General features: G+C 35.1%; 3 protein-coding genes and 6 pseudogenes across 3 annotated transcripts; 3 read left to right on the top strand and 6 right to left on the bottom strand.

Annotated features, from left to right (window-relative positions):
* Positions 1-340: 340 nt before the first annotated feature.
* LOC120150157 lies at positions 341-2,576 on the bottom strand (annotated as a pseudogene).
* Positions 2,577-3,461: 885 nt separating this feature from the next.
* On the bottom strand, positions 3,462-6,237 carry LOC120150148 (annotated as a pseudogene).
* Positions 6,238-7,128: 891 nt separating this feature from the next.
* On the bottom strand, positions 7,129-11,787 carry LOC120150143 (annotated as a pseudogene).
* Positions 11,788-14,140: 2,353 nt separating this feature from the next.
* On the bottom strand, positions 14,141-14,998 carry LOC120150156 (annotated as a pseudogene).
* A 1,811-nt stretch (positions 14,999-16,809) lies between these two features.
* LOC120150144 lies at positions 16,810-19,490 on the top strand (annotated as a pseudogene).
* Positions 19,491-21,447: 1,957 nt separating this feature from the next.
* LOC120150155 (enhancer of rudimentary homolog) lies at positions 21,448-39,824 on the bottom strand. Its single transcript, XM_039162867.1, has 5 exons — positions 39,733-39,824; positions 39,289-39,382; positions 38,770-38,890; positions 38,169-38,298; positions 21,448-21,507 (listed from the first exon to the last, which is right to left on the bottom strand). The coding sequence occupies exons 1-5, from the start codon at positions 39,733-39,735 to the stop codon at positions 21,448-21,450; spliced, it is 408 nt and encodes a 135-aa protein (XP_039018798.1). The 5' UTR covers positions 39,736-39,824.
* A 2,784-nt stretch (positions 39,825-42,608) lies between these two features.
* Positions 42,609-45,898, top strand: LOC120150158 (transmembrane 9 superfamily member 8). Its single transcript, XM_039162868.1, has 7 exons — positions 42,609-42,807; positions 43,385-43,549; positions 43,650-43,759; positions 43,856-43,964; positions 44,051-44,163; positions 44,269-44,419; positions 44,636-45,898. Exons 1-7 carry the CDS (start codon positions 42,679-42,681, stop codon positions 45,791-45,793), a joined length of 1,935 nt encoding a protein of 644 aa, XP_039018799.1. The 5' UTR covers positions 42,609-42,678; the 3' UTR covers positions 45,794-45,898.
* Positions 45,899-46,189: 291 nt separating this feature from the next.
* LOC120150160 (probable protein phosphatase 2C 60) lies at positions 46,190-49,577 on the bottom strand. Its single transcript, XM_039162869.1, is given in 12 exon segments — positions 46,190-46,401; positions 46,521-46,575; positions 46,657-46,709; positions 46,817-46,893; positions 47,024-47,137; positions 47,140-47,146; positions 47,317-47,443; positions 47,615-47,767; positions 48,128-48,236; positions 48,525-48,588; positions 48,764-48,885; positions 49,405-49,577. Coding segments are annotated over 11 exon segments (1,083 nt in total). The 5' UTR covers positions 48,881-48,885; positions 49,405-49,577; the 3' UTR covers positions 46,190-46,194.
* A 3,846-nt stretch (positions 49,578-53,423) lies between these two features.
* LOC120150147 lies at positions 53,424-56,727 on the top strand (annotated as a pseudogene).
* Positions 56,728-66,764: the final 10,037 nt, after the last annotated feature.

Raw genomic sequence — 66,764 nt, 5'->3', positions numbered from 1 at the left:
TTTTATTGTTGTTGTAAAGAAACCAAATCAAATATAAAAAATGAAGTTCATGGATTCAGTCCATGATCGGATGGAGGTGAGATGAAGGTCCGACATGTTCGATGCGAGGACCACCATTTGAGCACCACCATCACAAATGATACTATAAAGATAAATTATAGAAACAAACCAAATCAAATATAACTTTCCTTGGTCGCTCATAAGAATCAAATCTGGACAAACTTCCTATGTATTCTCATCCTTAATATTCAACACCAACACATATTATGTTGATGAAAAGTGGACAGCATATGGTAGCACAAGTAATAGCATCTCAAAAAGTTATCAACTAAATACAAACATGGTCGAACTCCAATATCCTCTCTAGAAGCGGATCGATCCCGGTCGATGGGCTATCAGCGAAATACTGGTGCTTCACATTCACCCCATACTGGTCATTCAAACACCATAAAACAATTATTTCCCAATACAAATGAAAATGCTAAGCAAAATTAAGACACTTATTCATCGAAGACATAAACGACGGGTTCACAAGCAAAATACATAATGACTGAACATACTCTTATATTTCTCCAAGGAAAATACCCCACTTAGTAGTTAGAATATTCTGTGTATGCCTAAGCAGCTACAACACACATCTCTCAGTAACTTCGACGATATAAACGTTATAGAACAATCAGCTCCTACATTTGATAAAATATAATGCTCAAACCTCTGTGCTAAAATGATCTGTAATCTGATGGGCATTTAAATTTCCCTTGATGAGCAATTTAGTTATAGAGGCTACAACTTAATGCCCTTAACATGTGCTAAAATTCCATTAACTCAACTACAAACTAGGGAAATCAATAACCATTGGCATTCAGAAAAAAGAGGCCGTATAAATTTTCAGTGCCTACCTCGCGCAAGGACTTTGAGAGATCATCCATCGTCAAGATTAGGCGCTTATCCTGTTCCAACAGAGAGTCAGACAAGCCATAAGAGATCAGGAATCTTTAAAAACAAACATAAGAAATCACCCTTTGCTGCTTATCTCTTTTGTCCTTGACGACTGCATCCTGCCTTGCCTTGCAATGCCTACATTACGAAAAAACGTTGTAAGCAAACTTAATGAGTTAAATGTGAATAAATCCAAACGTAAACTATTCAAAAGGTTACTCAATTGTTTAACATATTCCCCTTGCACCGAAACAGAAAGAAATATTTGATGAATTCACATAAATTAAGAACACTAGAACTTGGCCATCTCCACAAAGTGTCCTACTTCAAATTGATATATAACATCAAGAAATTTTGAAGTTTCCATTCTTCATAGTTTAAAGAACGAAAAGGGATATAATTTAAATGTTTTGGGTGTCATACTGAAGTGCATCACTCGCAACCTCGGCAACAAACTTCTGAGTAGCAACAGCAACAAGCCTTATTCTGCAAAAGCCCAACAAGAATCAAACAGGATCAGACAAAAAGGAAATAATACATCGACAATGTGACTCTCGATCCATCTTGTGTAGAGTTATAAATAAGACGAGACATAATACAAATTATTCAAGTTCGATTCGGTCAACACGTTAATCAAATGGACTCGACTCGAGCAAACGAAACTCAAGTTATTAACGAGCTGAAGCAAACTACTTAATACCGGACTTGAAAAGCTTGCGATCAACTCGAAAAAAATAATATTTTGATTTTTAAATTAAATTATTAATAATAGTAACGTTTATATGTTGTATTTTTAACAAAAAATATATATAAGATTTTTTTCAGGTATGAGTTCTAGTTCAAGCTTAAACCGAAGTCCAGTTAAAGCTTCGATCAAGCTAAGTCTAAGAATGTTTTAGATTCAAGTTTTTTTTCAAACCATATCGAACTTCAACATTTGATTTAGAGTTTGTGTCGAGCTTGCACTTTTAAGGTCACAAGCTTTTAATACGAGCTTAACTTTGAACTTTTCGAGGTGAGTTTAACAATACTCGAGCTCAACTTGATTCGTCTACGGCCCTACTAGTATGGACTGTAAAAGAATGCTCGAATTAAAGAAAATCTCCTGCCCAAGACCCCATCCCTAAGCAAAAGAAACTCAAACATAGACAAGCTAGCTTATAGAAGGTTGAATTTTTTGGGAACCCTAGAACCAACTAAAAGAAAGATAAGTAAACCATAGGCAGAGCTAGTCGGTTAAAGTAGGATAAAAGATTTAAAACATTTCTCCGAACCCTAGCACCAATAAAAGGAACAAATTTCCACAAATTTCCGTACAGGCATCCAAAGACCATAAAATGAAAATAAAAAAAGTGGGGGTAGAGAAGCACCTCGAACATCGGGACATTGAAAACCACTCTTGGCTAAGTACTGTTCCACCAGTTCGTCAGGTATCTGCCAAGAATCAACCACAGAGGAGGTTGAGAAATCGTAAGAAATATTAAGAAGAAGAAGAATTTCCTGCTTAAAACGAAGTTGGATTTGATTATTGAAGAAAAAGAAATGGTACAGTGGGAGTGTAATCAGAGAGGCAAGGAAATCGGAGAGAGTTGAGTCGTCATCGTGCTTCCATCGCTGGATTGCGGATTGTGGCTCATTTCCTTCGCTTTCCCCAACTATGCTTTCTGCCTTCGCTAGTCACTACGTTGTTATTAAGCTAAATAATATTTAAAAATGAAGACCAAATTTAAGAATGAAATTTAAATATTTAAATATCAATTTAAAATAAGAATTATAATTTGAAAATAAAATTTAAAGATTTAAGGATTAATTAAAAATGAAATAATAATTTAAAAATATAACGATGTTATAACATTATAACTATAGATTATATATAAATTTTTATCTATTTAAACTCATCAAATGACTTTATTCTTCTTAAATGTTCTGGATTTGAGTAAGTACATCTATAGCAGAGTGTAAATATATTATCATGATTAAGATAGATTTTGAAACCATCTCATACTATTAAAAAATAAGTTAATTGTATCATATGACCCCAAATTATAATTTTTATTTTAAATTCATCCCTAAACTTTTGAATATCTCAATTTCATTCTCGAATTCATCCAAATATATAATTAGTTTCAACCTTAGTTTAACCTAGATTTTTTTTCCAAGCATATAATAATATAACTTGGCCTAACGATTTTATTAACAATGGATGATTAGTCAATATGTATAGTTTGAGATCGAATTGGAATATTAAAAAAAGTTTCAAGATCAATTAGAATGAATGTCATGGTTTGGGGATGTAATTGAAATATTTAAAAGTTTAAGGATTAATTTAAAATAACAGTCATATTTTTTTAAGATATGTGATACAATTAACTCTAAATAAAAACTATCTTCTATTTCATTGAACTAGTTACATTAGCATTGATAAGTAACATCGGTAGTAAAATAATTATTGTTATTGAGAGTACTCTTTGAATATATATTATATTGTGCTTACTCAGATTAATAATAATAAAAATAACAAGTTACATTAGATTTATCTGGAAATATACAAGCTACACGAAAAGACAAACAAATCTTACCCGTAAGTCATATGTACATAGACATTATTTCAAGCTACACAAGGAAGACAAGAATCACACACACACATATATACCTCTAATTAGCAAATGAACAAGACCGTCGGATTTCCCCTTCATCGTCCGTTTCACTCTAACGGCAGTGAGCTTCAAGAACGACTCCCCCCAGCTCCGGAAAAGCTTTCTTGATCAGTTGCAAAAGCTTCTACTTTCGCCCTGGTTCTTCCATCCTCTAAAAGAACAGAGTCCGACTGAAACAACCCCTTGTGAGCCACTAGATTGCTGTAATACTGATTATCGAATGCGAACGACGTCTCCGGATCATTGTCGACGGTTTTCGATGCGCTCGAACCAATGGACACTTCTTCATAAGATCTTCTGCATAGCTACTGTCTAGTGATTTGTCGATCAGGGTTAGCTTTCCCTTGAGTTCATTCGAAATCGATCGCTGAATGCGTTACAATGTGCTGATCCTATAGTATGAGCACCTGTAAAAGCAATCGAGTCGAGTTAAATAAAAGAAATTAAATTGATGAGCCATATCTTTTAACTCAAGTTTTATTTGAAAAAATTTCAAGTCAAATTTATGAAATTTATTCAAGTTTATATACAATTTTAATTATAATTTACAATATTATGATACGAATTGGTTTTAATTTATCGACATTCTTAACCATATAAGATACACATATATTCTTCATATTTTTTTCATACAAATACAATCTAAAATTATAAAATATATTTATAAAATTATTTTAAAAAATTGAAGATAATTTTTTTGTGGGTTCTACAATGAGAAAGGAACATGCTGTTCAAATTTAATTAAAATAGACTTAAAATAAAGATGAATTAAAGGAAATGAGTAAATAATACAAAATTGAGAAACTGGAAAAAATTTGTTATAAAAAAGATGAATTGAAAATACATAGATATTCTACAATAATTTAGGAGTATATGATTCAAATTAAAAAAACTCTTAAAATGAAAGATATATTGAAAAAATAAAGAAATTATGCAAAGTTGAAGGAATAAACTAAAAAAATACTCTATAAAAATGAAATTAAAGATATATAGGTATTCAACAATAATTTAAGAGCACGTGGTTCAAATTTAATAAAAAATAAACTTAAAATAAATGATGAATTAAAGAAATAACTCAGGGATGTACATGAGACCCGAATAAGATGAGTTTCGATTCGACCCGACCCGATCGGGTCGAGTTTTTAAATAAGACGGGTTTGGGTCGGGTTTTTTAAAGGTGGTGTTAATGTTGGGTCGGATTCGGGTTTAGAGTGAAAAATACCAGACCCGACCAAAAAAATATAAATTTACCTTATATATTTAGGAATAATTACAATAATACCCCTCTATATATATTTTTTTCAATTAAATCACTATTTTATTGAATAAAATAATATTTTTATTATTATTCCGGATCGGATCGGATTCGAAATTTATCTCAAAGTTGGGTCGGGTGAAGGATGTAAAATTTGTGGGTCGGGTTAGCCGAAACCTGACCCATGCCCATCCCTAGTAAAACTATTAAAATATTCAACGAAATTTTTTTATTTTTTGGTTGAGTTGAAAGTTTTAAATTCTAACTCAATTCGAACGAACTTGAAAATCGAATTGAAAATTCGAATAGACTTGAATAAAATAACTCAACATTAAAAAAAAATTGATTTTTCAAATCGAGTAGAGTTTTGATCGCTCCTGTTCAAGACTTTTGTTTGAATGAAATACCTGACAGAGTTACAAGGTCGTCTAGAGATAAGCCCTTAGATTTGAAGAGTTTGATCATCTCATGGTGAAACTTGTATCTGCAATGTTTGGTCTGACGTTTGCAGCATTCGATATTCTTCCGTCTCTTCTTCCAGTCGGAATCGGAAATGCAGGTCCGCCCGGCTGTTCCATGATCATTATGTTTAATCCCTCGGACTGAAGATTGCATGCAGAAATGGAGGAAGAAGATTAGAGATTTTACCATAACAACAGCATCTCTTGCAGCCAATGCAACGATATCGGCACAAGAAACTGCTCCGGGGCAGAAGATTTCGAGTTCCCTTTTAGCCGAATCGATAACCGAGAATCCTCCGAGTGAGGTATTTGCCGGATCGCTTCGCTCGTTCCGTTTCCTTGTAATAGTACTGATGCATCACAACCCTGAACACTCATGGCAACCATTATTCAGATAAAACTAATACATGCAAGATGCAACATTCATGGTGATATAAGGTGTTTTAACCCGATATTGCTGACCTCGACGAGCAGTCGTGGAACAACAGGCGCAGTAGTTTCCCAGGGATGGTTGGATCAGAAGAGGAAGCTGATCTGACCGTGTTGCTAACGATGAACTCCGCAGCGGGACACGATGTAGCGTAGAAGTTGAACGAGAGGCTAGCGCGCGAAGGCGACGCAGCAAAAGCGAGCAAAACAGCAACGAGGAGAGTAATTTTGGTCTCCATTGATGCACTGGTTGCCATTTACTGATGCAATTAGAGTAAGAGGAGCTCAACAGGGAACTGGTCGCCATGGACCATGAATTTACTCTTATTCAAAGCTGCATTAATGACCTTGAGCCGCTGTCAGGGCGGTAGATGAGTAAAAACTCACGCATTTAGTTACATTTGGCCAAGCAAGCATTTAAAATCATTTTCAAGTTTCTTCTTTCTCGTTTTAGTCTCTCTTAAATGCACAACGTCCCCAACAACAAAGACAAATTGAGAAAAACAAAGACTACCCGGTTCTTAATTGTGTCATTTCATTGTTGATGCTTAAGTTCCCTGGATCATAACTTCTTTTGGCAAGCATCGGAAACTCTCTGCTCGATGTATTCCGTCGATCGGACAGTGTAGGGCAGTAACTTGATTCAATGACACTATGTGCCATTAATATGCAAGGTTTCCAAGGCAAACAAAACTCTTCAATTCTGTCTACATCATGGGTTACCTACGGTTGACAAACAAATTGTGATTGTGACGATGGCAAGCAATTCATCCTTTTCAATTTGAACGGAGAGGTACAATCAGTTATTTTAATGAGTTGAAAAAGATGATGAATAATAACTTTTGAATTAAGGAGAGAGAGAGCCCTCCTTCGGTTTTGCATGGCAGCTCATATACGTAACATTGGTGCTACTAGTTTGAGTCTAAAGCAATAATGAGTACTTGTAGGATGAATAGATCTGACAATGTAGCAGATTTAGTCGATGACGGGATTGATAACAGTAAGGAGGATATGAAATTCCGGAGACTTCCAAACTCTAAAAACCTTAATATGCAAAAGATTTCTTACAAAGGTGCAGTTTACAGAGAAGATCCGGAGATGTAACACCTACCTTTGCAGAAAAATAACACTAGACTGGAGAATTCTTCAAGCTGGAATTCAATATCAATGACATCGACGTAATTTACAGTTAATAGACATAGTAAAGAAACAATATCAATGATCCATGAATCACAAATAGCTTGTAGCTTGCAGATTTGCTGCAGAACTCTCCATGAATGTTCTTAAGACAATTCCTTTTACTATGTTCATGCTCTCTCAGCTTGTCTTGGCTTGAAGCAGTAATAAACAAGTGACAATATCACAGAAAATGTATCAAATAATGAAATTGAGAGAACACAGTAATTGATGCTGTAATAAATGGGGGGAAATCGCATGAAAATTTGTTTATTTGTTCTGCGAATGGGACTCAAGTTGTACAAGAAAACTGTGGTACAAAATTTCTGTCTAACCAGCTGATGGAGATCATGGAAAATCTTGAACACTGCATCAGCCTAGCCAGCCTCAGCATTTTTCGACATGGACTTGAGTTCATCCGCTTTGGGACCAAACCACTGTCTTACGATCTCGGCTATCTTTTGGTGACTTTGAAAATTTCCCACATCCATTTCCAACACATACGGGACATGACTTCCTGCAGAACCGAAACCAAGATTTTAACTTCTTTGGCGAAAGTTAAAAGACCCCGTTGCAATATTCTATTGCACCACTCACACCGACCATGTAATCCCGTATTATTTAACCAAAAACTGGGAATTATTTGACTGATAGTACTTGCAGCTGATAAGTGAAACCCATAGGGTGCATGAAAAAAAAAAGGAAATTTGGATTTCATGATCCTATAGCCTAGTTTAGCTATATATGTGGTCAACTTTATTATTATTATGTTCGACAAATTACGGAAACTCCTATTAAGATGAAATATCGTAAGTATATATAAAAATAAAGCTAGAACCTAGTAAAGATAGTACGACTTACCTGCCGGCAATGAAACCGTTCAAAATTATGGGAAGACCTCTTATCATAGCCTCAGCAATAGTTCCAGGGCCAGCCTATTGAAGCAAAAATCATGCAATATCAAGAAATGTATTACAGGCATCCGTATTATTATGTCTTTCATTTAGAAAGTTACCTTTGTAATAATGCAGTCGCAAGAACCCATGATTCCTACATTTTGGTGACAAATCCCTTCACCTATAAGATTTTGCAAAAAATCCTGAACTATCAGTTGCCTACATAAACCTTTTTTTTTTTTGGATAATTAAAATTTTATTACCCAAATGAGCAGAGTTCTGCTACAAACAATCATCAAAGGAAAATCAACAAAAAACATGAACCTATTACAAAACAGATTATAGGTTATTCAAGACTCCAATTCTTACAAAGAGTGATATTAATTCTATCTAGTCTATTAATGTTCCGGCCTCGTAGTGAATGCCAACCATCTCCTTGATAGCTTTAAGAATTTCAACTACAGTTCTAGAGTTTCCTTGAACAATCTTCTGTTTCGTTCCCCCCAAAGAGAATAGAGGAATGCACACCATGCAAGTTTCAATATAGTGAATGTTAATAATATTGTTCGGCATGTTTACTGCGATAGAACTTTGTCAGAACTTAGAATCAGATTATCACAAGTCTTCTCATGGTTCTTTTAAAAGGCATCTGGATAGGAATTAGACATAGAAAACTTAGCTGTGCAAAGTTACTTCGGATTAAAACATCAAAGAAAAGTCGATACCTGGACGGGAATTTTCCAATCGATTGCACGCAATTTGCTGGCAATTTTTTTGTTATGGCCACAAATGACAAGGATTTGACCTAATGGGTCGCCAAGGTTCTCATCGTATAATGCATTTCCAAGTGCACGGGCAGTAACCTCGATGGGCCCCATTCCTTCCCCTCCTCCCATCAACAAAACTGCAGGAAGATACCATACATTCCTAATTCTCTCCTAAGCTCAATCTACGTTGTCAAATCAAAATTGTCAGTATCGTTTGATCCGATAAGACAATGGAAGATGAAAAGATATCAACGGGTATATTGAAACCAAACATAATTGCTATAAACATGAAACAAACAAATGGTGTTACGAAAACCAGCAACAAGAACTGGAAAAATTGCAGAATCTGAATACAAATAAACTAGTTGCATCAAGACTTTTTTCCCTGTGTGCAAAAGTTTGGGAAAATAGTTTCATAGAATAAAATTGTCATAGAGAAATGAGCATATAAACTAATTAGTTTAAAAGGTAAGCCGACCTTTGGCCGAACAGGCTTCACAAAAGAGGGTCGTATTGGAAGGCCATAAACCTTTATTTGGGATGGTTGGAGCCCGGCTTTCAATGCCCTTTTTGCAACATCATCTGTTGGGCAATAGCATCTTGTTACAAGCTTATGAAACCTAAAACAAGAATGAACATAACCAAAAATAAGCAGATTTCAAAGCATGGAAACTAAGATGCAGAACTAACCATGTCGGATGGCAAGTTCTTAAAGGTGACCACCGTGGTGAAGACTATCTTGTTCAATAGACCCTTTGCCTTAAGAATACGAAGTGGAACATGTTGCATCAGAGGATGTACACTAATAATAATGTCAGGCTGGTATTTCATCAACCCTTTGGCAACCTCTCTATCACAAGAACATAAATTAAACACATAAGCGTTGGAGGAATGGAGAAGGAAATCATATAACTAATTTGCTGCGAGGCCTGACATACGATATTCCGTTTCATTCACATATCTTCCCCCATCAGATCAACAGGATTAAGACAACCATCGATAGAAACTTAATTAACCAAAACATGAAAGGAAAACAGAAAAAGGCATATCGACATATATTCTCACCTAGCTATGAATGTGAAGTTGCAGCGAAATTCGATTGATAAATCACCCGAGGAGCGGTTCCATAATACGTTAACCTCCACAGTAATCAATGTTTGACCAAGAAGTTATAGCTCTTTGGTAATTGATTAAATGGCCAGGGCGTATGAACGGTCCACAAATCTGTAACAAACACCTGCAATTTGTCACTCCTACATATAGAGCAAATGTAAGCTAAAAACAATACGCTCCCACTAATCCTTTTACTATAGGTACGTAAAACTCGACTCGACGCGAAAAAATCGAACTTTTCAACTCGACTTGTAATTTCATAAATTTGATTTGACTCGAAAAATTTTAAATTCGATTTGAGTTATAAAATAGAATTCGAATAACTAAATTTTTTAATTATTAGTAGATTGATTTTCAAGTCCAAATTGAATTCCCCAACTTTATATGATATATATGTATATCACATATCATATATAATTACAAAATACTGTTTAAATTAAAATTGGTGATCTTGCTAGTCAAATGCAAGCCAAAGGCCTCACTGGATTCTTGCTAATGAGAGCTACTGGAAATTTAGTTCTAATGATTTTGAAGACTTGTTTCGTTGAAAAGTGTGAAGAACGAAAAATCAGAGACGATTGCAAAGTGGTTTTCTAAAGTCAAAGCTTGGTCAGAGAGTATGGTGGTGGAGTGTCGTCGAGTGTGGTTAATTTGAAAGGGGTCTCTTTTCACGCTTGGAATTGGAAAACTTTCAAAAACATTGCAGATAGTGGGGCAAATATTAGCAATCGACGAAAGTTGTCAGTTTTCTTCATCTTGATCGGGCAAAAATTCAAATCCTAACAAAGACGCATGAGAGAATTGATGAATACTTGGAGTTGAAGGTCGGTGATAATTTCTTCAAATCACGGTGCATTAAACAGAGCCTTCCTTCAAACCTAATTATTGGGTCCCTGACAAAGTCGATACTTCTTCAGATCTTGGTTCTCCATTTGAGATTTTGATTTAGTTTTAATGGTCGCATGTGTAGGTTTTTCCTTTGTGTTATGTCTTTCTGCGTTTTTTATTTGCTATTGATGGAGTGTAACTTAGAAATAGGGCGATTATTTCTGAGATTTTGTGGTTGAGGATGTGAGAGTAATTCTGGTTTTTTATAACAGTATATCCTTTATGAGGGTATTCGTGTTTTCATATGTATTCGGTGTTCTATTTAATAACTATGAGGTATTCTTTTCTTTCTTCCAATGTTCGTTAACATACTTATTAACTTATTAATATGTGGACGAATACGAAGGGAGTTTTTAATGAGACCTCAAACTTTTATAAAAAAATAGTACCATAAAATTATAAATATATTAAATTTAAACATAAACTCGAATTACATAAATTTCACTCCAAAAAATTCAAATAAAATTTAAATTATAAAATATAACTAGATATTAACTCAACTCAACCTAATACTCAATCTACCCTTTACCCATTTGTCAAGAAATTGCAGAAACATAGAAGGCAAACAAAATTGAAAATTGTGTTCTTTCATGTAGTCCAGTTGGTCAAACAAAAACTAACACTGCAAGTAGTTATAAAAGAAGCAAATTTTCTTAATTTGTAACTTCCAATGCCCGCATTTTCTTTGCTACCAAACAAAAGGAAACTGGCCTGATATTCGTCCCCAAATTCCTCGTTAAAAGCAGCCTTAATAGCTTCAGAGGCTCTATGACCCCCACCAGTATCACTCATCAAAATCAGAACTTTTTTGGGGGTCTCGGCTTCGACCCCATTCAAAGGCAAATCTTCAACCTCAAGAACCCGCATCACCGCTTGTCTCACTCCATTGCTATCCTCTGAACCAACCCGAATCGAAGCAAACCCAATTGGGATTCTATCACAGTGAAACTTAATCGCTCTATTAAACTCATTCACGATTCTCCTAACGCTGTTTCGAGCACCCAAACTGAGTGACAGCAGCTGTAACAACACGCTTCTTGTCAGAAACAGAGTCTCTGAACCCAGAAAAATACGTGATTCGGCTTGAATGAATAAAACCCATCAGAATTTAAGCTGTGAAACTCTTGTTGAATGCTAAGTGACCCAATTGAGTGACGGATCGAAGGCAGGGCCCGATTATTGGGTAACAGCAGAAGGGCTTTGCATTTTGAAAAGGGTTTTTTTTATCTGTGTTGGATGAGAAAGAAGTTAAAACAATTCAATTTAATCCTAAGTAGTCGTTATCACAAATAAGAAACAAGTTTCGTTTCCTTCAAGAGAGAGATAATGAGCGAAGATGCGAAAAAGAAGTTGAAATGAGGAAATCTAGCGAGTTTTTCTATCCACACATCATGGATTACCGAGTAAATGCCTTACAAATTGGGAAACTTCTATTTAGGTCACTGAACTATGGGTACACTTCTATTTTGAACATTAAACTAACAATTTTGTCAAATCGTGATGTATCTAAATTTTGATTGAGATACTAACATATTCAATCCTTATTGCATGCCCATCATATTAATTTAACTCTAATTTTATTTAAAAATAAATTATTTAATGCATTGGTGTATTATTTTATAAGAAAATATGAATTAAACAGAGAATGTATTAAACTTATTAAAATAATATTATTTCATATTAATAATTAAGCTATATATATTGTTTATTGAGGTATATTGAATTATTTTTGCATTGAAAATGATTTCTAGGTAGATAAATATTTTTGTTTATCTTTTGTATATGTTTATAGTATGTTTTCATTTGTCGGTGTTTTTTTCCTGAAAGCGTTTAAAAAATTCTTAAAATTATTTTTGTAAATTTATACAAACATCGTCTCGTAGTTGTATAAACAGATACCTTAAGGCAAAAGTTTTATATGAAATTAGAAATATAAAAAGAAAAGTTACATTATCATAAAAAATCATTTTATACTTAAAGAAAAATCACTTGCCATATCAAACAATCCATGCAGAATTTTAATAACATATCACTTGTCATATCGACTCTTTTAACAGACTATTAATGATTAATATTAACAATTATTTTAATTATTTGAATCATGTGACACATTTAAGTTGCTTAATGTAAAATTTTCAAATATTATAAGAATATTTTGGGAAAAAACTATTATTATAATTATAAATTTATAGATATTTATTTTTATATATATATATATATATTAAAAAATTATTAAATGCATTACATTACTAAGGCAAATATCAAATTCGAATACGCATAAGATAGACAACAAAATTAATCATTAGAAGCACTTATAAAAAGATGAGAGAACTAAACCAATGATTCAAAGTAACGGTAAATCAACAAGCAAAGATCGACTCGTATGCCGTCGTCGCCGGACAGCAGACAAGGTTTTAAACGGGGTTTAGGCAAAAGAGAAGAAAATGAGTACCTTCATGCAAATTTTTGGAGTAGAACCTCAACTCACACTGATTTCTCAACTCATCATCCTTGGAGATGACTAGTAAAGGGAAAGTTGTTCAGTTGCTCGGAACAATTGCTGAGAATAGTAATTTGTTAATATCCTCCGGCTCCGATTCCTGCATCTCCTCTCCTGAATCAACAGCATAAAATGTGTTAAAATGAAATATATCGATGCAAACGTATGAATTGCTTAAGACCTGCGGAACTAGCTCATACAATTCCATACGTACTACACCCAATAAAAATTCAACAAGTTTATTAAGATACAGCAGCCCAAAGAATGTTGGAATAATATAAAAAAAATACGCCTAATGTTTGATTAAATAATCACTTTGATCCTTAAATTGTTTTAGTATTTTGGTATTAACTTTTCATTTATGAACATCAATTAAAGTCACTTTGATCCTTATTCTTTCCGAAAGCATTTTGCCTTCCACCATTTCATTTTAGGGCAAAAAGGCCCATACTTTGGAGCGTTAACCGTTTGTTTACTAATGGTTTTCATCCATGGAGGAGCCTTTTTGGCCCAAATGAAACGTTAGAGATCAAAATACTCCAAATAAAAAGAGTTGGGACCAAAATGACTATTTAGTCAAACATTAGGGGCCTTTTTTGACATTATGCCAAGTATGTTTATACGCAAGTATTGAGACGAGAGAAACACTATGGGAAGCGACAAATAGCTACTACATCTGAATCTTTTAGAACCGATTAAATCTGTACCATCTAGATGCAGGATGCCAAATCTTAAAGGGAGACAAAACCAGAGGCATAATTGCCAATGCAAGCGTTTGCTTAGGACCATTTTAGAGCACCAACAAAGTGAACCAATGATATATATTTGAATTTTCTAGATACCCTACCCTTTTCCTAACAAAAGAGAACGAAGAACGGTGTCTGCCATTATTGGGTAAAGCAACAAACTTACCTATTCTTGATCTGACTTGAACCGTCCACATCGATGATCTGCAAGAGGCATAACATCAAAGTGTAAAGCAGCATAATTATGGTTTAAGTGTGTGCTAATTCAGACATGAAGTGCTACCGAAAAGATTCAATTTCTGTAGGCTTTGTTTTAAACTGCCCATGGAACATCTAAGCATGGGCGTTTAATCTTGAGCAGAGCCCACATAACCACATTTAGTTTAATGTTGGTTGTTGCTGACAAGTGGTGCGACGACTATGGACACACTTGGAAAATAGACAACCTTAACAACTGGTGCATAAATCATTTAGCAGTGGAATCGATCGATCTAAACGTTGGCTAAGCCCTAAACCCTAAACAATGTCGAGACAGACGCGAGTTCGATTTCAAAAGAATAAGGGAAACCTGGTTGAAATTAGTGAATGCTGGATCATCAGAATCACTTGCGAGGGGAATGCCCATTGATGCTTGCATACGGACTAAATTTCTGTTCCCAACAAGAACTGTTCTAGCCTTATCAATCAAATCCTGAAAATGAACTCAGCAAATAAACAAAGGTAATTTCCAATATCACCATTCTCTTTTAAACTTTTAAAACAAACCCAACCTCTGAAATTCGATAGATTTGATTAAAAGAAGAAGAAAAACCTGTTTGGCCGATAGAAGCTCACGGCACTGGTCGGTCAAGTCGATAACTCTTCTTGCATCTTCTTTATTCGAGACACCAATTTCATAGGATTCGCCTGCAACACCCCCGTACAATTCAAAATCAAGAGATGAGGAATCTAAAATGGGAATTCTAGAAAATTGTGGCTTACATTATCGGGATAAATTTGTTGAAACTCCTTCTCAAGCTTGTACTGAACTACGAGAAGATCATGGTTTGCTTTGGTGAACAAATTCACCAAATTATCAGCTGCCTGATGATGGCTATACTCCTCATTGTTGCGATTATGATCCATCCTTTCTCTCCCTTTCATTAGGGTTTTCTTCCTTTGAATTTAAGATATGAAATTACCGCCTCCTAGTCATGAAGCTAATTACAATTTTTTTCGCTTTTAATTTGCAACCTACGGGCCATTAACAGCGTGGACCAATATAACCATTGTTAACTTCCAAAGATTACAGTTCACCATGTCTTTAAATAGTGAAAGTACCTTTCCTGGTCCCTCTATTATAGGGTCTATATCAATTTAGTTCCTATATTTTGAAATTGATCAACTTAATCTCTCTTTTTATTTTGAAATTGATCAATTTAGTTCCACCAAATTTCACATCTGTACGAACACTACCTTTTTCTCTGGTCTATGGGATAGAAACAATGTTACCATTAAATTCAAGATTTCATCATTATGTGTCCTAATAAAACTAAAATTTAAAAAAAATCAATTGAGTCCGGGCCAAAAACGATCATAAAGAAAAGAGAATAGTTGAAGTGAATTTTTCATGACCAAATATATCAAATGAATAATATTCAGGCACACAATAAAAAGATTTATCCAAGAAAATCCCACAAGGGTTGAGTTACTATTGAAAAAGATTATTCTCGTATATAAAGACTTCTGAAAAAAAATGGATGTCAAATTAGGAGGAATTAGAGCTTGGTTAGATCGAATAAAATTTTTAACTCACTCGAAGTTGAACGGGAAAGTAAACTCATCCAAATGTATTTGTTCTAACTCAAATTTAAGAGGATTCCATCCTATTCAACCTAATTCAAAATTTTAGGTGAAAATTTTCGCCTGACCTGGTGCAAATGAATAGATAAAAAATTATTTTATTAGATAAAATAATGATCTAATTGAAAAAATAATATAGGGAGTATTATTACATTTATTTCTAAATATATAATGGGTAATTATAATATATATTGGTCTATATTTTTTTCATCATAAATCTTATCTGATCTGACTCAACTTACCCTTTAAAAAACTTAAACCAACTCGATCTAATTAAAAAAAATTAATTAATCAAGTCGAAAACCATCAAATTCAAGTCAAATGTCAATCTCTATAAGGAACCCTACGGTGAGAATAAAGATTTTTAAGGGGATCTTTATTTTTTTCTACCGAAATAAGATGTGAACGAATTTCCTAATCCAAATTATTTTTTTTCGAACCATAAATAATTTTGACAAAAAAGTTATTAATTATTTTAGTATGATAGGTGTTAGATTCTTCATACAAAGTTTAGTTAAAAATTTAAATATACGAATAGAACAAATTACATTGAATGATCACTTAACAAAAAGTTTATATATATTCGATCGGAACTAATTAGTTAGAGAATCATATATTCATAATATATAAAAAATATTGAAAGCCGTCCTTTTTTTTTCATGATATAGTATAGTATATTCAATAATATTTTATTTTTATCACCATTTCATTTCATTTTATTTTATTTTATTTTATTTATTAGATTACAATTATTTAAATGAATTAAAATGTACAAAAAAAACATAAATCAAAGCACAAGTGTAGTCGGTTCTGAAAAAGAAAAACAATAGTCATCGTCAATTAGTCATTGCTCATCAATAAAATACAAATACTCAGAACATGAAATAATAAATCCTCAAAGTACCTTTCCAGAATTGCATACGTCTTTTCCGCTCTCATTTTACTGAATCTTTTCAATAACCCAACAAACAAGAAATAAAGTTCAGACCCATTGATTTTTTCCGCTGCAAATTTCCAAATCTCATCTGATTTTTCTTTTAGTGGATAATTTTCCTGGAAAATCAATTTCTTCTCTTTTTCAATATATAGATCATAGTGTATTATTATTACCGGTTCATAGATTTTACACTTTTGCTTTCATAAAATCTCAGCTTCACATATCTCAATTCGAAGCTACTTTCAATCAGTTTCAGCATGTGTGCTAGAAACTCTTTGTACACTAACCCCAAACCCTGCAAACACCTAGCTGATTACAAGCTCAGACGTGGCTTCGATGGCTATGATTCCCTCCAAAATTGCCTCAAAACCACCCCTAAGGAAGAGCTAGAGTGTTAAACACAACACTAAAATACTAGATGCAGTTCTGTAATGAAAGTCAAGGTAGACTTTACATTTGTTGATTTGCTCTTCAATCTCTTGTTCAAGCCACATTCTTTTGCATACCCAATCTGAGAAGGGCCATGAGGTAGCTATTGACATGAAGATCGGAGCTTTATTGTTGTTTATGTCGTGATCAGGTCTATGATCCTGATTTTGATAAAGTAGTTGTGTCAACAAGTCAAAGACTTGCCTGGCGGTAAAAACAATGGTTTCGAGGTTTGTTGGGAGAGATCAAGCAAGAGAAAGAGGTTAGATTCAGGGATAGGATTAGATTTGAAGAAATCAAAGCTGATGATTTTGATGAGAGATCGGAGAGCGAAATCGTGTTATCCATTGGGATTGAGGGGATTGAACATCTGGGAGTACTTGTTTCATGAATTCTGTGTTGCGGGCTTTGCTTCACGCCCCTCCTTTGAGGAATACTTTCTCAGTGATCGGCACAACAGTGTTCAATGCAGGAAAAGATCTGGTGAAAAGGTCTGCTTGCTTTGCGATATCGATGCCCTTTCTTTGGCTATGTTTTCCGGTGATCGGACCCCGTATAGCCCAGCTCAGTTTCTTTATAGGTATGAAATTAATAATTTCTGCCTTTAGCACAATGTTTTGATTTACTTGAGATCTGGAAGTGGTGTTTATTAATAAATATGCTTGTGTCTGTAATCAACTTTCAGCCTCTTGATTGAAACTAAAGAAAAAGTGTGAAAATTTTATGACATTAGAAGCTCCACATATCCATTGGAACAAGCATAACGTGAAATGAAATGAGTCTGCTTTGGTTGTTTGATGAAATTTTAATTAGACCGAAAGTTTGGTTCGATTGTTTAGGCCTTTTCAGGTATTGTAAAGATTAGTCAGTCTTAGATCAAATTCTTCATTATAAACGAAAATGACAATGTTTTGGTTGTTGAGATTTCGTTTGAGTAATCTTCAATTTCGTCCTCCCTTTCTTGGGTTGCAAAATGTCTAAATATGGATCGATTGCTTTAATGATGGATTTTTGTTGTTGTTTTTGAAGCTGGTGGCAGCATTCATTGATTTTATCTAGTTATGAGGAGCAGGATGCTCATGAGTTCTTCATTTCGGTCTTGGACGTGATTCATGAGAAGGAAAGCAAAATGCTGAACTCTAGCAAAGGTAATAAGATGTGATATGATGTTTGCTTTCATCAATTTCACATCGTATGTGCAATATTACATTATCAAAAGGTGGTAATGGTTCTCTATCTCATATGCTGTTAATATGTGACCGTAAATACAATTTTACTTCTGGTATATGCATTGTAAGACACCAACCATATAGGCAGAATACAAAATTGATTAATTTTTAGAGGTACTTCAGATTTTGATATCGTTGTGATAATGTTGAGAGGCAGGAAACAATAGAACTGATATGTCGTCTCATTTTTTTACAAAAGCTATCAAGGGTAACTTAAGAATTTTAGAAATTTATTTGGAATGGTAGCGATGTTTCTTGAATTGATGATCTGGATGTAATCTGGGTTTGAAAGAAATGAAGTTTGTCACATTTGTAGTTCTATTTCACTCATGAAATTGTTAATTCTTTTACACAGATGATGGAGACTGCCAATGTATTGCTCATAGGGCATTCTCCGGGTTGTTGAGATCAGATGTCAGTTGTATCTCCTGCGGATTTACTTCGACAACTTATGATCCTTGTGTTGATATTTCACTCAACTTGGACACGAGTAGCATGTCTCCATCCAATGTAGCTAACAAACCCATTAAAGCAGATGAGAAGACGGGTGTTTCTACTTTCAGGTTGTTTGAATTTGTTTACCAGAGCAGAGAAGTTAGGTTCTGATCAGAAACTCCATTGCCAGAATTGTCAAGAACTACGTGACTCATCAAAGCAACTTTCTATTAGAAGGCTCCCATTGGTGCTGTGTTTACATATAAAGAGAGTTGAGCACTCTTTAGTCAGAAAAATGTCGAGGAAATTGATCAATATTTGCAGTTCCCTTTCTCATTGGACATGACCCCATATTTGTCGTCCTCCATTACTAGAAAACAGATTTGGAAATAGAATCTTCGCTTTCGAATATGAAAACTCTGATAGTTGTGCAGAATACAAGATTTTTTCTGTGATTGCTCACTCAGGAATGCTGGAATCAGGTCATTACGTGACTTATCTGCGACAAAAGAACCAGTGGTACAAATGTGATGATGCTTGGGTATCCGAGGTTGATGAAGGAATTGTGAGAGCTTCGCAGTGTTATATGTTGTTCTATGTACAGGAACCTCTTTTCTACAAAGCAAACGAGGATCTGAGTTGTGTTCGTATTTCCCCGTGCAGAGATCCGTTCTCGTCCACAGCCGGTTGTTCCTCTAATGCAAAATAGTCATGTAAGGCCAGCTAAAGAGAGTTCAATCAACAGTATTCTTTGAAGGAGCCTTACGGAACAATATCAGAAAAAGACTAATCATCAGGCAGATATCCATATAGCAATTCCATGGCTACCGATCGTTCTCCATGACGGGTATTCTTACAATGATCCTCAACGGTTATTGACCAAAACAGGGAAGTGAGATCAATATATTTTTTCATGTTGGCTCTCTACAAGATTCTTAGTCTGAATGTTTTTTCAACCGCGAGCAGTCAGCACAGGTAAATAGTTTACAGATTTACATTGTATACCCCTTGACTGCAAAGTTTCTAAAAGGGTCATTTTCTTTTCATGATTTTATATTTTGTTTAATCAATTGTGTTCCATCTAGCTCTAAAACTGCCAATTGTAGGTACCTTTTATATTGGATTAATAAGAAAATGTCCTATTGAAGCTATAGTATATCATCCAAAGTTGCACGCTTCTGCCTTTATGACATTTGGAAAGCATAAAAGTCAAGTTAAGCTTGAAATATCGAGTGGATACCATTTTATGCACCGTCGACAAAAAAAATTATTCCACAAGTATACCTATTTGAAATAACGAGTGGCTATTTTTGAGTTTTCCTCGTAGCCTTGAAAGTATCCGAGACGGTCATGTTTCTTAGCATTGGGGCTTTGCTTGATTATCAAGAGTTTTGAACCAATCCAACAAGCAAAAATTAAAGATCCTTATGCCAAGACACCGTAGAATTATTATACCATGAAGTTACAAGGATGTCACCAAGATAAAAAAGAAAGCACAAAGAACCAACCAGGAAACAAAGAGCAAAAGGTGTAATAAACATAAAAGAAAAACCCCAAATTGATCCGATGAAAACAGAACAATGCTTGAAATCTTACCTAATTGTGAGCTCGAGTAAGACATTTTTCGAGGTTTCGACATGCAAGTACCATCAAAATACCAACAACTCAAACCAAATATTATATGATGATAGTAAAGGTCAAGCTTTCTAGACAAAAATACCATTAACTTTGCTTATGGAGTACAACATTGACCACACAAAACCTGTGCTATTCATCTGGAACTTTGGAGAGAGCTGCAATGGTTCTCAAAAACATATGTGCAAAGTTAGGAGGTAGTTGACCACACATTTATAAGATCTTCTACACTTTGTGTAACCCTTAGACCCGGCCTATGCGTTACGACTAAATCTAGCAGATTACGATAAAAATTTTCAAAATATTTTTCAATAATTTAAATCCATATTATGAATAAACACATTTTAAAAACATAATTATTAATAATAAGTTCATATTCGAGTAATATATAAAACTATAAATGTCTAAGTAAAACAAAATCTTTCACAAATCAGTATCGATGTAATTCTAACATTAGTCCAAAAGCAATATATGTTGCAATATAAGTATTCAAAATAAATAGACACATATCACCCATCATAATGGCAAATCGGAAGATAAAAACTTAACAAAATAATAATATTGTACGAATGTATCGATCCTCCAAGTGTCAGGTTCGGATAGCCTATCAAAAAGTATCAGAAAGAGAAAAGTTTGGGGGAGTGAGCTAGGGAGCTTAATGTGTTCCAGCAGTGCAAAATAAAAACATACAATTAAGTTTCAAAATTGGTTCATTATCAAAGTTATGAAAATGATAGTAGAGTTATAGTTTAAAATACAAAACAACCCTTCAAACGTACGCCATATGCAATTCCCCAGAACTGCATCCATAAGTACTTACTTTAGGCCCAAAGGGCGTAGATGCCAACCTAAGGGAGCACCTTAGGTCCACAAGGTCTTATCCTAGCCGAAGCGTAGGTTTCTACCTGAGGGTGTGCCCTCAGGCACATAAGGACTTACCCAATGCACATAGTAAAATCCACCCTAAAGGAGTATCTTAGGGTCCATAAGGTCTTACCACTAGGCCCATTGGACCCAGAAGCCCACCCGAAGGTCGCCTTATGTCCATAATGAATTACCAGCTTGATCGGTGTTGAACCTACTGAGAAATTACCAGCTTGATCGGAGTTGAACCTACAGAGACTCAATACCATATCCCAAAGTACCCCAAAGAGAATAGTTTTCAAGCAGTAACTAACAGTATCAAGGAAATTATAGTTCCAGCAGATATCAATTTAATAAGAACATAACTAGAGAACATGAATCAAACAAGTATACTTAAAACTTCATTAAATCAGAAATCAGGCTTGAAACAGATAAATCATACGAATTAAATCAGATCAACCACTATATTGTAAATCAAGTAAAATAGTTATGTGCACATGATATTTCAAACATATATATATCACAAGGAACACACCTCGCAAAACGGGTCGGATCAGGAGTTATACTGAGTACTCGTCTCGTTACGCTTTACAGCATTGCACAATCGCGTACAGATGGATCGCGAGGTATCAGGAGTTATACCATCAAATATATGAACTCAATTCCTAACATAATTTCCCTCGCCATAGAAATAACTTATTAGAATCTAAAAAAAATTTGAGGACCCAATTGGTAAAACTAAAAACTGATGGTGCTACTATAATATTTAATTACTAAAATCAGGGCTAAAACGAACTAATCTAAACTATCAAAGCTAGGTTGAACACTAAAATTGAATAACAAATCAGAATTTTACTGAAAATGGAGGAATAAAAATGTGATTTGACCATCTCCCTTTCCAAAAACCATGCTACCTTTGAAGTAAAATAGAAACAATTATGGCATAATTATAACAATTTGGAAGTTGAAAAACAAGCTTAAGCTTTTACCAAACTTGGATGACTTACCTTGTAATTTTCCATTCTCAATTTATTAACAATCTCCAAAACCATATACGCTTGAACCATTCTTTATTTCACAATTTATTTTATTTCTTTTAAATTCTCCCACAATCGAAAGCTCTGTACGAAGACAAAGAAGCTTCATCGGCCATTATTCAAATGCCGGTGACCACCGTGTCGGCCGTCGTCGACGGTTGCCAACCAAGACCCAAGTTACACCGTTCAAAGCGCCTTGGTCCTCTCCATGAATATGTCCTATGTTCATCGAGAAACTCCATAGATGGTCGTGGATCTACAGAAAATGTTTAGCTTTCTGGAAATAAAGGCTTTCGCTCGCCGTCGACAATCGTCCGATGGAGCCATGTTTACAGTATGTTGATCCTCGCTACCATACCGCTCTTCCCGCCGCACGAATCTTCCAACCAACATCAGAATCATCGGGAATCGAAAAACTTACCCCCATTGACCTTTGTATTTCATTTCTTGTTGATTCTTGCTGCCTGGATGTTATTCCTTGGTCGTTTGGTTACAGGTGACGACACGGTGCATGAACAAACTTGCATACTCGGTCTTTCAACACTGTCAGAGCTTGACACTGTTGGAACACTATCACTACTGTTACTGGATGAGAGAAGGTTGTTGTTGTCGTTTTTGGTTCGGGTTACTGATCTTAGGTCGAAAATGTTGATGGCTCGAGTTAAGGCATGCTATGGGTCGATTAAGCGGGTTGACGAGTAACCAAAATAGTTCCCTGGTTCTCTGATTTAAATTTAAACTTTTTCACCAAAATATCATATTCATTTGTGGTTCTAAATATTTTGGATAAAATATAAAGTTCACATCAGACAAAAAGATAAAAAATTTACGTGAATTTTAAAAGAGAAATAATCTCAGTGACCAAAAATCCCATATAATATACGATTTTAACCAATTTTTTTCGGATTTGTCAAAATGACCAACAAAATCGCAATGCGATCACTAATTCGCAACGCGATCTCCATTATCGCAAATTCGCGTTGCATTTTCGCAATGCGATAGTTGAAAATCGCGTTGCGATGGTCTACAGTATCGTTACGATTTTCCCAATTCGCAATGCGAATAAGTAAATCGCAACGCGAATTGGGAAATTCGCAATGCGAATAAGTAATCGCAACGCGAATTGGGAAAATCGCAATGCGATACTGACTATCGCAATGCGATAATAAAAATCACAACGAGATACTTACTTTCGCAACGCGATACTGACTTTCGCAACGCGATAATACATAATCGCAATGCGATTTTCAAAGCGCCATTAGTATCCTGGCCAAGTATTTTATTTTTAAATTCCAAACATGAATATAAATATATTGGAACACTGAACTGTCCACAGTATATCCCGTAATCGCAACTCATAACCTAAAACCTAAAATCACAACTCAGTCCCATCTCCATCTCTCACTCTCTCACCCATCTCCGACGAAATCCGTCCCCATCTCCGGCGAAATCCGTCTATCTAAATCTCTCAAAGCCACCCTCACAATCAGAAATGGAAAATCAACCAAATCAACCAACGAGGGTTAGTTTTTTTAATTATTTTCTTTTTGAAATTTTTGCATTATTATTAGGTTTTTCACATTGAAATTGATTATAGGTTTACTGGTAATTTCAATAATAGATTAACCATTTCACTTAGATTGCTTATTAAATCAACCAAGAATCGCAACGCGAAATGCAAATCGCAACGCGATTTTAGTTTCGCGTTGCGATTCTCTCGTTGCGATAGTCATTTTCGTGTTGCGATTTTCATTTTCAGAAACTATTCTTCTTCTGCAAATTGAAACTTGAATGAATTGCATTACTTCAACCAAAAAACAAAGACAATACGAAATTCACAGTGTTGCATATTTAAGTTTGAAGAATAAACTACTACTATTTATGTTTATTATTTTTTGGTATATCTTCACAGTGTAGTTTTTGGTATATCTAATTTAGTATGTTTATTGTTTTTGTAGAACTTTTATTCGGCTCAATTGACCTTGAGAAATAAAGTCAGCCTGGCCAAAACAATTGCGTTGAAGCTTTCACCTGCACAAAGAAAAATGTTTGAGGATACATGCTTCGGGCCATGGCTGAAAGTACAACATCCCGGTGGAGATGCGATGTTGACACACCTGTTTCTTCAAACCATGACTAGAGATCTACCAGAGACTATACACGTCGTGATGAAGAGATATGGTTTGATTTTCCACCGGCGTATACGTGTTTTGGGCGGGAGGAGTTTTGCTTAATCACCGGTCTACGCTTCGGACACGATGATTTAGGTCGGTATACTAGACACATTACCCGCCCATCATGGCTATCCCGGGTTTTCCCTGAGCTGGAGAGGCCGAGTCTACACGTAGAAGACCTGACAAGATTTTTGAATAATAAAGATGGTTTTACTCGGATGGATGACGTCGACGTTGTCCGAGTATGCCTTCTAATTCTTTTGCATGCCGGCTTTTAGGCAGAGAGGCCAGACAACCTATTCCAAATGATCTAATCAAATTGGTAGAAGACCTAAATGCGTGGAACCTGTTTCCGTGGGGCTCGTATTTATGGAAAGCTACATGGAAAAGTTATCGTCTGCCTTGGATGATCGAAAAAGTTTGCATGGCGATGGTTCCAAATACACTTTGACAGGCTTTTTGGGCCTTTAAGGTAAGAATTTTTATATAATGTTTCCAAAATTATAAGTAATTATTTAACAATTACTAATGTTTGTTATTATATTGTTTGTAGATTTGGATATTTGAGGCCTTTCCCGCCATGAAGACATATGTAATAAAAACTTCAAATAATATTCCCAGGGCTATTTCCTGGAAGAGGAAATGAACCTTGCAATGGGAAGATTTACTACGGTATACGACAATAAATAATGTAAGTTAACATAAATACTACCATATGTTTATAAACAAGTTATTACTAGTACACATTTAACTTTGTTTAAGCTTTTATATTGTTAGGAGGCCAACACTCCTCTACAGGCTGACACCCACGGAAGCTGAGCTTGCCACTGATTGGTGGCAAGCTAGTAAGCGTTTTTTTGATGGAACGGTTGATGAGCAGCCCCCACTTCGGGAGCCATCACCTCGCCCAGAGCTATCACCTCACCTAGAGCCATCATCTGATCGACCCGGCTATACACCTCCACAACGACAGCCATCACCTATTCTTTCACATCATCGAGTCTCTTCTCCACCATCACCGCAAGATAGGCGACCGGCAAAGATGTCACGACGTTTATCTCCCTATTCCCCACCTCCACCTCAACGGGATGAGTTAGGAGAGTTACGTGATGAGGTCAATGCCTTGCGTGAGGAGGTTGGTACTTTACGCAAAGACGATGGTGCATGGCGTGTTGAGGTGTCTACATTACGCGGTGAGGTAGCCGCTCTACGTGAGATGGTAGCATCGTTACAGAATGAGGTTCATACTCTACGCAACGAGGTAAGTTTAAGATTTTTCATACTCGTAATTCATTCGGTTGCTGCCAATCTGTTTTTGTTAGTATTTGTTTTTGGTTTTGTTTTTGTCTTTTGGTTGAAGTAATGCAATCCATTCAAGTTTCAATTTGCAGAAGAAGAATAGTTTACTTTCGCAACACGAAAATGACTATCGCAACGCGGAAATGGCTATCGCAATGCGAAATGAAAATCGCAACGACAAAATCGCAACGCGAAATGAAATCGCAACGACAAAATCGCAACGCGAAATGAAATCGCAATGCGATTTGTGTTTCGCGTTGCGATTTCATTTCGCGTTGCGATTTTGTCGTTGCGATTTTCATTTCGCATTGCGATAGCCATTTCCGCGTTGCGATAGTCATTTCGCGTTGCGATTTTAAGTTTCGTGTTGCGAAAGTAAACTATTCTTCTTCTGGAATGTTTATATATGTTGTCCTTTTAAATGTTTATATAAGTGCTTACTTCTGGAATGTTATCTGAGCATTTGTGAACTATGATAGAATAATGATTTGGGTGAATACAATGCTAGTTTGAAACATTTGTCTTTGTTTAATATCATGTCTGTTTATTTACTGATTTATGTATTAATTTTTTTTAGCGGCCCGATAAGGTGGATGCTTTACGTCGGGTTTTCCTTGCACGACAGAGTTCACGCATCAGACGGCGTGGACGTGCTATTACGTCTCCGTTCACCCCAATGGTGCGAAGACTCCGCAAGAAGAAGCCCGACTCACCGGTCATCCCTCAAGAGTCCCCTCCAATCGTTCAAGAGGCCCCTATTCTCCCTCAGATTCCCCCCCCCACCGTTCAAGAGGCCACTGTCATCGTTGAAGAGGTCCCTCCCACCATTCCAGAGCCCGATTCACATGGGGTAATATCGAAGTATTGAGAAACCCCCACCAGTTCCGGACATGATGGATGAGAGTTGGCTCTCGTATGAGTTACCGGCTAGTACCCTTCCGGTATCTGAAGTGGAGAGGAGACAACTACCGGAAACAATTGTGGATAATACCCTTTGGGCTAAGACCGCAGTTGATTTTTATCTACATGAGCGGAGCCAAGGGTGTTACACTGACATCAGCAAACTCAACGATGAAATGTTTTTGTTGCTTGATCGGTCTTGGTGGGGTGTGCTATTAGGGGTTGAAGACAGTGGCTATTTGGATGGGAGGTAAGACTATATTTGTCTTATATATGATTTTGATTAATTTGTTTAAAAATTAATGTAATTCACTAATATATGTATTTTTTTGTAAAACAGCATATCGATGCATGGGTGTTACGTCTACTAATAATAAGGAAGCTTAGGAAAAATAAAAAAAATTCGCTATATACAATAATGCCGACGGCTTTTCACGCAGTTCACTTGAAGAATCAACGAGATGAATCATTTTTGTTGGCAATGGACAAGCTAAACTTTATCCTGCATGGTGGGAGGTCGATAAGGTTAGTGTAATTTTTTAAATTTTTTAAAGGTGTTAATAAATAAGTGCGCAAATAAATGAATTATTACTTATGATCGCAGGTGTTTATCCCTGTTTTGGAACGTCGTCACTGGCTTCTCGTCCAACTTCAGCTCCCATCCCTGAAGATAATAGTGTATGACAGCATGATCAATTACATATCACTGTCTGATTTGAGAGATATTTTCAAGGATGGAGCTCTCATTTGGCTAAATTCTTGGATGGGATTAAGTATTGGAGTCATTCTGGACACAAGAAGCCAAAGAAGTTCAATGTCACAGTTGTCAGAGACGAGACCGCGCCACAGCAATCGCCGGGAGCCAGAGGGGATTGTGGTCCTCTCGTATGCCTTTGCTTGGCGCGTTTGACGACAGGAAGCACAGAGTTTTTACCTCCCACCGATAGAGATAGAGCTGCAGTAGGCTTGTGGTTTCGGCATTATATGGCTAGAGCAATATATTCGAGACGCTGCCTACCTGCATCCGCGTTATGAAAGTGTCCATTGTTAATTGGTAAGTCAAATGCAAGTTTTGTTAACATATATACTCCTTTTGGTTTGAAAATGTTTGGTTAAGTACCTAGAATTCAATAATTTGTTGTTTGTAGGTTTTAGATGTGTAGGAAGTCTTGTTTGAGCAAATGTTTGGTTTCTGCAGGTTAATCCTTAAGTGAGCTGCGTGAAATGGATGTACGGGGTCACAAAGTTGTTGATTCATTGATTCAATAATTGATGAAGAAATAAGAATTATTATTATTTTTTGATTGTTTAATTGATTTGTAAAAGATGATTTGTAAATGTTGATTTGTTTAATTGATGTGTACATAATTTGTGTTGAAATGTAATAGTTGATTTGTTGATTTTCAATCTGCTTTATGTTGAAGGCAAAACAGACTATCGCAATGCGAAATGGCTATCGCAACGAGAAAATCGCAATGCGAAATGAAATCGCAATGCGAAATGAAAATCGCAACGAGAAAATCGCAATGCGATTGTCATTTCGCGTTGCGATATTCTCGTTGCGATAACCATTTTCGCGTTGCGATAGCCATTTTCACGTTGCGATAGTCAAATGAATGTCTAATAAGTGATGACAACTGAACAGATCATAGCAATGTTCAAACTCAAGTTACTAATACATGCCTAACTGAAATGTTAAAAGTGCACACATAAAATACACATAATGCAAGTTTTGTTAACATATATACTCCTTTTGGTTTGAAAATGTTTGGTTAAGTACCTAGAATTCAATAATTTGCTGTTTGTAGGTTTTAGATGTGTAGGAAGTCTTGTTTGAGCAAATATTTGGTTTCTGCAGGTTAATCCTTAAGTGAGCTGCGTGAAATGGATGTACGGGGTCACAAAGTTGTTGATTCTTGATTCAATAATTGATGAAGAAATAAGAATTATTATTATTTTTTGATTGTTTAATTGATTTGTAAAAGATTATTTGTAAATGTTGATTTGTTTAATTGATGTGTACATAATTTGTGTTGAAATGTAATAGTTGATTTGTTGATTTTCAATCTGATTTATGTTGAAGGCAAAACAGACTATCGCAACGCGAAATGGTTATCGCAACGAGAAAATCGCAATGCGATTTTCATTTCGCATTGCGATTTTCTCGTTGCGATAACCATTTTCGCGTTGCGATAGTCAAATGAATTAAGTGATGACAACTGAACAGATCATAGCAATGTTCAAACTCAAGTTACTAATACATGCCTAACTGAAAATGTTAAAAGTGCACACATAAAATACACATAATGCAAGTTTTGTTAACATATATACTCCTTTTGTTTTGAAAATGTTTGGTTAAGTACCTAGAATTCAATAATAATTGTTAAAAGTTTATGCATGTTAATCCTCGTTGCCTTTTTTCATTTCGCATTGCGATTCTATCGTTGCGATTTGCAGTTCGCATTGCGATGGTCAAATGATTGCCTTTCGCAACGCGATTCTGACTTTCGCAACGAGATAATACAGAATCGCAATGCGAGTTTCAAAGTTCGCAACAGGTTTTAGTTTCGCAAGCCAAATTTTTTGTGTATGTATATATACGCAGCAGCAACAACTCATAACCTAAATCCCTAAATCGCAACTCATTCCATCTCCATCTATCACTCTCTCCGGCGACATCCGTTCCAATATCCAACGACATCCTTCCCCATCCGGCAACAGGTCTTAGTTTCGCATCTCGTTTGTTTAGTTACAACCATGAAATCATCTAATGTTGATCATGTTTGGATAGATTTGTGTTTTGGAGGGTCATGGGAGAATGTTCATGGTGTTTTACAATATATGCATTTACCCATGAATCTTCAACTAAAACTGTCATTAAAGAAGTTAACTTATGAAACCCTAATGTTACGTGTTTCAAAAAATTGAATTTAGAGCCCCTAAGTGGATTTAGGCTATCTTATCAGAGAAATGGTAAAGTTTATTTGTTAACCGACAATGAAGATGTTGAACGATTCATTGCTTACATTAATGTTTCAAGTGATGATGTTACATTGTATGTTGTTGAACCTAGAAGTAGTATTGTTGGGTCAGTAGCGGGTAGTAATCAACTAAGTGGGTCTCAAAACCCACAGCCTTTCTCTAATCCAAATCCAAATCAACTTTCAGCACCAAATTCCGGTTTTCGTATTGACCAATTAGACGATGATGAGCCAAGAGAAAAAATTGTGAGTACTAGTCAGTATTCGAAATTTGATCTTGGTCAATACCCGGACTTTGATATTGGTCAATACACGAATTTTGATGATGTTTCAGAAGAAGAAACAGACCCTGCGTGTAATGATTTTGATATTGGTCAATACCCGAATTTTGATGATGAAACACCCGTTGTCGAGGAAGATGTTGTTGATGATAATGAGGAGGAAGTTACGACTGTGAATGAACATGTTGAACATCCATTCTGTAATTCATATAATCCTGAAGAAGAAAAAAGAAGAAAAAAGTCCCCGAAGAAAAGAAAATGCCACGGGAGTATAACTGGAATATGCCAGAATTACTTCAGTTACCGGAAGAAGAGTTGGCAAAGAAAGCAGTTGATTGTTACACAAAAGTTATTCGTATCAAGAAAGATGATTGTTTTGATACAAAGGAAGACTTGAAGATAGCTTTGTATACGAAATGTGTGGAAGATGGCTATCAACTAAAAGTTAACAAATCAAGCAAAGATCGTTTCGAAACAAGGTGTACGATTGACAAAAACTGTACGTGGCGTATGATTGCAAAGAGGATAAAAGATTGCGCAATGTTTCAAGTTAGGACCTTTATTGATAAACATACATGTTCAAGAACCCAAGTTTTTCCTCACCATAGACAGGCAAACAAAAAAGTGTTGGTGGTTTTCTGGCTGAGTTAATGTTTTTGAATGGCAGGGTATATCGGGGACATGAAATTATGACTGACATGAATGCTCGGTTCAAGATTAGTATATCATATTCTCAAGCTTGGAGAGCCAAATGTTATGCCTTGGAATTGTTGAGGGGGCCGCCAGAAGCATCGTTTGCCCAACTGCCGGCTTATTGTCATAATTTAAAGCTGAAAAATCCTGGGTCGGTAACTCATATCAAAACAGATAGAGATGGACGCTTTGAGTTGTTGTTTATCGCCATTGATGCTGCGGTTAGTAAATCAATAATTCTGTTGACTCATTTCTGTTAGTTACATGCATTTAAAATTTAAATGATTATATTTCTTGTGTATATTATTTTGTAGATTCGTTCGTTTATTACTTGCATGCGCCCAGTTATTATAGTTGACGGAGCACATTTGAAAGATCGATACCTTGGAGTAAACTTATTAGCAGTAGCCATGGATGCTAACAATGGGATATTGCCAATAGCTTACGGGGTTGGCAATCTGAAACCTCTGATTCATGGACATGGTTTATGGGGCATCTTAGGGATTGCATAGGTCCTATTAGCAATCTGACAATCATATCCGATAGGGCAAACTCAATTGACAACGCTGTTAGAAGGTGTTTCCCAGATGCTTTTCATGGACTTTGTGGTGTTCATTTGTATAGAAATCTAAAATCAAGGTCTGCTGGTATAAAAAAGCACAAATGGACATACTGGAAGGCTGTAAAGGCTTATCGGAAGTGGATTTCAATAAGCATATAAACTGTTTAAGACGTGTTTTGCCTCAGTGTGCTCAAACACTAGAAGATGTCGGGTTTGAAAGATGGTCAAGAGTACATCAACTTGGAGCAAGATATGGTTTCATGACGTCTAATAGTGCAGAATCAATTAACGCTCTAAGTCGTCATTCCCGGAAATTACCCATTACTATGTTAATGGAGTTTTTTCGAGCCTCTATTCAACAGTGGTACTACAAGAAAAGAAACCATGCAGGTATTATTTCTTTGAATTTACAGGAACATTGGGATATATTTTACTAAGAATTATTTATTTAAATTTACAGGAACATTGGAACATCGTGTTACACCATGGACTGAAAAAAAGATAACGAAACGTGTTGTGAAGTCAACGTCATGGAGAGTTGAACCATGTTCAAACACTTTGTTTGAAGTACTGGATAATAACTTAAATGGGCTTGTCGATCTAAATGCAAGGACGTGTAGTTGTATGAAATGGCAAACATCTGGTTATCCATGTGGCCATGTTATAAAAGTTGCTCTTCATCTAAACCAAGATGGTTCAAGCACATACGCTATGGATTGCTACACTACAGAAGTATATCGACAGACTTATGCCGAGATTGTCTACCCTATTTCACATCCTTCTGAGTGGGACATACCAGATGACTTACAAACAGTTTTGCCACCAACCATGGACAGAAGGCTACCTGGCCGACCAAAAAGTCACGATCGTATACCGTCTAAGGGTGAAGAGAAGAAGAGATCGGCATGTAGTCGGTGCAAGGAAAGTGGTCATACAAGGTTGACATGTGGATCACCAGTGCCATCACAATCATCTGTTCCTCTACCAAAATATGGATCATCATCAAAATCCAAAGCTCATATGGTGTCAAGAAAAAGGCAATCAAAATCGCAATCATCTTTAAAATCCCAATCACAACTGGCTTCACCTTTTGGGTCTGTTAACTTAGGTGATTTTTAAATGCAAACGTTGTATTATGTAGATTTTATGTGTGAACTTTTAACATTTTCAGTTAGGCATGTATTAGTAACTTGAGTTTGAAAATTGCTATGATCTATTCCAGTTGTTATCACTTAATAGGCAATCATCTTAATGTCCATCGCAACGCGGAAATTACTATCGCAATGCGAAATGAAAATCGCAACGAGAGAATCGCAATGCGAAATGAAAATCGCAACGAGGGAATCGCAATGCGAAATGAAAATCACAACGCGAATTTAATTTCGCGTTGCGATTTTCATTTTCGCGTTGCGATTCTCTCGTTGCGATTTTCATTTCGCATTGCGATAGTACTTTTTGCCTTCAACATAATGCATATTGAAATCAACAAAATCAACCATTACATTTCAATCAATTAAACAAGCACAAATAAGAATTATGTTAACATCAATTAAACAAATCAACTTTTACAAATCATCTTTTACAAATCAATTAAACAATCAAAAAATAAGCAATAATTATTAGAGAAAATAACACTTCTACTATTGAATCAACTTTTGCAGCCATACATCATTTTCACGCAGCTCACTTCTGAGATTAACCTGCATAAACCAAACATTTGCTCAAACAACACTTTCTACACATCTAAAACCTACAAACAGCAAATTATTGAATTCTAGGTACTTAACCAAACATTTTCAAACCACAAGCCTATAAACATACCAATTGTTTATGGACATTTTTATAACGCGGATGCAGGTAGACAGCGTCTCGTATATATCGATCTAGCCATATAATGTCGAAACCACAAGCCTACTGCAGCTCTATCTATATCGGTGGGAGGTAGATACTTTATACTTCCTGTGATCAAACGGTCCAACGCCAAGCATACGAGAGGACCACAATCCCCTCTGGGTCCTTTCGTTTGTTGTGGTGCGGTCTCGTCTCTGCTAACTGTAATATTGAGCTTCTTTGGCTTCTTGTTTCCAGAACGAGTCCAATAATTTATCGCATCCAAGTATTTAGCCAAATAAGAGCTCCATCCCTTAATAATATCTCTTAAATCAGCCAATGATATGTAATTTATCATGCTGTCATATACTATTGCCTTAAGGGATGGGATCTGAAGCTCGACGAGAAGCCAATGGTTACGTTCCAAAACAGGGATAAACACCTGCAATCATAAGTAATAATTCATTCATTTGCGCACTTATTTATGAATACCTTTAAACTCAATCTAAAATAAACACTAACCTTATCGACCTCCCACCATGCAGGATAAAGTTTAGCTTGTCCATTGCCCAACGCAAATGATTCATCTCGTTGATTCTTCAAGAGAACTGCGTTAAAAGCCGTCGGCATTATTGTATACCGTGTATTTCTTTTATTTTCCTTAAGTTTCCTAATTATTAGTAGACGTGACACCCACGCATCGATATGCTGTTTTACAAAAAAATACATATATTAGTGAATTACATTAATTTTTAAACAAATTAATCAAATGAAAATATAAGAAAAATATAAGACTTACCCCTCCATCGAAATAGCCATTGTCTTCGACCCCTAATAATACGCCCCACCAAAACCGATCAAGCAACAAATAGATATCATCATTGAGCTTGCATATGTCAGTGAAACACCCCTGGCTTCGCTCGTGTAGATAAAAATCAACTGCGGTCTTAGCCCAAAGGGTGTTATCCAGAATTGTGTCCGGTAGTTGTTTCCTCTCCTCTTCAGATACCGGTATGGTACTGGCCGGTAACTCATACGAGAGCCAACTTGAATCCATCATGTCCGGCACGTCAGAGGGTTTCTCAAGAATCCTACATATGACGCCATGTGAATCGGGCTCTTGAATGGTGGGAGGGACCTCTTCAACGATGACAGTGGCCTCTTGAACGGTGGGAGGGGACTCTCGAGGAATGATAGGGGCCTCTTCAACGATAGGAGTGGACTCTTGAGGGATGATAGGCGAGTCGAGCTTCTTCTTGCGGTGTCTTCGCACTATTGGGGTATACGGAGACTTAATAGCACGTGCACGCCGTCTGATGCGTGAACTCTGTCGTGCAAGAAAAACCCGACGTAAAGCATCCACCTTATCGGTCCGCTAAATAAAAATACAAATATCAGTAAATAAACATACATGATATTTAAACAGTGAAAACAAAGATAAATATATTTCAAACTTTCAACCAAAAGACAAAACAAAGACAAATACTAACTTCACAGTGTTAAAGTAAAAAGTTTAGCAGTTTTGGCAGCAACCGAATAAATTTACTAAGCAATCTAAGTGAAATGGTTAATTTAAGTGAAATTACGAGTAAATTTATCATCAAGTTAAATATGGAAAATCTTAAACTTATCTCGTTGCGTAGAGTATGAACCTCATTCTGCAATGATACTACCATCTCACGTAGACCGGCAACCTCACCACGTAAAGTAGACACCTCCACACGCCATGCACCATCGTTATCGCGTAGAGTACCGATCTCCTCACGCAAGGCATTGACCTCATCACGTAACTCCCTTGACTCATCCCGTGGAGGTGGAGAACAGGGAGATAGAAGTCGTGGCATCTTTGTCGGTCGCCTATCATGAGGTGATGGTGGAGAAGAGACTCGATGATGTGACGGGATAGGTGATGGCTCTCGTTGTAGAGGTGTATAGTCGGGTCGATCAGGTGATGGCTCTGGGTGAGGTGATGGCTCTCGAAGTGGAGGAAGTGGAGGCTGCTAATCATTCGTGCCATCAAAAAAACGCTGACTAGCTTGCCACCAATCAGTGGCAAGCTCAGCCTCTGTGGGTGTCAGTCTCATTAATGGAGTGTTGGCCTCCTAATAATATAAAAATTAAAACAAAGTTAAACGTCTACTATTAATAACTTGTTTATATATGATAGTATTTGTGTTAACTTACATTATTTATTGTCGCATATGGTATTAAGTCTTCCCAATCCAACATACGTTTCCTCTTCCAGGAAATAGCCCTAGGAATATCATCTGAGGATTTTAATGCATATGTCCGCATGCTGGGGAAAGCCTCGAATATCCAAATCTACAAACAATATAATAACAAACATTAGTAATTGTTAAATAATTAATTATAATTTTGAAAACATTATATAGAAATTCTTACCTTAAAGGCCCAAACAAAGCCTGACAAAGTGTATTTCGACCCATCGCCCCGCAAACTTTTGCGGTCATCAAAGGCAGACGACAACTTAGTCCAGGTAGCTTTCCATATATACGAACCCCACGGAAACAGATTCCATGCATTTAGGTCCTCTACCAATAATATTAGCTCCTGAGGAATAGGTTGTCTGGTCTCTCTACCTAGAAAGCCGGCATACAAAAGTAGTAGAAGGCATACTCGGACAACATCGACGTCATTCATCCGAGTAAAACCATCTTTCTTATTAAACAATTTCTTCATGTAGTCGACGTGTAAGTTCGGCTTCTCTATTGACTCATCAGGAAAAACCCTGGATAACCATGATGGGCGGATGATATGACGAGTGTACCGGCCTACATCATCGTGTCCGAATCGTAGACCAGTGATTAAGCAGAACTCCTTCCGCCCAAAACAAGTATACGCCGGTGGAAAATGAAACCATATCTCTTCCTCACCACGTTGTATACTGTCGGGTAGATCGCTAGTCATGGTCTGAAGCCACAAATGGGTCAAACTAGCATCTCCACCCGGATGCTGTACTCTCAGCCATGGCCCGAAGCAGGTTTCTTCAAACAATTTTCTTTGTGCAGGTGAAAGCTTCGAAGCAATTGTAGTGGCTAGGCTAACTTTATTCCTTAATGTCAATGAAGCCGAAAAAAATTTCTACAAAAAAACAATAAACATACCAAGTTAGATATACCAAAAATTACACTGTCAAGATATAAAAACAAAACAATAAACATAAATAGTAGTTTATTCTTGAAACTAAAATTTGCAACACTGTTTCTGTCTTTTGGTTGAAATGAAAATCGCAACGAGATAATGAGAATCGCAACGCGGAAATGACTATCGCAACGCGAAATGACTATCGCGACCAGACAATCGCAACGCGAAATGAAAATCGCAACCGCGAAATTAAAATCGCAACGCGAAATGAAAATCGCAATGCGATTTTGGTTTCGCGTTGCGATAGTCATTTCCGCGTTGCGATTCTCATTCTCGAAACTATTCTTCTTCTGCATTACTTCAACTAAAAGACAAAGCAAAGACAAATACTAACTTCACAGGCTAAACAGTTTAGCAGTATTGGCAGCAATCGAATGAATTTAATAAGAAATCTAAGTGAAATGGTTAATCTATTATTGAAATTACCAGTAAACTTATCATCAATCTCAATATGAAAAACCTAAAATAATGCAAAAATTTCAAAATAAAAATAAAAAAAACTAAACCTCGGAGGTTGATTTTCCATTTCTGAATGATTGTGAGGGATTTTTGACTGTGTATGGTTGTGAGGGATTTCGCCGGCGATGGGGACGGAAATCTTCGGAGATGGGGACGGATTTCGCCGTAGAGAGTGAGAGATGGAGATGGGACTGAGTGTTGTGTTTTTGGGTTTGAGGTTATGAGTTGCGATTACTGTGGACGGTTCATTTTTCGATTTATTAAGAAAAAATACGTGTTTGGAATTTGAAAAAAAAATACGCGTTAATACGAATGACGCTAAGTAAATCGCGTTGCGAAAGTCAGTATCGTGTTGCGAAAGTAAGTATCTCGTTGCGATTTTTTATTATCGCATTGCGATAGTCAGTATCGCATTGCGATTTTCCCAATTCGCGTTGCGATTTACTTATTCGCATTGCGAATTTCCCAATTCGCGTTGCGATTTTCCCAATTCGCAATGCGAATAAGTAAACTGTTTCGATTTACCTATTCGCATTGCGAATTGGGAAAATCGCAACGATACTGTAGACCATCGCAACGCGATTTTCAACTATCGCATTGCGAAAATGCAACGCGAATTTGCGATAATGGAGATCGCGTTGCGAATTAGCGATCGCATTGCGATTTTGTTGGTCATTTTGGCAAATCCGGAAAAAGTTGGTTAAAATCGTATATTATATGGGATTTTTGGTCACTAAGGTTATTTTCTCATTTTAAAATCCCTTAAACTCAAATAGGGATAAATTTACACATAAAATCCCTTAATTATTCTCAACATTTATAGTTAATCCAACATTATAATTAGATTGATACTTTAAACCTCATATTTAACTAACAAAAATAACTAATCCCACAAATTGAGGTGTGACACTTTGATACACATTTTCTTTCTATCAAAAACCACTTTGAGCGGAAATGATTTAATTAATGTGTTAACTTTTTAGGGGTCATTTGGTTCACAATATACAACATTACTGAGAGAATATAATCTACATTCCCCCGTTTGGTTGGTCAGTAATTTTTTATTACTTACAGTGAATAATTTTGGATATATTACCGGGAATGTGATTACCCATTCCCTTAGGTATTATTGGATTACCGACGTTTTAGACTAAAATACCCTTAATTTTTTTTTTCAAAATTATCTTTCTTCTGTCGTTGAATAATAAAAATTATACGAAGGTTAAATTATAAATTTATCCTTAAACTATTTTAGATTAACAAAAAAATCCATAATTATAATTTTATATGAAGTTCAGGGATTAAAATAAAATTTTACCCTTTCATTAAACCTATTTATCTTTTTAATTTTGTAAACAAAAAAATTATATAAATTTTATGAATTTAAATTTTTTAAAGGAAATATATAAATTAATTATAGTAATATTATAGTATAATTCAACTTGTTAAAAAAAACAAATATATAATAAGAACAATTTGTTAAAATATACATTCCAATAATCTTTTATTTCTTTAACCAAACACGGTAATCTTACATTCCTACTAAACCAACCAAACACAAAATACAACATTTTCAGTAATCTTATTACCTGATAATCTTTTATTCCCACTAGATATCTTACATTCCGTGAACCAAACGCATCCTTAAGGTGTTGAAATAGTTTCTGTTTGATCCTTTCCCTGTCATTAGGCAAGAAAGCTTGAATCCTGTGATCATAGCTGCAAGCAAGAAAATAATAATAATAATGAAATCAATCACCCACCAAATAAACAATAAGTTGCATGCTACAAATATTAGGTATAGAGGCTTTGCAAGGACGTAAGTTGTAAACTGTTTAGCTTCCTATGGACATCTATTCAAAAATAATAATAATAATAATCCGTTGCAAGATGCCGTCTCCTATTTATGTGAAGACACAAAACACATTTATTCCTTGGGGTTCAGGACAAAACTTATTCAAAAACATATTTGAGTTTCAGCAGAAGGAAATAGTCCACAGCAACTTACGAACACAAAACACAGTTATTCCTTGGGGTTCAGATTTTACATGAAATATCCATAGCTTTGAGTAATGGTCATTATGATGGACACGTGAATACTAAGCATGCAATATAACATAAAACACATGGGAATAATCCATTAAAAAAGAAAGGAAAAAGTGGTGGACAATAGAGAAAAGAGAAACATACACAAGGTCGCTCATATCTGCAAGGCCATCAATAAAATTGTAAAGGTCAGCAATGTCATAAGTGATGTTTCCTGATGCTGGATTTAGATCCTTAAGTTTCCTTTCATATAATCCACGTATCCCTGCACATGCAAAATGGCATAAACCACCAGACATGTCAAATATTATAAAACAACAAAAAAGAGTAGATTTAATCCGTAGACTCATGTTGGAACCACACTAATTCATTGCAACTCGGAAATATAAATGATTTTGGACATATATTCTAGAGAAAGAAAGACATATAATATGCAGATTCAAATCTAAAGAACACTTTAAATTCCACAAACCAACTTCCAAAAGGTACAGTCCACCGCCTGCAATTGATGCTGATAGCAAGAACAGTGGGAACTTAAATCCGAATCCCACAGCCAGTCCAGTCAGTCAAATTAGCAAATACTTATAATAATGGAAAACATTTAATAAGAAGAAAAAAAAACCCAAAATCAAGGAACTATAGGCAAAATTTAACAAAACATACCATCCATAGCTTGACTTATGGAATCATAATCCATAAATGTCCTCGTTGCTCTGCTCTGTGAAGTTTGCATCAAAATAATGGTGTGCCTGTTTGACTAAATTTCGCATAAAAAACAAACAGAGGAGATAAAAAATACACTACTGTCCGCAGTAATCCAAAAAAAAAAATTGATTACTATCATAATAGGATTGAGCGTGATTCATACGCCGGAAAGAATCGATCAATCAATCTAACAATTAATTTCTACAAATGAAATCATAAATTGTGTAGTAATAATAAGAAAATAGCTGCAATTCGCTCGATTAAAAGAACCGTGCCTCTTAGTTTTGTATTGATAATAAAACACTGGACGAAACCCTAGTTTCCAGAGGAAATAAGATGAATTACAAAGAAAAAAAATAGAAGCAAAAATAAACGATTAAAGGGAAATAAAAGAGGAATTACCATGGCTACTGGTATCGTATGTTGGAGTGGAACTGAAACAGGGAATGCAATAGAATCTGCTGCTAACGTTGAAGTGATTAAAAACCAGAAGACAGACGAAATTAAAAGAAGATCAGAAACCCACACACGGACGAAAATAAATAAATTAAAAAAACACACACACACACACAATTGGGTAAACTACCACAGGTTACTCTGTTATTAGTAAGTCTATAATTGAGCTATTATATTTTAAAAAGTTATAATTAAGTCACTTAATTAATTGATTGTAACAATTAGATCATTCTACTGTAAAATCCCAAATGGTTATCTAACATGTAATCTTTTGTTCATGCAAAACTTACGTCATGAGTAAGGGGTATAAATGAATCAAGTTGGAATGAATAAGGACGCGTTCGTGTTCGTTTGTTTACTTTTAAAGGTGTTTATGTTCATTTATATTTGTTTAAATTTTTAATATTGTTTTCGTATTCGTTTATTTATTTTTGAAGGTGTTCGTGTTTGTTTGTTTAGCGTTCATGAATATATTCGTTTAACATTTACGAACATGTTCGTTTATATGTTCGTGAACATATTTATTTAATGTTCATGAACATTTTTTGTTTAACATTGTTTATATTAAACATTTTCATTTGCAAGTAAAATGTTGTGAAATTATGTCACTAGTGCTTGAACTCCTTAAACTCTATAGTTTAAAATCCAAATTTCATAATATGTTCAGTTTATACTCTATATTCATCAATATTTAAAATGTAAAAAATAAATAAAAAGTAAATGAGCTTTTAAACCAGCTTGTTCAATAATATAAATGAATAAGCCGATAAATGAGCTCATAAACAAACTTGTTCATGAACATAAACGAATCAAACATACATTTGTCCTTATTCGTTCGTTTATTAAATGAATATAAAAATTTTGTTCATGTTTGTTTGTTTAACTTAACAAACAAATATAAATGAATGTTATACGAATAATTTACCAAACGCTCTGTTCATTTACACCCATAATCATGTGTATAATTTTATTGTTAAATTTTCACTATGAGTCACCGTATTATTAGTAAATTATAATTTAGTCATTGTATTTGGAAAAATTACAATTGAGTTATCAATTTCATCATCTATAATGTCAATGAACCTAAAACTTCACTATAAGATTCGTCATTATACCTTCATTTGATGCATCAAATTAGAATTTTAAGAATCTCTCTTAAAAGTCACAAAATCACTTTCTTCTTCTTCTTCTTTTGAATTTCTTAAACTTGATATACATTGTTCATGCCGTACGATCTTCATCTTCAGATATTTTCTTCCTCCCACCAACGACAAACTCTCCGCAATTTGAATCAATGGATATAACCTTTAATCTTCGAGAAACACAAATGACTTTGAGCATCACCATGTGTAATAAAAAAATAGATAGATGTTTTATAACGGAATCTTTTATCGTTCACTTGAGATTGAACAACACAATGATATGATTGTTATAATTGATTGATTCGATTCTAATTTATTGACACATGGTGACCCAATTATAAACTTACTAAGAATAGAGTGATAAGACTCTCAACCACTAACAATAAATGCTCATACTTCTACACTCTGTTTTGAAAATCGGACCGGACCAGTCGGTTCAACCGGGAACCGTTGTTTAATCCGGTTTAATCAAAATCGATTGAACCGCTATTAGTGAACCGGTCAGAACAGCTGAATCGTTCGAACCGGACCGATTGAAAACCGGAAAAAATCGGGATTTTTGTTTTTGTTTTTTTTTTAAATAAACCAAACAACGTCGTTTGTTAAACGAGCCAAGTTGAACTCGAGTATTGTTGAGCTCGACTCGAACTTGAAAACTTTAAAAGTAAGCTCAACTCAACTCAAACTCACAAGCTAAAAATTATCAAGTTCAACTCAAACTCGAAATATAATATTGAAATTTGAACTCAAAAAGGCTTGAACTCAAAAAAAAATTAGAAACTCGATTGAAGCCTAAAATTCGAGCTTGATTGAAGTAACAGAATAGTTCACTCAATGCTCACCAAAAGGCTCCATGATTTTGAATGCCAAATTACCTCTATTATTTATAGAAGTTAGTTATGATGCGCTTCTATGTTTTTTAGCAATGTGAGATTGTTTTGTTCTCATATTTTTACTCTTTAAACTTTTGGGATGCTCTTCTATGTTTCTTAGCTATTTGAGATTGTTTTTTTAAAAAAAAAATTAAACCAAACAATATCATTTTGTTATGATTTTTTTAACCCCAAATTTATTTTTTAATTATAGTTATATAATTATATTTATTATTTAATATGCTTTACCTTAAATATTATGTTGTAGTTAATTTGAATCATTTTTTTTCACTTGATTTTATGGTTCTTAACTTATATATGTTATGACTTGCTTTGAATATGACTTATGATATAAAAAAATATTTTTTATTAAATATTTTTGGTATTTTTATTTAATTTTTTAAATAATTATGACGTCGTCCGATTCTTCCGACCGGTCGAACCGGTAGCATAACCGGTTCGCTAACCGGTCCGGTTCTGAAAACCATACTTCTACATATACGGTGTTCTAATCTGTGATCTCAAAAGATACTAATAATTTATTAATTACTAAGATTGTTTGGTTCGTACTTATTAATTACTAATTACGTTAAATCAAGGGAAAAGGAAAACATGAATTGGGCCTTAATAGTCCAGTTCCAAATCATACAGATTACGTGATCCATGAACAATAAAAAAATAAAGCAGAAGAATACACGTGGCAATAGGAGAATAAATAACCAATACGCACCGTATCAAAATAAGCAGGACAGAAAACTCCCCCGCAATTGGTTTTCCTCCATTGTTTATTTTCCTTGTAACACTCCCAAACGATCTCTCGTGCTCCTTCCCAGATCTCCATTGGTCATTTCGAGAAAGTGAGCTTCTCTGCCGTCGATATGGGATCTCGATCGAGATCTGTCAACGAATATGCTTCCGCGATGATTTCGGCGCTTCTCTTCCTTTTGCTTGTTCACGGCACCAACTGTTTCTACCTTCCTGGTGTCGCCCCCGAGGACTTCCAGAAGGTCTCCTCTCGGTTTTCTTGTTTTTCTCTCTTTATTGCTCGATCTGTTTTTTATTTGATCTGGTTTTGATTTCGTATTTTGAGTTCGATCTCTGTTTGTTTTCAATAGAACACCATGATAAGGGAATTAATAAGTGTTATCTGTGTTGGGGATGGAAATGTCGGCTTCATAACTTCTTGGTCTGTTACAAGTTGTTTCAGATTCAGCTAGGATGCTTTGAACGAATGATTTATTTGTTAAAAAACTTTGAGAGTGCACACTTTTTGGAAATGTATAGTTGAATACATTTTTTTTGCATTTGTCCAAGGCATCTGGCAATAGTACTTCTGATTGATTTATGTAATGCAAGTGTTTTTAGTTTGAGATTAGGAAATTTTGGTCTCCAAAGAGGTTTAGTTTACATGCCATAATGAAGGCATACTTGATTATTTTGTTGATAGTATTTGTGTACCTAATCGGTAATGACTTTGACTAAAGTTAAACCGCTTCAGGTTCTTGCGAGGTGCTCTGATATTTTGGAGTCTTCTATTGAGGAACTATTTTTGTTTCATTATTGATTTTTTTTGGGGGTTTGCAGGGAGATCTGTTGAAGCTGAAAGTGAACAAATTGACATCTATAAAGACACAACTTCCTTACTCTTATTATTCACTTCCTTTCTGTGCTCCGAAAAAGATAGTGGACAGTGCAGAGAATCTTGGGGAAGTGCTTCGTGGTGACCGAATTGAAAACTCTCCTTATGTGGTTGGTTTTTGTCTCTGATGATAACGAGGCAAATTGTTTTTATGACTGTTAACTCTTTTCTTCTTTATTCTTATTCCTACTTTGACTTGAATTAATGCAGTTTAAAATGAGAGAGCCACAAATGTGCACCATTCTTTGTCGAATTACACTTGATGGCAGGACAGCAAAGCAGTTTAAGGAGAAGATTAATGATGAATACCGTGTCAATATGTAGCATTTTTTTCTGACACGGAATTTTTCTGTCAATCTTATAATTGTTCTGAAATGAAGGTTCTTTTGCTAATTAATTTGTTATTCATTTGACAGGATCCTGGATAACCTTCCTCTTGTATTTCCTGTTAGAAGATTAGATCAGGAGCCTCACACTGTTTATCAGCTTGGCTACCATATTGGGCTTAAAGGGAAATATGCTGGGGTAAAAACATAATCTATTAGAATCAGAACTTCCTTTTTCTTGTAGATGTGTCAGCTACTATGTATGCTTACTTTGACTGAATTCAGAGCAAGGAGGAAAAATATTTCATTCACAACCATTTGGCATTTACTGTCAAATATCATAAGGATTTGCAAACTGACTCTGCTAGAATTGTTGGATTTGAGGTTAAACCATACAGGTTAGTTTCTCCGAGTTATGGATATCTTAAGATTGTTAATTTTAGGTGTATATGGTATGGTATCTGGTTTTGATGGCATTTTCTTTCTGCATCAAAACAATGCAGTATCAAACATGAATATGAGGGGCAGTGGAGTGAGAACGCTCGTTTAACAACATGTGATCCCCACAATAAACGCACGGTTGTTAATTCTAACACTCCTCAAGAAGTTGAAGCAAAGAAAGAGATTGTATTCACCTATGATGTTGATTACCAGGTCAGATCTTCAACTATAAATAATTCTCGTTGCTTATGATTGCAAAGGTTTCTTTTACAGTGTCAACCATGCGCTCAAGTGCCTACTATGACAATCATCTATATTCAAGTAAATTTGGCTGATGAAATATTACTTGAAAAATGTTACCAATGAGGTTTTGTCATCACTTCCAAATTAGGTGCTAACAATTTTATATTTTCTTTTGTTGATTTTCAGGAGAGTGATGTGAAGTGGGCATCTAGATGGGATGCGTATCTTTTAATGAGTGATGATCAAATCCACTGGTTCTCAATTGTCAATTCTTTGATGATTGTTCTCTTCCTTTCAGGCATGGTAGCAATGATCATGCTAAGGACGCTATACCGCGATATTTCTAGGTATAATGAACTAGAAACCCAGGAAGAAACCCTGGAAGAGACAGGATGGAAGCTTGTACATGGTGATGTTTTCAGGTCTCCATCTAATTCTGATCTACTCTGCGTCTATGTGGGCACTGGTGTTCAATTTTTGGGCATGATATTTGTAACCATGATCTTTGCTGTTCTCGGATTTCTTTCCCCTTCAAACCGAGGTGGTCTTATGACAGCTATGCTCTTACTTTGGGTCTTCATGGGTATTTTTGCTGGCTATGCCTCTGCCCGTCTTTACAAAATGTTTAAAGGAACCGAGTGGAAGAAAGTAACTATCAGAACTGCATTCATGTTCCCAGCCATTGTCTTTGCCATCTTCTTTGTCTTAAATGCTCTCATATGGGGCCAGAAGTCTTCTGGGGCTGTGCCTTTTGGGACAATGTTTGTTCTGGTTCTCCTGTGGTTTGGAATATCAGTTCCACTTGTTTTTGTGGGTGGTTATATTGGGTTCAGGAAGCCAGCAATTGAGGATCCTGTTAAGACGAATAAAATCCCAAGGCAAATCCCTGAACAGGCTTGGTACATGAACCCGATTTTCTCTATTCTGATCGGAGGAATACTTCCCTTTGGAGCCGTTTTCATCGAGCTGTTCTTCATTCTCACCTCAATCTGGCTGAATCAGTTCTACTACATCTTTGGTTTCCTGTTCTTGGTCTTCATTATCCTGCTAATCACTTGTGCTGAAATAACCATTGTGCTTTGCTACTTCCAGTTATGCAGTGAAGATTATTTGTGGTGGTGGAGGTCATATCTGACGGCAGGCTCCTCAGCCTTGTATCTATTTATATATGCCACATTCTACTTCTTCACAAAGCTTGAGATCACTAAACTGGTTTCCGGGATGCTTTACTTTGGATACATGCTAATTGCGTCATATGCATTTTTCGTTCTAACCGGTACCATTGGATTTTATGCATGCTTTTGGTTCACAAGGCTTATCTACTCGTCTGTCAAGATTGATTAAATGTGTGAAACATGATTTGGGTTATGATTATGTTTGTCTTAGGAGGTATGGTTGAAGATTAAGATGCAACCATGCTCTTATTTGTAGACTTTAATGCTCATTTTTGGACCGAGTTGCTTTTTATAGTTGATTGTAGAATACCACTACCTAGTGTTATGTTGAGAGGATCTTGTGATTCTTTTGTCAAACGCTGTACTGTTTTATCGCAAATTGCCTTTATTTACTGAACTAAGTAGCTTTTTCTTGCAATATTTACTGAATAAACATTTCTTGATATGTTGTACACTATGATACAAAGAAATATTCTTTAACATCAATCCATGACACATAAAAGCATTTTAAAGGATAAACAACATACCATCATCTACAAATGCATCTCTCCCTTGAGGAAGTTGCAACTACTAGTTTTCTGGACTTTCCTCTACCTTTGATTTGGTTTCAACAGATTCGGAATTGGAGGATTGCACCTCTGCATAGGAGGCAGACTTGATTGGTTTCTTCAACTGCACCAAGATCATGGTCATATTGTCGCAACCTTCACCGGTGGCTGTCGATGGTGCTAAGCACTTATCAAGTACTCTCTCACAAACAACAGAAAGCTTGCTTTCCTGCATTGCGTTCAATAGTTTCTACTAAGCACTAAAGAGACAAAAAAAAAAAAAGAAGGAATAAACCGAGTAATCATAAATTAAGGATCAACCAAAGTTAGAGATGCTTATGTACAGACCGATTTCAGTTGTTCATGAATAAAATCGACTAGCATCTGACTTGACATGCAGTCCCTGAAATATAAAATCCATAGTTGAAAAGGCGTTATATGGTGAGCCATGAAGAGTACAAGTAACCAACTAAATGAGATGTACCAGATTCCATCACATGCCAGAACAATGAAGCCATCATCATCACAGAGCTCAACCTAATAGAAAATTTCGAAATAAATATTTTCGATTGATAAGCACACGCAAAGGAAAAGTAGAAAATTTCAATAGTCCTGGCTACAATGCCAAGGGAGAATATACTTACGGTGTTTACGTCAGGATTGGCGGTTACGATTTGCTTTTCAGCAGATAAAAATTTATTCTGCTTGAATTCCATGTCACCTGCAGCAAAAAGAATATTAGATGTGTCTGGAAGCCTTCATTTGCATAGGAAGCTATGGATGTGTAGAAATGTTATTCCACTTTCTTTGTTTCTTTTTCTGTATATCGAGCAGCGAGGTAAATTAATTACCTATTGCTCTTGCAAGATTCAAACTGCCATTGACTCGTCCTGCATGTATAAACCCACCGGCTTTTAAAATCCTTTCTTTCTCGGCTTCGAGATCAGGTTTGTGATCTCTAGAAGATTGTATGCCTAAGAAAAAATGAAGACATATAAGAAAAGATTAAAATAGATCACCAATTCAGACAGAAAAGAGTGTTCACCTCCAATGATACTTAAAGTCAATTGAAATCGATTAACAAAAATAATCTCGGTTTTAGAACACGGTTGGAAAGAAATTGCAGTCATTAATAGATTATTACCTGACCCTTTCTAGATATCACACAACGAGAATCACCGGCATTTGCAACAATAAGTTGGTTGTTTCTAACAACTGCAACACAGGCTGTGCTTCCGGAAGTCGGTCCAGAAAAGTCAGAATGGGGCCCTGATTACAATTACAGAAACAATGGATAAATTATACAAACAAATTGATGCAGGAAAATTATGGATGAATCATATTATCATGCAATGTAAGTTCGATTTTTCTTCTTTGATCTCGGTTTCCATCGTAGTTAATGACGATAATCCAGCCATACTCTTCTTGGTTTTGTAAGTACCTCCTCGAAGGCCCAATTATCAACTTGGCCATTACTATCACCACCTCTCGGAGACCATATCAATCCTTCTATCATGCCGGTAAACTTGTTTATTTTATCGCCCAAAATGGCTAATTCTCTCCATCCTCTTTGTCCACGCATCATCTCATCCATTCTGCACTAAACGTAACTTAAGTTAGAAGCATATGAAAGGAACGCCGGTAAGGCATTCAAACCACCCAAAAAAGAATGGCAGCACAATCATTATTCAAACACCCAAACAGTCACACCGGTAGTGTCACTTTTACTTTTCAAGCCTAAAACCAAAATAATAGCATAGAGATGCTATTTCACTATGTATGGAGCAAGCATACGTATGATATCGTTGGGGGGAACTAAACCTTGTGAAAATCATAATGAGATGTTAGTAGCCCTAAAAGGCGGAACAAAAAGGAAAGTCGGGGATCAATGAATTGAACAACCAGCATTATTGCTGATAACAATGTGAAGAACAAACATAATCAAATTAAGTAACCTGAAAAATGCTCTCTGAACTGATGTTCCAATGTCCCCAGCTGCATATGCTTCATGCTTGAGAACCTGCTGGTGAAGATATTTAGCACAGAACTTTGCAACCACCTTGCCTGCAAGTTATGAATTCGGATAAGTTGAAGGCCATTACAAAGACAAAAAGCAGGATGTTATTCTCAGACCGATATATGAAAGCAATTTTGAGAAGCTTTTAAACACAAAAAGTTTAAGGTAGCTAAGCATTAACTATCATTTTTTTAAAGAGAAAAAGTTTAAGATCCTTCAATTGGTTCAAGTTCTAAAAGAGAAAAAAGTATATGAATGGGAAGCAACAAAAACCTCAAGTTCAGATGGTGTACAGAAAACGATCATAAGAAGTACCTGAACCATCCAAGTCTTACCTCCATGACCATCATACACACCAAAGAACGAAGTAGAAGCATCTAGATCAGGATATGCAGCATGCTAGGAAAAACAAATAATAAAAGTAATCAACATATCCATGGTATAAATAGAATTCGGTAATTTGCACGAAACATAAGATAATGTAAGGCACAATACATATATCATAACGAAGACGGGCGGCAGAATGAACCCTGTTACAAACTGAACCATATTAAAGGTTTAATTCGTTACTCACAGCATCTTCCATAGTTGCACGCCATCCTTGCATCGATGATAAACCGTAACGAACCCTATCATTCTCGCCGTCTTCCGACAGCTTTTCGGTTTTAGGGGAGCTGAGATATATACCCATCTTTTCTGCAATTGAATGAATCACGTTAAGATTGATTAGCAGATTCTAAATTCAAGTGTATGACTAATTTGATCTCCCAAGTTCTACAGCTAAAAAACATAGATTCGATTCAGACATTATCTTAAAAATAGCTAAAAAAACAACAATCAGAAGAGTCTTAAAACTGAATCTTGAATGGCAAGTGAAAAATCAATGCTGAAAGAATACACTAAGAAGAAACATACAACTATACAAGAACATGATTCCAGATTGAATGCCAAATCTTTGAAAAAAGAGAGAAAAAACATAGAATTTACACTGGGAAAGCTAGGCAACAAACTAAAAGTCACCAACTTTGCTAAGATCAAATTAAGGTAAAGCAACTAAAGCACTCTTTTTAACAAAACAATAAAAACCCAGATGCTGATTCGATACATAAATATGAAAAAACACAAGCTGCGAAAGAGGGGGGAAAAGGTTGATGCTTTGTTAAAGAGTTCAAAAGTATACTTACAAGAGGAGCGAGTGATAAAAAGAGTAAATACCTTAATATTGATAGAAATGGAATTCTTCTTGAAATCTAAGAAAAATTCAGGAGAATTTTCTGGGAATCTGAGAGGGAAAACGAGGAATTATGGGTGTGAGACAGAAGCTGAAACATAGGGTGAAATGATTACTGCAGAGAAAGAGAGAGCTTTAATGATTTTCTTTGGATTGAATTAAAAGATATTATTTCTTTGGAAAGCAAGAAAAGCAATGGCGTGGAGGCGACTATTGGTCGACTCCAATATCTCCACCAACAAAATTATATTAATTAAAAATTCGATTTCAAATATAGAATTTAAACGGTTTGTAATTTATATATTTTATAATTATTTAAATCGAACTAAATTTAATTTTTACGTGTGAAATTGAGGTTCAAATTCCTCTATAAAGCACGTATGTTTTATAATTATTTAAATTTGAGGTATTGTGTATGTAAATTTTTCTCTAAAAAATTCACTCAACCATATCAAATATACAACATGAATTAATTCGGATTAGTCAGAGTTAAGCATAAGGAACTGAAAAGGCAATAAAAAATGATCAAATCATGTGTGCAAAGTTAAATATTTACGAATATAAATAGATTTCTCGCAATTACATGAAAGTTCTTATAAGTGAAGAAAAATTATAAGAAATCTATGATAAATTCCTAGCGAAACACATTGAAAATTTAGATAATAAATTATAAGATAACCCATTCAGAGAAAAACAAACGAAAGTGAAAGATAAAAATTAAGAAGATTTGTATGCGAGAATAACTGAATAGACAAAAGAAGACCTTATTTACTTTAAAATTAAGTATTTTGTTTCGTTATAGTTCAATCTGACTTTGTCCCTTTATTAGATCTCATATTGTTCATTAACAAACACATATTTTAATCAATAAAACTAAAAATCTTGTAATATTTCTTTAAATATTTTATTAGATCATAAAAGTTGTTTTATTGGCAATTATTTTCAATTCAATTCATTCTAGACTAAACATGATAAGAATATATATATATATATATATATATATTTAAATATTCAAAGATAAAAGCTGCTTAGTTTATACCAACACCAAAACAACTTCAAAATCTAATAATAAAAAGGTTTTTAAAATCAAGGGTGGATGATAATGTGAACCTTGGTCCCTCAAGATTTAGGAAATTTTTTTAAGTCCTTTAAAAAGTTCTAAAAAATTTACCCTTAAATATTTTTAAGATTTTAATTAACCCCTTCAAAATTTAATGCCAATATCTCGAACTGTTTGAAGATTATCGTTTTTGTTGATATGGTGATTCTCACAAGATTAAAGATGATCAGCATAATTCCATGAAATTAGCTACAATTATCATACTCTTATTAAATATCATCGTATGCACTCCAAATAATAATAATAATAAAGCATTGTCTTATCAATTAAGGGAAAAATATCCGACAAACACAAGCAAAGAAGAGGAAACTAGAAAACGACGTTGGAAAAAATTATTTATTACATATCAAAAAATAGAAAAAAATATTTTGATTTGATAAAAATCAATACTTAAAAAACATCATGTGATTTTTGAATATATATTTAATTTTAATTAATATTTAAAAAATAAACTAAATTATATATATATTCTAAGGCTTGGGTAGATGTGGAGGTTGAAAAATCGTTTTGAGAAGGGGATAATATTATTGAAAATGGAGAGGAGCCCACGATTTTTGGTTTTGGTGAATAAGTTGATAAGCATGAACTCAAGATCGAGTATAATTTGATTGTCCATATCAATGACAAATAATTTTTTTAAAATTATTTTTTGCATTAAAAATGTTAATTTTTAAACTAAATTATAAATTTCATCACTCGACTTTGTTCTATCCTTTTTACTAAAATTTAATTTCTGTAATTTACTTACTAAGTTTTTATTTACTTTTATTTTGATCACTTGTGTTTTAAATTATAAATGGAAAGATAACATAGTAATTATGTGTGTTGATATGGACTGCTTTTATTGATGTGGAATCAATGTTTCATCCATATTATTTTCATTTTCTTTCTTTCCTTTTTAATTTTTTTTCCATAAAAGATGACAATTTCACACTTATGTCTCTATCTCACGCTGACACTACAATTATTATTCTCTGACGTTTTCTCCGACCACTCAAGATATCAACGAACTTGTCTTATTGTCTCCTATCACTATCAATTAAGATTTTACCTAAATCATTTCAAACCTCATAAAACTCAACCATAACTCAAAATTCATACAACTCTAAACCATTATAATCTATAATATCCATCATCCGTTCAATGCGTAATCAAAATATACAACTCGATTTTTCATTTTTCCACCATTAAAATTTTGGGGAAAAACATGATTTATTATCGAGAAATCAAAGAAAATTTTAAACTAGGTTTTTTATGAAAAAATTATTTTGAGGTCATTTCATAAAATTTAAAATAAAAATATCAAATTATAACATCATTAAATATTTAATAAAATAATGGCAAAATAGAAGCGAACTGAAAATTCAGTAAATGGATTTTTTTAAAAATAAAATTTGAATGATTAGAATAGAAGTGTGGAAAGGAAGTTGAGTAAAAAATTTATAGTTTTATCTTAAAATTTTACATTTTATAAGATATTTTTCTTTCCAAATAAATGAGTGATAAGACCATGTGATGCAAATTACAAAGCAACGACCATAGCCTTCTCTTCATACGACCGGAAACCCCCAGCCCATTGGACCTTATGAAGAGGAGGGAGAGGCCCCCAATTAATTTTGGGATTCTGATTTTAAGACCCATTTGTCATCATTTCGGATAGGTTTAGAGAAAGTCAAAATATTCAAATTAGATGAATTTTAATTTGATTTGATTTAATTTTATAAGGTTATTGTTTTTTAATTATAGATTTGAGCTGAATTTTATAAGAGTAAAATTTAGGTTTAGATCGACGTAAAAAATTTTCAACCCCACTAAATTCGAATATAATATTGTAATAATCTTTCTTAGATCTAAAACTACACCGTTGAATGAGATTATAACCCCATTTCTATCTACTTCTCACTGTATACAAAAACTTTTTACACTCTCTTTTTGTAAATCCCAAAATTAATAAATAAGTTATCGTATTATTTATTGTGTACTTTATTTCTTATTTTCTTTTAACTCCAAAATTTGTCAATAATTTTTTTAAAAAATTATTTAAAATAATATATATTTTTCTGTTATTAGATCAAACTAACAAACCCCCTTTTAAGTATTTTATTTTCGTATAGTCATTAGTGTTTTCATCATTCAAATTGACAAGTAATTTAAAAAAAAAACCTGATAACTGAAAAATCGAAAGATAAAACATAAAAAAAAATTAAACCAAATCGAAATAAAATGAAAACAATCCATTTTTAAATTGAAATTAAAGCGACTAAAAGTTTGGCCTGATTTGATCCGTGTCCATCGCTAAGAAAGGATGTCTCACAAACCGTAGAAGTCTATGGACCCACCAGGCACGCTGCTCATTTATCAGCCACTCATCGAAGAAACTTCAGGAACCAAGCCAATCACGAGGGTTCTCAACATTCCCAAAGGGAAATCACACCTGGCTATAATATTAAACTCCAACGTATTCTGAAAAAATAGAAATGGATAAATTTCGATTTGATTATTTTTTTAAAATTAAATTTAATTAAATTTATAATTTCATGAATACTACTTAATTAAAAGTAAAATAATTTTTGAATTTTAAAATAAGATTTGAATTATTTGAAGTTTTTAGCAATTAAAGAATGAATTTTTAAGTTTGAATCAAATTTTTCAATTTTATATGATAATTCAAATTGACATTAATGAATATCACAATATTATAAATATTATAAATAAATTTAAACAGAAATTTAATTTTCTTTTTACTGTTATTTGTGTTGTGGAAGCAGTTTAGTCCCTAAGGTACAGCTTAGAAACAAATTAAAAGTAGAAACTTGAACGTGGAACATTATCTTCCACTACAAATTTCTTATAAAACAAACTCCGCTTTGGCTTCGCAGTTTATGGTTTGCACCGTCCGTAACTCTTTTCGTTGTCTTCTAAAACCTATACGTATTTTTCATATTCCAAGTTTCAGTCTCTTATACAATTAAACAGACACAAAGACAAAGGCTTGAGAAATAGATAAACTATGGCTTCTATGGCTTTCTCTGCAACTGCTCCTTCTCTTCTCGATTTTTCTCAACCCAAAAAGAACCCAGTTTTCTCTTCACCATGGCCTTCCATGTCTTCTTTCTCAATTCCTTCCATCAAATCATCGTTTGGGTCTTCAAAATCAGCCTTTTTCCAACATGGGTTTTCATTACAGTCGCTTAGTGTTCCTCAATTTGTCTTTAACTCTAGATCTTCTGGGATTTATGCAAGAGCTGCTACGGAGAAGACCCTATATGACTATACCGTAAAGGTACGATATTGGGGGAACAAAATTAGTTTTCATTAAAAAAACTTGCAATTTTGCAGAATTGATCACTTTTTTTCTCTTTTGAACAGGATATTGACGGGAAGGATACTCCTCTTAGCAAATTCAAGGGGAAGGTTCTCTTGATTGTTAATGTTGCTTCAAAATGGTAACCCTCCTTTACAAGATGAATTACATTGTTCTCTACTGTTGTTTTCAGCTTTTATATGTTGATGGTAACAAATGGGTTACGTAGAAACATTTTTAGAGTAGACGCGTAAATAGTAATAATACAAAATTTTTGTACGAAGTGACCACAAACAAAATTTCAATTGGACACTATCAACAGAGTAGTTGATTAATTGAAGAAAATTTGGATTCCAGTTATAACACTTGCTCACCCTAAACAAGGCGTACATCTGCCACGGATGTCGGTCATTGGTGGTTCACCTCTTTTGTTTGAATGGATAGTCGTAGCCGGTACAAGGTTGGTCGTTAACCGATAAGTTTGTAACGTGAGAGAGAGAACGTGAGTAATCTAGGTTAGAGCTGAGAAAACGTGAGAATGTGAGAGTATGGATGAGAGAGGTGCGTCAGAGATAGGATGAGTAATCTAGGTTAGAGCTGAGAAAACGTGAGTACGAAAGCTCTTTCAGTACTAACCTAGATTACTCATCCTATCTCTGATGTCACCTCTTTCATCCATACTCTCAGAAATTCACCGGCTAAGGGCTGGCTTTGCACCTTAGTTTTCAAAAGCACGTCTAAGGCGTAGGTGGACGAGGAGCAAAACGTCTTTGGAGAGGAAGGCACAGTGCAAAACGGGAAGTCCTCTCGGCGTGCATTTTGAGGGCTTTTCTTCATTTACTCCGGACACATGCTACTGTCGCCTTAGGGGTAAGAGATAAAAACTAGTCAAATACTGGAGACTATATAGTGGAAGGACGAAGGAGAAGAAAGGAGATATAAAACAAAATAAACAAATAGATTTATTAAGCGTAGTGATGTGCGAATACACGAGGCACATTAATGGCAGCAGTTAAGACGTTGATCTAGGCTAGAAACTCCACGCATTTCTTTATTGTATAATGTCTGAATTCAGCAGTGATGTGTGAATACACGAGCCACATTAATGGCAGGAGTTAAGAAGCTATATAATGCATGAATCCAACTCTATACCAATAGACAAAAAGAGGATATCGGGATGCCGTAAAACTAAGCAAAACTAGTTTTATATAGCCTTGATTAGGCAGGTTAATCTATTGGTTTGACCTAATAAGAAAAATCAAGGCTATAATAACCTCCTAATAGATTAACCGGTGAGACGAGCAATGGATCTTATGAATGGTAGAAATAGGTCTTGACTCTTGAGGAGGGGACGAGCAATGGGGAAGGAATAGTGTGTTAGGAAGAGATTAAGTGCTTCATGAGTGAACCGGTGGGTATGTATGCCTCGCTTATGAAAGGTGCGTGCCTTCTCTCTACACCTAAGCTCTAGGGACCCTTTGTGTCTCGGTGCGCCTTTTGCCTTTTAAAACTAAACGTTGCACTGATTGTGACTCTCCTCTCATATCAAAATGAGTGAAACGCCAACGGACGATGTAACCCATTTGTTCTCATCAACAAATTATGCCCTTTACTTAGTCTGATTGAAGAATTCGTTTTGATTCTTAGTGGTTTAACGACATCAAATTACTCTGAGCTATCTCACATATATGAGAAATACAAGAATCAAGGTCAGCTTTTGTATAATAGGTATTTGTTCCTTTGCAATGCTATCATGTTCTTGTCGTAATATTTGTTCCTGCAACTCTACTATACAGGATTTGAGATTCTAGCTTTCCCTTGCAATCAGTTTGGGGGACAAGAGCCTGGATCGAATGATCAAATTAAAATTTTGCATGTACCAAGTTTAAAGCCGAATTCTCGATATTTGATAAGGTAAGTCGAGCTGCTTTGCCATTTGATTATAGCATATATGGTAGACATAAACCCTTTTTATGGACTAAAGGAAAGTTTGATGAAACAGGTCGATGTGAATGGACCGAATACTGCTCCCGTTTACCAGTTTCTGAAGTCGAGTGCTGGTGGATTTTTCGGTGACTTGATCAAGTGGAACTTTGAGAAGTTCTTGGTAGACAAACATGGCAAAGTTGTCGAGAGGTATCCACCGACGACATCACCTTTCCAAATCGAGGTATGTATTTATAACTATTATTTTTTGATGACATAGTCTTGAGTATGGTTTAAGATGGTTATGTTTTAAGGTTCGTAATGGAAGATCAATGTCGAAAATTTTTACCGGAGCTCATCGTCAGTTTGCAGTTTGAATGGTATATGTGTTGAGAAACTGCATATATATCCAATGCTTCTCTTTTCGGAGCATTGAAATGCCGATTCTATATGCAACTCTATTCTTGTCTGGTAGAACATCCAGACCGGTTATATCTTGCCAGCTTCTTCTGATATCAGAATCAATGTTTTAATCGAACTCGAAAGCTGCTATAATGTAATAAAATGTAATTCCTTCAAATTTTCTGAATTGGTTACTGTTTAGAAATAGCAGTAGGTTAGGTGATTGGTATGAACTTGTTCTGGACTCGCCCGTTTGCACCCCTATGTCGATTTTTGTTCATACTCAGTGGTGCAATAGCCAATAGATATTGAACACTTATATACTCCTCCATCTTGAATTGAATCCCGAGGAACTTATTCTTTTGTTCCGATGATATGTTGCAGAAGGACATTCAGAAACTCCTTGCAGCATGAAAATCTCGATGCCTCCACATTAACACGGTTCGCTTCTGCTCGTGATAGAAATAAGTAGATAAAGCATACATGTAAATTTCGGAGAAAAGATGGAATTGCATATTCTGCTATATGTCTGATATGTACTTTTTGTTTGTTTTCCTTGCTCATAGTTATATACGTGAGTTGTTTTCTTTTGCATTACTTGTTTTCAGTTTGAATCGAAAAATCAGCAATTTCCCATTTTTAAACCCAAAATGAATTTATATATTAAAATAAAAAAAAATGAAGTCACGTGATCTAAAAGTGTGATGGCAGCAAGCAACACCATGTTTGGTTGCTTTCTTGATGGAGGCTATTCAGCCAAAGACTAAACAAGGAATAAGCCATTTGCATTTAGCGTTTCAAAGTTTTTTTTTTTTGGGGATAAAATTTAGCATTTCAAAGCTAATTCTGTGAGACATTTATTAGTTTAAATATGATGTGGTACTTTAAAATAAACATGGGAATCTACCATATTCTTGTATTATCAATTATCTCTTTCATACATCCGATTATAGGTGCACAAAAAATTCGAATATCCGATTTTGGATAAAAAATATCCGAAACCAGATTTTAGAAAAACCGGTTTTTTTAAACCGGATCGGATATTTAAAAATCGGATAGTATAACCGGTTTGAGAAAAAATTGAACGACCGGTTTTTTTACCGGATTAAAAACCGGTTTTTTATCTGAAAAAATCCAGTTTTTTTTTAAAAACCGGTTTTTTGCAAACCGAAACCGGTTACACCATCCGACCCTCCAAACCGGTTAGGATCCGAACCGGTTTTTTTAAAATCTGATTTTTGGGTTGGGAGAAAAAACCGGATCAGTTTTTATCCGATCCGGATCGGATTGAAATCCGGCTTCTGTGCATCTCTACATCCGATCTCCGGAAGTGAATCTCATCCATTTATTAAGGTTATCTAATCATTTTCGAAGGGAATATATTACATGGCAAGTCTTCTGTTTGACCATAAATCTTTAAAAAGATCATTGATAAATTCAAGTGATATGTTTGAGTCAAAATATTTGAATAACAGATGTATTTATATATCACATTAGTCTATATGTAACAACTATGATCTCAGGTTTGATACTAATATATTCAAAGTTAATATATAAATCTCTACGCTAGGCAAAAAAGAGGATCTTCGACCCTTTCTCCATTTGTATGTTTTTTCACGTAATTTTATTTATTTTCGGTTTTACTGGTTAAATATCGTCAAACCATCAGCTACGGTTTTTCTTCTAAATTAAAAGAGATGAATGGTTTACAATAGTCACAAACCCTTTGTTTTCGTCACCGTTTATACTTACAAAGTACCCCAACATCCGTTTCCTTTCACAAATTCCCCTTTTGGATGGCACCCATGTACACCTCTCCTGTCGAAACGATTTTTTCTTAAAAGGTGAAAAAATGTGAGATTTTGAAAACCACATTAATTCTTAATCGTCTCTTTTTATTTTAAAAACATATGCGATTTAAAAGACCTCTCGTTTCGAAAATTTTTGAATTTCCTTTACGATCGAAAAATACGGTTCGAAGAGTCACCACCAATCTTTGATTAGGGTGTGATTGGGCACTCAAAAATGCTTTGTCATTTTAAATAAAAATTAATTTTAATTAAAATAACAAATTGAGGTCTGCGTTACCAAAATCTGAGTTCGGGAGTCGGTTACGTGTGGGGAAGGATTAGCACCCCCACAACGCCCTAAATCGGTACCTAGTCGATTAATTAACGTCTTTGCAATGAACTTTACAAATTCGAATTTATTTTGATTTTTGATCCCATAAAATAAAAATGTAAATTTAAAACATTCAAAAGCACTTAAAATAATTAAATTAAAATTATCAAATCGTTTTAGAAAGATAAAGAATGTTCGATTATTTACAAATATCGAGACCAGATCTTAAAAGTTATAACAACATTTTCTCGATAAATTTAAATAAACGAACATTTCCTTTTCTTTCGTTCCCAAATTTTAGAGTGATAGATCAATTTTTAGGCGTCACTAATTGGATACATTTTTATGTTAAAATCATTAAAAGCAAACCTCAAATCAGTTATGACTGCCCACTTAAAATAATTTTAAATTAAAAGGGTATTACCCTTAGTCCGATTATGTAATAGGTCGAGTTATGCACGTGAGGCTATCATACAAATTGTACCAAAAAATATGTCATGCCAAAAATTAATTAAACAAAATTAAAAACATCATGCAATATGACATACAAGAAATTACATATATTTTAATTAAAAATCCTAAATTACGCATATTAACACCTAATGTACAAAATGTGACTCAAATATAAAAAAACAAAATCATAACATGCTAAACTATAAATTTAAAAAGTATATATATACATGTTAAAATAAGGATTAAATTTAAATATATGTAGAATTAAACATACTAATTTAAAAGTAAAACAATGACTTAAATAAAAACAAGCATAAATGTAAGGTACATAAACCTAAATAACTCATGAAAATTACAACTAAAACTGAAATATAAAAATAACTAAATCGGGTCAAATTAAAAAAAAATCAAAATCAAGTCCTACATGTGACTAAATTATAAACATGCGCTAAACATAAGAGGATCAAAAGCTAATTTACTCCTAGAATTATAGTGACTAGATTCTAATTTACCCGAAATATTTAATATCTAACCTAACTAAAAAAAACCTAAACTAAGATAACCCTAAGCTAAACTCATTTTGAACCTCACGGCCATTCTCTCTTCTCCATTCTATCTCTTCTTCACATTCTTCATTGCTTCCATGGTCGAGATGTAACATCCTCTATACCGGGTCAGTGATTAAATTGTGAAAATTTAAAAGTTATTGATCAAAGTAGATAAATTGAAAGTTGAAGGAATTGATTGAAATATTTGGTGTAGGATCAATTAGTAAAGCATGGGGAACTAAAGGGGCAAATGGGTCTTTTGGCAAGGAAATAAATTAAATGTTTTTTAAGGATATTTAAATCCACGTGGTAAGTTTATGAGAGAAACAAGGTTCTGGATATTTCTTTCTTCTTCCTTCTCCTTCTCTACCGTGAAGCCAAGCTAAAGGTGAGTTTTTTTGTGATCAAATTCTTGATGAATTTAAGGTTTCTTATTGTTCCTTAGTTGATAACTAAGCTTAAGGAAAGCTTAGATTATCTTAAAACCATAAGATGAGGAGTGTATGAAGAATTAAAGAAAGGAAGTAGAAAAGTGAAATTTTGGAATAGGGTTCTTAATAAGAATTAGAAGTGAAATTTGACTTGTCATTAAGCTAACTAAGAGGTATGAAGTGTTAGAATTCAAATTAGAACATGTTGGAATTTGGGTTAGATTCTTAAACTCTACATGGAGAATCGGATTTCTAAGTTTTGAAAGTATGGAATGAATAATAAGTAGTTTAAGTAAGAGTTTGTAAGTTAAGGATATAAAAAGAGGGGTAATATAAAGTGTTAAGTAGACTAAGAAGAGATTTCCGTGCTAAAATGACAATTCTGGGAAATGTGCATCGATGCACATTCATTGTGCACCGATGCATCAATGATAAATCCCAGAAATTGTTTAAGGTGCATCGATGCATTAATTTAAAAAGAAAACATCGAATGCCATCGATGCATCGATGCATAAGGAGTGCATCGATGCACCCCATTAAATACAAATATCGAATAAGATTTATGCATCGATGCATGGTGTAATGCATCGATGCATACCCCTATTAAAAGATGAAAATGACTTTTCTTTTAGCCTAAGAATGATAGCTTAGAATATACTAACTAGTATACTGATAAGTATCAATGAATTACTATGTAGATACCGAGCCTAAACGAGTTCTGGAACCATCGACCAGTAGGATCAATCGAGGGAAAGACAAAGAAATCTAGGTGAGTGCATATGCATAGCATAAATATGTATTCTATTCAGTTCTAGACTTGTGATAAGTCTAGATTCAATATTATGATACTTGACATGAACTCATACCATATGCATTATGCGACCTGAATATGCAAGAAAAGTTATATGAGTTATATGATAAATATATGAAAATAATATGCCTATACGATATAAATTATATGAATGGTGAAAGCCCATGTTATGTAGATGAGAACTATAGGGATAGTTGGCATGCCAAGGGTAGAGGGTCTATGTGGTCCTTCGGGACATATATGTATTCTTTGGAATAGGTGTGAGGTCTGTTGAGACACATACTTGATCTTTGGCATATGTATATGATTATTAAGGAATGATATGTGGTCCTTCGGGACATATATGTATTCTTTAGAACAGGTGTGAGGTCTGTTGAGACACATACTTGATCTTTGGCATATGTATATGATTCTTAAGGAATGATATGTTGTCCTTATGGACATTATTATATGGCACTACGGTGTAATTCTACGCGGTACTCCGGTGCAATTCTACGTGGCACTTAGGTGCAATTATATGAGCTGTGGTGACAGCATAGTGCACAACCTCACAATACTCACATACCTTAGGTTCTCTGTATGGTACCATGGGCTAATGAACTTACTAAGGCGAACTTATGAATGTGAATTTGATAAGTATATGTGTAAGAAACATGGTTTTAGTTATTGCATTGTTTACATACATCTTATTACTGCAACCCATCTCATTTTGGCAATTACTTTATATTTATTGATATTATTATATTATTGCCTCACTAAGTCGATGACTTAGCGTGTGAGTGTTTCACATGTAGGATCCGATAAAGTAGACGATCGAGGTTAAGCAGCTGGACAACATTACTCCTGCAACTATCAGATCAGAAGCAACTTAATCAGTAGGTCATTTTGTTATGAAAATGGATGTTGGCATGTAATTAAAGAGTTAAGTTGTGTATGCTCTGAATATTTTGGTAAACTTATATTACCATATGTATATTATTGTATTTTTCATAATATAAGTTCAAGTATTTTACTATTATTTGTAATAAGTTGTGTTTTAAAAGTCAATGTAATATCTCTGACTCGTATCCGGGTTGAGATACGGGTTGGGGGTATTATATTTAATGGTATCATAGCTATGGTTTAGCCGATTCTAGGCATAAACCAGAGTCTATAGAGTCTTTAAATGGAATATATGCCAACAAATAGTGAGAACTTCTGATCTGGTATAGTATGAGTATGCTGTTTTGCTAATAGAACAATGTGTTTATTCTTATTAGATGTCCGGACATAATAGCTCCCGAAGTGAAGCGGGAGAAGATAGGCCTGCTCAAAGTAGTAATTCACCTGCCCTGGCCAGGCAATGTGAAGAACATGCATCTCAAGGAGTGCCTGTGCAAGATCAAGATATGTTCTTCAGAACGTTAGACGCTATTCTAACGCGTCTTCAACCTCCTGCTTCACCAACTCAAAGGATGAATGTAGCAAAAGAGTTGAGAGGTTTAGGAGCTCCCAAATTTAAGGGAGAAATCGAAGAAGGTCCGGTTGTGGCAGATCTTTGGTTAAATGATTTAAAAATCATGTTGGATGGTCTCCACTGTTCTGAAGTGGAGAAGTTAGATGGAGATGTCTCGTTGTTGAGGGTTCAGGCAAGAATATGGTGGACGAACGTCACCATGAGGATGCACAGTGACCAATTGACTTGGTCTTTATTCTTAGATGAATTTAAAAACAAGTACATTGGAGATCAATTTATTCGACAGATGAAGCAGGAGTTTTTGAGTTTGAAACAGATGAACCGCTCTGTATATGAGTATGAATGTGAGTTCAACAAGTTGAGTAGTTTTGCATCCGAGCTTGTGCCTACTGAAAAAGAGGCTTGTGAATGGTTTGTGGAGGGTTTATGCCCTAGATTGAAAGAGATGCTGATAGTATTGAATTTGTTCTCGTTCCAAGAGGTGATCAATCGTGCTAAGGCTCTTGAAAGAGCTCAGAATGAGAGATTTGGGGATTTTAGAGTTCAGACATCAAAAAGAACGGGCACTTCTAGCTCTGCACCCTCAAAAAGGGGAAGAGACTCGGGATTTCGATCACAAGCTAGATCAGAATCAGTTGCATCGTCTGCTAGGGGAGCAAGTCAGGCAAGACCTAGAAAGACGCAGTCAATGGGATCTGGTGATGGGAGATCTACTCCGAGTCAAGCGAGACAGTGTCAGCACTGTGGGAAAAACCATTCTGGGGCTTTCGGATGGTTGCTGGGACTTGTTTTCGATGCGGAGATGCCGAACATTTTATCTGAGATTGTCCATTGATTGTTGGTGAGCCTGCACCATCTGAAAGAGTTGGTTCTTCCTCACAAAGAGGACGAGGAAGAGGCAGATGAGGGAACCTGTCTGAATTCTCTGCTCAACCTGAAGTTCGATCAACCGCACGGGTGTACAATCTAAAGACAAGTGAAGACCGTGATGACCCTGATATTATAGTAGGTACTTTTCAGTTGTATGATAAATTAGTATTGGTACTGATTGATCCGGGTTCTAATTATTCTTATATTACAAGTAAGTTAGTAAAGGAATTGAGGATTCCCTTAAAAGCTACGAGTAATGAGATTATAGTAACAACTCCGTTAGGCCATAGTGCTCGGGTGAATAAAGTCTGTAAGGGGTGTCCCATAAAGGTTCAGGGAATTGAATTCCCTGCTAATCTGATGGAATTACCCTTTGACGAGTTTGAAGTGATTCTGGGAATGGATTGGTTATTCCATTACTATGGAGATGTTAATTGCATATTGAAAAAGGTTACCCTGAAAAGTCCAGGAGGAACAGAGATAAGTGTGAGCAGTGAAAAGTTTAATCCCTTAGCAAATGTAATGTCAGTAATGTCAGCTAAGAAGCTATTGCTACAGGGATGTCAAGGATTTCTTGCAAATATGATAGATTTAAGAGCTATAGAGAAAGGGCTAGAGGAGATTCCAATAGTTCAAGAATTCCCTGATGTTTTCCCGGCTGAGTTACCAGGATTACCTCCAGATAGAGAGGTCGAATTTCAAATTGAAGTAATGCCAGGAACCGCTCCAATTGCAATGACACCTTATCGGATGGCTCCGAAAGAATTGCAAGAGTTAAAGAATCAATTGCACGAGTTGTTAAAAAGAGGATTTATTCGACCCAATGTGTCACCTTGGGGAGCTCCGGTGTTATTTGTTAAAAAGAAGGATGGATCAATGCGTCTCTGCATTGACTATCGACAACTCAATAAAGTAACAATTAAGAATAAGTATCATCTTCCACGCATCGACAATTTGTTTGATCAGTTAAAATGAGCTTCGGTATTCTCAAAGATTGACTTACGTTCCGGCTATCACCAATTGAAGATTCAAGAGAAAGACATTCCGAAGACAGCTTTTAGAACGAGATATGGTCATTATGAATTCATTGTAATGCCATTTGGAGTAACGAATGCACCTGCTGCTTTCATGGATCTCATGAACAAGATTTTTCAGTCATTCTTGGACCAGTTTGTTGTTGTCTTTATTGATGACATACTGGTGTACTCGAAATCTCATGAAGAGCATAGCGCACATCTGAAGATCGTCTTGTAAATTTTAAGAGATAAGAAGTTGTATGCCAAATTGTCCAAATGTGAATTTTGGCTAAATGAAGTAATTTTCTTGGGGCATGTGATCTCCGCAGACGGGATTAGGGTGGACCCTCAAAAGATTAAAGCTATAATGGATTGGGAAGTTCCTAAGAATGTGTCTGAAGTTCAGAGTTTTCTTGGACTTGCCAGTTACTATCGAAGATTCGTTAAGAATTTTTCGATGATTGTGCTGCCTCTAACAAAGCTAATGAGAAAGAACGTACCATTTAGTTGGACTCCTGAATGTCAAGAAAGTTTTAAAGTTTTAAAGGAAATTCTAACAGAAGCTCCTGTATTAGTTCAACCTGAAACTGGCAAGAAGTTCATAGTGTTCAGTGACGCGTCCTATAATGGATTAGGGTGTGCATTAATGCAAGAAGGGAAGGTGGTAGCGTATGCATCGAGACAGTTGAAACCACATGAAAAGAATTACCCCACCCATGATTTAGAAATGGCTGCTGTAGTATTCACTCTCAAGATTTGGCGTCATTATCTATATGGGGAGCGTTGTTACTTATATACGGATCATAAGAACCTGAAGTATCTGATGACTCAAAAAGAGTTGAATTTGAGGCAACGTAGATGGGTAGAGTTCTTAAAAGATTATGATGTGATAATTGACTATCATCCCGGAAAGGCTAACGTGGTAGTAGATGCTTTGAGTAGAAAGACGTTTGCAGCTTTACGAGCTATGGATGCAAGATTATCTTTAACGGGAGATGGTGGTCTTTGTACAGAGTTAACCCTTAAACCAGCATGGTTGGAATGAATAGGAGAATTGCAAAGTAAAGATGAAACGTGTTTGAAAAGAATTGAGCAAGTAAAGAGCAAAAAGATTAAAGACTTTGAGATTAAGTCAGATGGAAATCTATATTATAAAGGAAGAATTGTAATACCCGACAATGACGACTTGGAGAAAGAAATATTAACAGAGGCTCATTGTAGTCCGTTAACGATGCACCCGGGTGGAACCAAGATGTATATGGATTTGAAGGATCGATTTTGGTGGCCAGGGATGAAACGAAGCATTACTGATTTTGTGTCCAAGTGCTTAACATGTCAGCAAGTCAAAGCAGAGCATCAAGTTCCGTCAGGATTATTGCAACCGCTTTACGTTCCTCAATGGAAATGGGAAAATGTTACGATGGATTTTGTTTCGGGATTACCTTTGACTCCGAACAAAAGAGAATCAATCTGGGTAGTTGTTGATCGATTGACTAAGTCAGCACATTTCATTCCGGTTAGAACAGATTTCTCTATGGAAAAGTACGTTGAGATGTATATTAGATTGCACGGAGTGCCTATTTCCATAGTCTCTGATCGAGACCCTCGATTCACTTCTAGATTCTGGAAAGCTTTGAATGGAGCGTTGGGAACTCGCCTTAACTTTAGTACGGCCTTTCACTCTCAGACGGATGAGCAATCAGAGAGAACTATTCAAATATTGGAAGATATGTTGCGAGCATGTGTTATTGAGTTTAAAGGGTCGTGGGAGAAATATTTACCACTGGCGGAGTTCGCTTACAATAATAGTTATCAATCCAGTATTAAAATGGCACCTTATGAGGCGTTATATGGGAGAAAATGTCGTACTCCATTAAATTGGTATAAACTCAAAGATCGAAGTGTTCTTGGTCCGGATTTAATTCAAGATGTAGAACAGAAAGTTCGAGAAATTCAGCATAACCTCAAAGTGGCTTCTGATCGGCAAAAGTCATATTCTGATCTTAAAAGAAAAGAGATTGAGTTCGAGGTTGGAGATAAAGTTTTCCTTAAAGTATCTCCCTGGAAGAAAGTATTACGTTTTGGTCGGAAAGGAAAGTTAAGTCCTAGATTCATTGGGCCATATGAAGTTGTTAAGAGGATAGGACCCGTGGCATATCAGTTAACCTTGCCACCGGAAATGGAGAAGATCCATAACATCTTCCATGTGTCCATATTACGAAGATATAGGTCCGATCCCTCGCACATCATTGCACCAGAACAAGTAGAAGTCCAATCGGATCTGACATATAAAGAAGAACCAGTGAGAATATTGGCTTATGAAGTCAAATAGTTAAGAAGTAAGACAGTTCCGTTAGTCAAGGTTCTTTTGAGAAATCACAAGGTAGAAGAAGCCACGTGGGAACGTGAAGAAGATATGCGACTTCAATATCCCCATCTGTTCGTACAATGAAAATTCGAGGACGAATTTTCTTAAGGGAGGGAGATTTGTAACATCCTCTATAACGGGTCAGTGATTAAATTGTGAAAATTTAAAAGTTATTGATCAAAGTAGATAAATTGAAAGTTGAAGGAATTGATTAAAATATTTGGTGTAGGATCAATTAGTAAAGCATGGGGAACTAAAGGGGTAAATGGGTCTTTTGGCAAGTAAATAAATTAAATGTTTTTTTTAAGGATATTTAAATCCACGTGGTAAGTTTATGAGAGAAACAAGGTTCTGGATATTTCTTTCTTCTTCATTCTCATTCTCTGCCGTGAAGCCAAGCTAAAGGTGAGTTTTCTTGTGATCAAATTCTTGATGAATTTAAGGTTTCTTATTGATCCTTAGTTGATAACTAAGCTTAAGGAAAGCTTAGATTATCTTAAAACCATAAGATGAGGAGT

This window comes from Hibiscus syriacus, unplaced genomic scaffold, assembly GCF_006381635.1.
Source record: "Hibiscus syriacus cultivar Baekdansim isolate YM2019G1 unplaced genomic scaffold, ASM638163v2 tig00111014_pilon, whole genome shotgun sequence".
NCBI lineage: Eukaryota > Viridiplantae > Streptophyta > Magnoliopsida > Malvales > Malvaceae > Hibiscus > Hibiscus syriacus.
Note: the sequence above shows the minus strand (reverse complement) of the source record. Positions and strands in the feature narration are given on the sequence as shown.

What these genes read in the sequence shown, in the direction of transcription:
- LOC120150155 (XM_039162867.1), bottom strand. An exon ending in GCAGATATGAGCGACCTTGT is followed by an intron (nt 38,299 to 38,769) that starts GTATGTTTCTCT and finishes TCTTGCTTGCAG; the next exon opens with CTATGATCACAGGATTCAAG. An exon ending in TGGGAATAAAAGATTATCAG is followed by an intron (nt 21,508 to 38,168) that starts GTAATAAGATTA and finishes TGATACTGTTAG; the next exon opens with TTACTGCTTGAAAACTATTC.
- LOC120150158 (XM_039162868.1), top strand. Translation starts at nt 42,679, where the DNA reads ATGGGATCTCGATCGAGATCTGTCAACGAATATGCTTCCGCGATGATT. An exon ending in TTGAAAACTCTCCTTATGTG is followed by an intron (nt 43,550 to 43,649) that starts GTTGGTTTTTGT and finishes GAATTAATGCAG; the next exon opens with TTTAAAATGAGAGAGCCACA. An exon ending in CCTATGATGTTGATTACCAG is followed by an intron (nt 44,420 to 44,635) that starts GTCAGATCTTCA and finishes GTTGATTTTCAG; the next exon opens with GAGAGTGATGTGAAGTGGGC.